Source organism: Bactrocera tryoni, chromosome 5, assembly GCF_016617805.1.
Source record: "Bactrocera tryoni isolate S06 chromosome 5, CSIRO_BtryS06_freeze2, whole genome shotgun sequence".
In the NCBI taxonomy this organism is placed as follows: Eukaryota; Metazoa; Arthropoda; class Insecta; order Diptera; family Tephritidae; genus Bactrocera; species Bactrocera tryoni.
Genome location: NC_052503.1, coordinates 9,034,953 through 9,105,207, shown reverse-complemented (window position 1 = coordinate 9,105,207; position 70,255 = coordinate 9,034,953). Strand labels below are relative to the sequence as shown.

General features: G+C 39.3%; 7 protein-coding genes and 1 pseudogene across 14 annotated transcripts; 5 read left to right on the top strand and 3 right to left on the bottom strand.

The window, feature by feature from the left end:
- Positions 1–14,420: 14,420 nt before the first annotated feature.
- Positions 14,421–15,715, bottom strand: LOC120778186. 2 transcript variants are annotated; one of them, XM_040109922.1, is made up of 3 exons: positions 15,557–15,715; positions 14,717–15,060; positions 14,421–14,649 (listed from the first exon to the last, which is right to left on the bottom strand). In XM_040109922.1, the coding sequence occupies exons 1-3, from the start codon at positions 15,713–15,715 to the stop codon at positions 14,514–14,516; spliced, it is 639 nt and encodes a 212-aa protein (XP_039965856.1). In that variant the 3' UTR covers positions 14,421–14,513. The 2 variants fall into 2 exon arrangements, with proteins under 2 accessions (XP_039965856.1, XP_039965857.1); XM_040109923.1 differs by lacking the exon at positions 15,557–15,715 and adding an exon at positions 15,227–15,356.
- A 3,259-nt stretch (positions 15,716–18,974) lies between these two features.
- On the top strand, positions 18,975–24,038 carry LOC120776861 (glutamic acid-rich protein). 2 transcript variants are annotated; one of them, XM_040107905.1, is made up of 8 exons: positions 18,975–19,130; positions 19,318–19,609; positions 19,717–19,764; positions 20,583–21,007; positions 21,599–22,304; positions 22,487–22,810; positions 22,878–23,506; positions 23,572–23,797. In XM_040107905.1, exons 2-8 carry the CDS (start codon positions 19,328–19,330, stop codon positions 23,795–23,797), a joined length of 2,640 nt encoding a protein of 879 aa, XP_039963839.1. In that variant the 5' UTR covers positions 18,975–19,130; positions 19,318–19,327. The 2 variants fall into 2 exon arrangements, with proteins under 2 accessions (XP_039963839.1, XP_039963840.1); XM_040107906.1 differs by lacking the exon at positions 18,975–19,130 and having other exon boundaries at positions 19,328–19,609; positions 23,572–24,038.
- A 17,472-nt stretch (positions 24,039–41,510) lies between these two features.
- On the top strand, positions 41,511–52,172 carry LOC120778654 (chromatin modification-related protein eaf-1). The gene is made up of 3 exons (XM_040110571.1): positions 41,511–42,279; positions 44,634–45,019; positions 49,627–52,172. Exons 1-3 carry the CDS (start codon positions 42,243–42,245, stop codon positions 51,640–51,642), a joined length of 2,439 nt encoding a protein of 812 aa, XP_039966505.1. The 5' UTR covers positions 41,511–42,242; the 3' UTR covers positions 51,643–52,172.
- Positions 47,652–47,785, top strand: LOC120779220 (annotated as a pseudogene).
- LOC120778652 (transcription initiation factor TFIID subunit 2) lies at positions 52,039–56,662 on the bottom strand. Of its 2 annotated transcripts, none has more exons than XM_040110570.1 (10): positions 56,538–56,662; positions 56,411–56,465; positions 56,186–56,349; positions 54,963–56,112; positions 54,452–54,900; positions 53,980–54,392; positions 53,707–53,917; positions 53,251–53,646; positions 52,587–53,172; positions 52,039–52,499 (listed from the first exon to the last, which is right to left on the bottom strand). In XM_040110570.1, the coding sequence occupies exons 1-10, from the start codon at positions 56,591–56,593 to the stop codon at positions 52,290–52,292; spliced, it is 3,690 nt and encodes a 1,229-aa protein (XP_039966504.1). In that variant the 5' UTR covers positions 56,594–56,662; the 3' UTR covers positions 52,039–52,289. The 2 variants fall into 2 exon arrangements, with proteins under 2 accessions (XP_039966504.1, XP_039966503.1); XM_040110569.1 differs by having other exon boundaries at positions 52,039–52,502; positions 56,538–56,661.
- A 168-nt stretch (positions 56,663–56,830) lies between these two features.
- Positions 56,831–58,636, top strand: LOC120778656 (tubulin polymerization-promoting protein homolog). 2 transcript variants are annotated; one of them, XM_040110576.1, is made up of 4 exons: positions 56,832–57,398; positions 57,505–57,746; positions 57,798–57,942; positions 57,999–58,636. In XM_040110576.1, exons 2-3 carry the CDS (start codon positions 57,535–57,537, stop codon positions 57,940–57,942), a joined length of 357 nt encoding a protein of 118 aa, XP_039966510.1. In that variant the 5' UTR covers positions 56,832–57,398; positions 57,505–57,534; the 3' UTR covers positions 57,999–58,636. The 2 variants fall into 2 exon arrangements, with proteins under 2 accessions (XP_039966508.1, XP_039966510.1); XM_040110574.1 differs by having other exon boundaries at positions 56,831–57,398; positions 57,798–58,636.
- LOC120778655 (type 1 phosphatidylinositol 4,5-bisphosphate 4-phosphatase) lies at positions 58,145–62,234 on the bottom strand. 2 transcript variants are annotated; one of them, XM_040110572.1, is made up of 6 exons: positions 62,132–62,234; positions 61,179–61,516; positions 59,995–60,173; positions 59,719–59,928; positions 59,494–59,658; positions 58,145–59,431 (listed from the first exon to the last, which is right to left on the bottom strand). In XM_040110572.1, exons 2-6 carry the CDS (start codon positions 61,321–61,323, stop codon positions 59,315–59,317), a joined length of 816 nt encoding a protein of 271 aa, XP_039966506.1. In that variant the 5' UTR covers positions 61,324–61,516; positions 62,132–62,234; the 3' UTR covers positions 58,145–59,314. The 2 variants fall into 2 exon arrangements, with proteins under 2 accessions (XP_039966506.1, XP_039966507.1); XM_040110573.1 differs by lacking the exon at positions 62,132–62,234 and adding an exon at positions 61,747–61,977.
- Positions 62,235–63,207: 973 nt separating this feature from the next.
- LOC120777335 (nuclear distribution protein nudE homolog) lies at positions 63,208–66,135 on the top strand. Of its 3 annotated transcripts, none has more exons than XM_040108579.1 (7): positions 63,208–63,318; positions 63,611–63,926; positions 64,001–64,154; positions 64,217–64,490; positions 64,577–64,828; positions 65,306–65,397; positions 65,719–66,135. In XM_040108579.1, exons 2-7 carry the CDS (start codon positions 63,847–63,849, stop codon positions 66,112–66,114), a joined length of 1,248 nt encoding a protein of 415 aa, XP_039964513.1. In that variant the 5' UTR covers positions 63,208–63,318; positions 63,611–63,846; the 3' UTR covers positions 66,115–66,135. The 3 variants fall into 3 exon arrangements, with proteins under 3 accessions (XP_039964513.1, XP_039964511.1, XP_039964512.1); XM_040108577.1 differs by having other exon boundaries at positions 65,291–65,397; XM_040108578.1 differs by having other exon boundaries at positions 63,218–63,318; positions 63,634–63,926; positions 65,291–65,397.
- Positions 66,136–70,255: the final 4,120 nt, after the last annotated feature.

The following is a 70,255-nucleotide window of genomic DNA, read 5'->3' as shown; positions in this document are numbered from 1 at the left end:
TAGATGTTTTGTTGTTGTTGTTAGATTGCGTAACATTTTTTGGTTATGTTATACTTATGGCATATATAAACAAAATGAACATACCAATTTACATAAATCCTGAGAGTACGTGCCGGCATATAGAATTACACCTACGAAGATATACTCATGCAAGTACTCAAGTGGTGTGAAAAACACTATAGTTGTCACGAAAGCAGACGAAAGTGTGAGGTAAAAGTAAAGTTGCAGCGAATAGCATTCAAAAAGTCCGGAAAAGTTGAGTCAAAAATTTCACATTTCATTGAAGAGTGTTGATATTAGGGCTACAGAATCTTGCACTGTGAGCACGTTGCCACTAGGCACCAATTATGCCACTACAACAACAACAACTAGGGACCAAGCTAATTAGTCAACTTCAAGGAACAAGCCCTCTTCCAATAGCAATCAATATAAAATATGTTCAGCAACAATAAATCACATTTTTCTCACAATAATAGACTAAGCTTAAAGCCTTCTTCAAGTGGCAAATTTAACAAAATTTTCTGGTTTTACACACAGCCGTGTAATAAAATTCGATACTTTAAGTCCGCCACTTTTTGTCCATTGTTATCTATTTCAGCACATTACCTACAAACACTCGCTGTCTGTTTTTTTCCTTTCTTTCTTTAGGAAATGTAATATTTTTATCATAGATACTTTTTCATGAGAAGCTGCTACTACATACATACATACATATGAAGCGTACCACTGCCAGTTGGCTGGCTAGTGAGACCACTTCTCCTGGCTGACATTCATGACTTTGCATATTTTATATGCATTTTTTCCCAAAACTGCCACTGAATAATGCATCACTGTTTTTGTGGAGTTCTTCTTTATCTCTTCTCCCTCTCCATTTATGCGCTTAAACGTGTGTGTATATAGATGCATGTATATGTGTGTATATATAGTACGTTGATTTTGGATTTAAAGTCTTATAATCTCTTTCTTGTTGCTTCCTGCTCTGTCTTTGATTTTGAAGCTCATTGAGATTGCATTTAGCAGTTCATCTAAACCAACTATGAGGTTGAAGCATTCAAGTTGTTAATCGGTAGCCTAATATCAAATTATGGTATTAAATTAGTTGCGCTGAATAAGAGATGTATACGTTTTTCGACAATTTATGCGTTTTTCGTCAATTGTTTGCTTATTGTAGCTTGTGAATTGTGAAAACAACAACGACTTGTCGATATTATGCGAATCAGAAACTTAGAAAATTCGACGTTCTTCAGCAAAATGAAGCGAAAACTCAAATTTTATACCAAACCAAATAAATTTCCAAATCGGAGAATTTATTTGCATTTAGCATCCGCTTTGTTGGCATTTAGGGCGGAGGTTTTTGGCTATTTATGTGCCCTAGCAATAGGAATTCCACAAAATTTAAAATGGCGGAAGTGGACATACATGCAAATATATACACGCTGACATGCTGGTACATGTGTACATTTTTGATTACATTACATAATACATTTTAAATATTAATGCGAATCCGCAGCGCACATCCGGGCTGGAAACAATCGCCGTTGTGTTGCTCCCGCTGCATTTGACACACTTATCCACTGGGACACATAGCAAGTGTAATTATAGACAATTTATTAAATGATGTTGAGCTGAATGCAAATGCAGCTTTAATGAAGCAAAGGAAAATGTTTCGAAAATTCACTTGCCGGTGGTCATTTGTAATCCTTTGTCTTTTTACTTAGACCTGCGACAGCTTACTGTCTCAAAATAGATTTTGCAAACGCTGAAGAATAATTATGTATGAATTTGAATATTCGAGTACTCAGTATAGCAATTAAATATATTATATTATAGATGAATACATTTATAGTTTTGACGTATTGACACTTGACTTAACTCATTAAATTGCTTATGTACTGCAATCTTCCCAAGCTTAAGAATATGTGTCTATTTTAAAATCCACAGTTAATAAACTAGCTGAAATTATCTGCAATATTAATTTAATTTCATATTTCAATAAGTAATTCTCATCGTAAATTTAGAATTGCAGCTCACAAATTTAATATTTGGAGACCAGATTTAAGCCTGAGAAAGAGCTTATCTGCCTTAGAGAGTTTTCTGCCTATAATAATTACTCACTTCACTCGCCACTCTCTGAGTCTTCAATTCGAGGTTTGTTTTCTGAGCTATTTTTCACGTTTAAAGACCATCCAACAGGCAGTCGGCAGTCATATAATGAACGCTTGCATAATCACGTATACGCCGAGGCATACAGTCACTGCACATATTTAATAATTAAAGCTGCAGCGAAGTGCGAATCAAAAAGCGACCATATGAAGAGCTATAAAAATGCGCACAGCACACACACATACATGCACAATGTGCGAAATGAAAGTGCGTGCACGCGTCAGAGCCAACGCCCAAAGACAACAATAAAGTTGCAACAAAACAACAATGAAATACACAACTGCATTTTGCACACATATACATAAACACAAGAAGAACAAGTGCAATTGTGTATATCACCACATGTGCTTGCCTCCACACACACATATGCCATGTTTGCTCATGTGTACGTGTATATACACACTTGCAGCATGCAACTTGCAACAAAATGCATCGGCGAGCAGCGAGCGAAAATGAATGGGAGCGCGTAAAACGTGAAGCGCTGGTCAGTCGGCGAATAGGTGCAAATGAATGAGTATGCGGCGCGCTCTCTGTGTGCGCGCGTTCGTGTGGCGGTGTGGCTGCGACTGCATATAACGCCATTTACTATATACTGCTCTAAGACATGCACATGCACACACACACTGCCATAATGACGTAAATTCACATTTATTATAATCAATGTTCACGTTTACGCATCGACAACCCACACACACACGAACATTTATGCATTTGCATGCGTGCATGCAAATACAACGAAGGCAGCAGAGTGCAAGGGTGCGAGGGCGGTGAAAATGGCAAAAGCATTGTTCAGTTGCGCACACCTACAACAGTGCAGGGCAGCTATGGATGCTCACAAATTCACACGCCCCTACACGCGCACGAACACGCACACGCGCATGGAAAATGTCGCTTACAGCTTACGATAATTACGTCTGACTTCGCAAAGTGCGCCCCCGCTGCGGCAAGTGCGTAATGAACGCCCGCACACACTCGCACAGGAAGCCATGACTATCGATATTTCAGCCACGATGCATTTACTAGCGCCACCACACGGCGTATGAGTAATATGCACTTCGGTTTCGCATGCTGCACGGCATTTTGTCGATGGCCCACTGAATTAAACTTTAAGTTTCGTAAAGTTTTACTGAAATATAACACAATTGGAGAGTGTGCCAGCCCACAGTTAGATTGAGTCTTTCTGGTGCTGCTTTGTCGATTACCAAAACGGTATTAAACCTGCCAAATTCAAAACTTCCCAATATGTTTGGAACAATTTTCATTTTCCGAGACTTTAGATGTATAAAAACGGCTGGGGTTCTGAGAACTCTATCAATTTACGATTTATACACCGACTATAACCTCTTTCTTTCACCAAAACGGTACTTTATGCATTCAAAGTCTAGGTTTCAAACGATTTTTAGTTCTAAATGGAATTTCAAAGGCAAAATTTTTGAAAGCGCCAGTCTCCATTCAAAGAACCCACGTTGCATAACAATACACAGAATTGAAATAATTTTTTTCGTCGTGTATAATCGTTCAAAAACCGCTCACAGACTCATGCTCATGTGTGCGTTTTGAACACTTTTGGTTTTGAATATGGACGACATTTTGGAAACGTGTCGTTGAGGTCGGATGCAAAACACTTTCGTGTACACGCCACACATGTGCCTAGATATGAATGTGTCTTGCACAGAGAGTTTGGGCACAGGAAATTCACTGTGCAACTGCAGTTCGACCGACAGGCGGGTGGTCGGTCGAGCGATTTGAGCCACTTTAATATGTCAACGTCGGATGTCGAGTTGGACTGCATTGTGCTGCAACGAGTTGAGCCACATACAACAGCTGCTTTATGTGCGTTCACATATACACACGCACACTACTATACTTGTATGTGTCGTTGTCGCAAAATGCATGTTTAAACATATTTCTGTTTTGTTTGTGCGAGAATATATGGATTTAATTTATCAATTATTAATTGCATCTGGCAGCTGATGTCAGTTCGGTTAGCACAAATGCATATCCCCACATATGCTTACGCATTTGTGTATGTGTGTATGTATGTGTCATTGCTACGACATGCTTTATAACTGTTTATGTGTCTGTTTGTACGCATACAAATAAAGCTGCACAGTAATGACATGCTGGCACATACATAGGTACATATTTATTTTGCATACATGAGCGGCCAGCTTTACATAGAGAATTACAAATACATGCACACATGCAAAATATATACAAGCAATTTGTAAATAAATATGTACACTCTATTGGTGAGAACATGGCAGGACCATGTCCTTCTGAAATTAGGTCAACTTTTAAAGGTTTTCTTGGGTACTACAGCCTGATACACCAGCAGATGTATATACATATATATGTTTTTATATATATACCTTTATACATACATAAGTATGCATGTGCCTAGATAAATATATATTTTCAAGCTATCAATTTTAAAGCAAGTTTCTAGAATTAATTGTCAGGAAATTTTGCCCAAGATAACTGTTATTCCGATTAATAAATACATTAAGTACTGTTTGATGTCCTCATAAGAGAACAAGCTGACAACAACGCCGTCCAAGAAGTGCGAAGAACGAGACACGAACAGAGACGAGTAAGTCCTTGTGGCCTTTACGACAGTAGTCATATAAAGGAGCGAAAATTCAGTGTGGGATTCGTGGTGTGAGAGACAGTCACCGAGTCATGGCGTATAAGGGAACCGTGAGACGGTATATCAAGCTCCTTACGTACAGCAACCGAAACCATTGGTTTTCGGAAAATACAAAAAAACAGCTGGTACGACGAGGAGTGCCGTGTAGCAGTGCAGAGAACAGACTGCCTACCTCGCTACTTTATAATCGACTAGAAAAGGATACATACCGGAGTTGATGAGGGAAGCGAGAGGCATTTGCAGGCAAACAAAGAGAGAGGCTAAAATGTATGAGTTCGAAAAGCTTTGCAAATTGGCCGACAGTGGTAATACTCAAAAATTCTACGAAAAAATGCGACAACTAACAGAAGGTTTCAAGACCGGAGCATGCTCTTGTAGAACCCAAGAAAATGATCTAGTAACCGACGCCCAGAGCATACTAAAATTATGTAGGAATCACGTCTCCATCCTGCTGAATCGCAATGAAATTATAACACCAGGAGATTGTGAACCCGATTTCCCAACCGATGACGATGGAGCAGACGTTCCATTGCCCGAAAATTAAGAAGTTCGAATAACAAATACTCGTCTGAAGAACAACAAAACGGCGGGGGCCTATGGACTGCCGGCCGAGCGAATGAAATACGGCGGCGAAGAACTGATAAGGAGCACGCTTCAGCTTCTTTGAAGAATATGGTCCGGCGAAAACATGCCTGACGATTGAAATTAAAGTATGCTCTGCCCAATCCACAAAAAGGGAGATCCCACAATCTGCGCCAATTACCGTGGGATAAGTCTCCTAAACATAGCGTATTGTGTGAAAGATTAGAGCCAACTCTCAACAAACTGATTGGACCTTGTCAGTGTGGCTTTACCATGCGCCAAATCTTAAAAAAAAAACCGTGAAAAGAGGATCGACACACACCAACTCTTTGTTGATTTTAATGCTGCTTTTGACAGCATGAAAATCTACCGTTGTCCCGCTATCTCTGAATTTTGTATCCCCCAAAACAAGTGCGACTGTGTAAACTGACGTTGAGGAATACCAAAATCTCCGTCAGGATCGGGAAGGACCTCCGAGCCGTTCGTTAGCAAACATGGTTTCAGACAGATTTAAGAATTCGTCACTGCACAGAATCGCAGAAATGAGGAAGACCTCCACTTTATTGGAAATACCAGGTGGAGAAGGACCTGGCTACATTTGGAATCTCCAAATGACGCCAAACAGCGAAATGGAAGAACGACTGGCGCGCTGTTGAAAAGTTGCCTTTAAACGCGTAAGCTGTGTCTACGTCAATAATGAAGTTAAGATCTTTAAATTAAATATTTTTGATATTGACAACTACTACTACTGACAAAATCACTTCAAAAAAGTGGAGGAGGGAAGAAAAATGGAAGGATTTTTAGATTGAACCCCTTTGCAAACTTTTTGGAGTTGATGTGAGGGGAATGTCAAAAACCATTTAGTTAAGCAATTTCTAAAGTATGAAATTTCACCTTAGCGCGATAGGTGCCTCGTCCAATATGCGGCTTTTGAACTGATATGAGAGCTTAACACTAAGTATCACACAAGTCGTCTAATTAGAATTTTTGACATCATTCTTTGGATATGTAGTTATGCCACCATAGCATGGGATGGCAAAATGTAGTTTTCTTACTAAGTTTGGTGGACATTGCTGCTGCTCTATGTATATAAGATAAAGTATATAAATAAAACTTCTCACCCATATGCTCTTACTCAGTCAACAACCGGCTTTTCTTTCTTTCTTTGTGATCAATTGAAATAAAGTCAAGTACGTAATAATTCCACAATTACGGCCACATACAATATCGATGTCATCAAGGTCCCAAAAGTTGTATACATATTCATCAACATCAACGGGCGGATGGACAGGCAGACACCAATGCCCTTCTTCACTCTGATCATTTAAATATATTTTTAGCCCTATTTTGCATTAGTTTCTAACCAATGCATAGGTCAGGCTGCCTTAAAACCCCACATCAACTCCTTTGAACTTTCACAGAAAACTTTCGCAAATTTATAAAATGCCTCCGTTATCTACTCTCGAAATAATGTTTTACAGTAAACAAAATTAAGCTAAACGCTTATGCATTAATTTGAATGTAAGCGCAATGAATTTGAAGGGATTCTAATTTCTGAACTCTCACACACCTCTGATATGCCATTAAATACAATTAGAATGCTGCAACAATAAAACACTGACGAGCTAAAATTTAGCACAAACATTCCATTGAAGTAAAGTTTGTCCGACAACGAAATTTGCGTAAACATTGTGCACACAATCGTCGCCAACTAAAGCTGCACAGCAATCCCCACAGTCGATGGGACTAATTCGAAGCTCAACCAGTGACATTCTAAATAAGACCAATTTTAGTGGGTGGGCTAGTTTGTTATTCCGCTTAATGAGAATAATCTTTTCCTATTTATTGCAATTACTTCAGTATATCTCTCGTGGATCCCCTAAAATCTGGTTCTTTTGTTCTTCACTAAAGGGCTTGCTTTTCCTCACTTTTTTTAAATTTTCTTGAAAACTCTCTAACTGTAGGATTTTAGCTGGCTTTTCACGCCTTAAGAGTCGCTCTTATATAGAAATTAAGTTGTTGTTGTAAGTATTGTCAATAATATAATAATATACATCATTCCGATTTCTGAATATTTAAAATCAAGTAAAATATAGAAACTTGCCCAATCGCATGAGCCGCAGCATTACTTTCAGCTCCAGCTAACAAATTATCACAGTAAAACTTTTAAGTATGTCTGAGCGGAAAGAGCATATGCAGCTACTTAGAATGATGCATTGCTAGCAATGGCTCCAAAAAGTACACTGCAAAAGTATTTAGCTCTGTAGCTCGAATTATTTTCTACAGGGGTAGTTTGAAGAAGAAGCAAGTCAGGGAGTCGCCTTGTCTGAAACCTCGTTTCGTAACGAACAGCTCTGAGACGCTCTTCCCAATCCTGACAAAGCTTTTGGTTTTGCTCAACATCAGTTTACACAGCCGTATTAGTTTTTGGGAGATACAAAATTCAGACATAGCGGCATAAATCCCTATCTTTTTCGTGCTGTCAAAAGCAGTTTTGAAATTGACAAAGATGTGATGTGTGTCGATCCTCTTTCACGGGTCTTTACCAAGGTTTGGCGCATGGTGAATATCTGGTCAGTTGTTGAGTTTTCAGGCCTAAAGCTACACTGATAAGATCCAATCATTTTGTTGACGGTGGGCTTTAATCTTTCACACAATACGCTAGATAGAACCTTATATGCGATGTTGAGGAGGCTTATCCTATGGTAGTTGGCGCAGATTGTGGGGTCTCCCTTTTTGTGGATTGGACAGAGCGTACATAAAATCGTCCGCTCCATCGTCATCGATTGGAAAATCAAGTTCACCATCTCCTGGTTTTATGGTTTCACTGCCATTCAGCGGGAGGCAGCTGGAGGAACGTTACTTTCGTAATTTCAGTATGTTCTGGGCATTCGTCACTAGATCACTTCTGAGGGTTCTACGAGAGTATGCTTACTCATTTCTTACTAAGAACAAAAAATAAATGAATGTCTCGCATAGCTGAAAAACTCATGTACGTGTTGTCAGAACTTTCGCAAAACTGTCACAACTCTACTGGACCCAAAAGCATAAGGAATTTTCTTAAAGTGCAACCAACAAAGCCGAAACTGCAATTGTTGAACAGAAAGCGAACATTTTTTCACGTGCATATGTGGCATGTGTGTGTGTGCTTATTAGCCAGTGCATGCAGCATTTGCGCCGAATGCTCAAATTGTCTATGTGTCTAAGTGGAGCTGCCTGCGTCCGCATCGCCATATTCCTACTGCAGCGAAAACTGTCGCATTCACTGCCTCTGCAGTGTGTTGGCGGCTTGTGTAATCGCTTTTAAATTAGTTAGTTACAAGTGTACACAATGCCACGCGCTACACAGTCGCACGGCGCTCCAAATGCCTCATTATTTACATGTGTGTGTTCGTGTTGAAATGTCGGCAAGTGTGAATATGTGCAAGCGCACAATGTCGCAAACGCACAAACGCTCAAGCAAAACTTGTAATTCTGCCAACAGGAGTAGAGGCTAGCGCCGAGGCCGGCACGGGGACCGAACTGCAAATGCGCGACAGTTAAAATGCTTTTTAGCGCATGCATCACACGCACACAAGCGAAAGCAGCAAGACGACACACAAGCAAACACTTCTATTAAACATACATATATGTATGCTTGTGTGCATGTGTTGATGCATAGGTATACAGTTACTTCTAAAACTTATATGTATGTGGGCATAATGCAGTGGGACCGTTTGAATAGATTTGTGTGTGCGTTTGTGGAATTCTGCAGTTGCAGAAGTGCGCTTTCTAAAGAGGCTCCGCGCCGCTGCAGACCAAACCGTGAGGACAACAATAACCAGCGCTATTAGCAGCACAAGGGCAACAACATACACGCATATATCATTCGTCAGATACCAGTCCAAAGACAAATGTTGTGCTCGTAAATGCACAATTAACACGACGCTATGACTCAAAGTGCATTTTAGTGCTCATTTAAGCCAACGGGAAATATGACTATTTGCAGCACACACGACCAGAGTGCTGCAGCGCACCATTGTTCACTTCACTTGAACTGGGAGTTACTGATTTTAGCACAAATTATAGGAGTTTATTTGAATGTTCATGCCTTCGCGCTTTGATTTACTTCAATCGGCCATGGCTAATGGAAGATTAATACTTAGCACATGCTTCTACAGTGGGTTCCGATTCGCAATGGAATATTCCTCTTAAGCGTTTTCCTTCTTATACCAAAATTGTTCCAATTCGTATCATTGAATGCGGTATTCGCCATGGCCAATGCGCAAAGGACCATACATCTTCCGCAGAACCTTTCTCTCGAAAACTCGTAACGTCGACTCTCATGAGTGACTTATAGAGTTTGGTTTTTTTTCGTCGAGAGAGGACTTTACTGCTCAATTACCTACTCAGTCCGAAGTAGCACCTGTTAGCAAGAGTTATTCTGCGTTAGATTTCGAGGGTGACATTATTTTTGGTGTTGATACTGGTTCCAAGATAGACGTGGGAGCCTAGTCGCAAGTGCGATGTCTGTTTGTTTGATGACATGAAATATTTCGCCTTGCCCTCGTTTACCACCAGGCCCATTTGCTTCGCAATGATATCGGTGTCATCGGCGTACGCCAAAATAGGACCTTTCCTATTTAGTTCTGCAGCTCGAATTATTTTCTCCAAGAGCGAGTTGCCTTGTCTGAAGCCTCATTTGATATCGAACGGCTCGGAGAGGTCCTTCTCAATCGTGATGGAGCTTTTGGTATTGATCAATGTCATACGGTCCTGTAGTATTAGTTTTGGTCGTGCTGTCAAAAGCAGTTTTAAAATCGACGAAGAGGTGGTATTTGTCGATGGTCTTTTTCTGGGTCTTTTCCAAGATTTGGCGCATGGTGTATGATGGGCCAGTTGTTGATTTTTCAGGCCTAATGCCACACTGATAAGATCCAATCAGTTTGTTGACGATGAGCTTTAATCTTTCACACATTACGCTCGATACTAATATTATTTTGGTTTTGCTCGAAATACCTTTAAGTTTAAGGCGTTACATTTCAGTACATCACTTCGGTTTACGGTGCCGCTGCATAAACAGATGGAAAGAGACATGATTTAGATGTTGGTAAACCTCTCAATGGCAACTTTTTGATGCGATGCATCAGCTTGGTTCGCTGTAACTTGGAAGCTTTTATAATAATCAGTACATCACTGTGAGCGCTCATCTGCTGCCATTACCACTGATATGTTGATAATGATGATGCCTCTGCTGGGCTTGATGAGCTAATGGTGATTGCTTGCAAAGACGACTCTGAGACTGCCACTCTGCCTGGTAGGCACTTTGCTGCTTCGTACGTGCTCAACCTAAAAATCACTCAATATCCACACCCACACCCTTCGAATTGACTTTCAACATGCGCCTGCCACACGCGCGCTGCCTCAAGAGCACTCACACATTCATATTTAAGTACGTATTTCTAAAACAAAGTGCAGTTAACTATTTGCGATGTAAGTATGTATGTATATGTGACGCGCTGACAATCTGTCCAATATACCTTCAGGCATGGATGGATGGATGTCCCCCACACGCTTTATTGCTTAGTATGTGTAGACGCGCAACATCACAGCTTCGCATTGCATGCAGCCGGAATGCCAAATGATTTCTGACAACTAAATTCATCGCAGTCCTAGCATGCCGAAGTTTTACTGCGCGCCTTCACGCTTACAACGAGCACGGAAGTAGATTTCAGAGAGATTTACCCACCGCTTGGCGTGCAGACAGCCAGCCAATCCAGGGAAGGTGAATGCCTGCAGACAAAACAAAAACACGCCGCACAATGGGCAAGGCTCAGCATAAGCCAACTATTCGCATATCATCTTGGTGCCTTCGTTCGGTGCGCGCAGAACGGACTGTAATAAGAAGAGATGTAAGAAGAGAGCAATACAAAGGAAAGGAAGATGTTTTGAATAAATGCACGAACACTTCCGCCTGATTAGCTGATTGACAACATATTTTACGCTTCGATGTCACGTTTACTCTCGTCCACAATCCTCCCACCTTCAGCATATTTCCGTGTGAATTGTAATCTAAATATCCATCCAACAAAATGACACCCGCCGGACATACTGCGCAGAGCTTTCCGCCTCCACTCGTAGTCCTACAAAGACCTAAGCTAACTTGCAAACACATAGTTATTAGAGAAAAAATTTTCTTTTTTACTTAACAATCTTTTTTGGCGCGAACCCTGCTGCAATAGTGACCTAGTCTAAAATTGATATCTAGTAAATCAGGGAAGCTTACCAAGGCTGAATGTTTCATCTTGCCAATAAATGTAAGGAACAAATTTACAGGTAATAATTCCTCATCACTTGACCAAAGTCATGAAACATCCAACTCTGACCCAAAGAGGCAACACTTGTAGCCGCGAAGAACGAGTAAATACGCACGTACCAGACTTTCAACATCCACTGGATCTATAATCGGCATAACGGCATGTTATAGATATACTCTCGCAAATTATAACTGCCAAATATGCCCAAGAAGAAGCGACTGGTGCGCTATTGTAAATTCGGCTATAATTGCGTAAGCGGTGTCTACGCCAATAAAGTAGAAGATGTGCCGAAGAGAGCAAATATTGGATTAGCATATTAGCAGATCAGACACAGTACGTTTGTATGCTTATTTATATTTATAATCGGAGAATTAAAGCTTTGTTACAAGTTCAAAAGTAGAACGCGTGAGTAAGGAAGTACTAAGTTCGAACGAAGCTCTGTGTGAATATTTTCAAAGATTTAATACCTAAGAAAAAAGTTTGTTTTGGCAGGCGATCGTATACAGTCTAGTTGAACTAATTTGCTAATTTGAAGTCATTTAGACATTGTTGTGAAGTTCTTAGAGCGGCAAATTTAGTTATACATATGTAATAGTATTATCTTCTTCGCATTAGAATGTAAGCTATCATAATGATAAGTACCGCAAAATTATGCAAGAGCTCATACAAGAACAGTTTAAAAGTTGAATAATACAAAGTAGAATTTTTTCACTGAATTACTCATTTTTCATAAAGGGTAATCCGATTCGAGATTCCCTACTTTTTTAAAGAAAAAGCACAAAAATTTTAAATTTAATGGAGAATCTTTATTATCATTCGAATTAACATTCTTTGGCATTTATTTTTTGAAGAATATCTCTTTCAAATGTTGGCCGTGGTTACGTTTCAGATGGTTCATCCGTTGAATTCAATTTTCGATGACTCGTTCGAGCATTTCAACTATTGATTGATTGATAAACGAGGAATGCACCGCGACCTTAGGTCTATCATAATAAACCTATATCATATGATATGTAGGTCTATTGTGCCCTCTTCTCAATCACAAAGACTCACCTAGCGCCAGCATATTGATAAAGTCCAACATGCTGCTGGGTGTTAGCGAAGCGATGTGATCCCTATTTGGAAACATGGATCCAAGGGCCTTAACCCTGCGCCTACACGCAAGAAGCTAAGGCCATGTTGTGTAAGTGCTTTTTCTGCTTGCTGTGGCCAGTGTGAAGTGCGACCAGTAGTCTGAGTTTTTTCCTAAGAAGGTCGATTGCATATTCAAACCTGATGAGGCCGTTTTCTACTCTCCTGCATAAGTAACGATTTGATCGCATAGGAGGAGATTGCTTTAAGTGTCGCTTGACTATCGCTAAGTATGGTTTTACGTTCGTTGCGTTGAAGGTTTATCTCTATGCACCGACTTATGCACTCCATAGATATGGAGAGTTTGATGCGTGGTCGTGCGACTCCTGCACCGATTCCCTCCTACGTTTTCGAGCCGTCAGTGTACCACTTAATTGTACTCTCCCTAAACCGTAGCTCGAGTGTGGAATCATTCCACTCAGGATTGCAGCTAAAGGTAACCTTAAAGTTCTTGGTGAAGTTAACCCTATTGGTAATGCTGTCCTTAACTCTTAACTCTTTCATTCACTGGGACGAGATTACCTTACCTCTGCCACACCCTTCTCTACATGAAGTGGTGTAAACTTAAGCATGACTTCAAGTGCTGCGTCGGACCCGACATGCAGATACATACATGCGAATAGTTGCAGCTTCAATAGTTAGGCGCTACCGAAGTCTTTGAAGCTTTTGATGCCCAGACCATCGCTTCATACGGGATTATCGTTCGCACGATCATGGTATAGAACCACCTAACGATCCTTGGCTTGCAGCCAGAGGATTTTCAGTCAGCTTCACTTTTTGGTAACTGGCGAATGAGGCGCGTGATGTTTTACTCCAAGGGCTAAATCGAAGTGGGATTGTCGGCATAGTCTTTAGACTTTATATATCCCCAGAAAAAGATCTAACGGTCAAATGATCTTAGTGGCCAATCGCCTGGCCCAAAACGTAAAATTATCTCATCACCGAAGTGTTCTCTCAATAATAATGAAAAAATTTAAAAAAAAAATCAGTAACATAAGTACATATGTAACAGTAACATAACCAATGTAAGTACAAGGTTGTGTAAGGTTCAATCCCGAACTGTAAGCAATCTGAAGATACCCTGAACATACTTATATGCTCAAAGCATAGCACAAATGTCTCCTAAGTTTGCTTAGCGGAGACCGGTAGTTTGCAATTTGTTCCTTTCTCTTTCCGCTTATTCTTTTTTCCGAAACTCCTTTTGGTTTGAAGATTCATTGCGGAAAACAGTTCTGTTCTTGAAGTCCCGGCGAACTAGATCCTTCTTGTTAGTGGCGTTTAACTTAGTTTCAAAGCTCTATTATTTTTCCTGTAAAAAATATTGCTTTCTTTAAGTCATTGAGAAGAGCATCTAGAATCTCATGACAAAGTTACGAAAAAGTCGGTACAGTTGTTCTAGATTTTTGTGAAACAAAACATCAAACGAATTTTAAAATATATATTCATAAGTATATATGTATGTATGTATGTATAAGATCTTGTAGACGAAAATGAACTTGAAGAAATACTGCTCTAAGCAAACGCAATTAAAACCCTCAAAAATTAAAATAATAGCATTACTTAATATTTCTGACATGAAAAAGTTCTTGCAAATGCAGTTCTTGAATTGAAATAATTCTTATTTAAGATAATTACAAAAATTACAATAAAATTAAAGTGACAATAATAATCTGCATGGTATGCGTTCTTTTTTAAACGTAGTCCAAGTACTGATCCAAATAGTTCGAAGGCACTCGGCATTCGGAGTATAAACGCATGCAGTCGGCGTTCGCTTTACCAGCCACAAAGGCATCCGTGTAAGCAACGGCGATACTTTCCTTTCCAGGTCTGCAAAAATATTAAAAATAAATAAATAAATAGAAGAAATGAAGGTCCCAATTTTCAATAATCTCACCTTAAAACCACATCCATTATCTCGGAAAACATGCCAACATGTTCGTCTACTTGTGCATTTTGGCAAATGGAACGCAGCAAGCATTGATGTCCATTACCATGCTGACGCTCCATCAGGACTTCCAATAAAGTGTAGATAAATAAGCGAGAATCATCTGTCTCGAAATCAGCCAGCTCTTGAAAGTGTTTCATGGAACGTGCAAAAGTATCCTCCCATTTATCCCATGGATAGGTGGGCACCGCTGGTAAAGGATAGAAGCCACCTTGAATATTATTTATAGAAACTATCGAACGCCAAGCGATTGGCTCATCCACGTTTACAGTAGCTATTGCACCGGCGTCTATCTGAAATTAGTTGTGAGTTAAAGAAGTTTAGTTTATTTTGAATTTTTGTGAGCCCTCATCAATCCTCATTGGGTTAAAAAGAGAATCCATGTCACTTGCAGTTGCTTCACAAATTGTATTCCCTCACAAGATATCCGAAATTTTTAAATAAGTGTTTGTCACTAACCACGAAAAGGTAAGAAGCTTTTTGGATTCGGTATCTATATATAACTAATGGCGAAGACTTGGAACAATTTAACTGCATTTCGAGATTCTTGAGGTCCTGGCTCAATTATAGATTTACGGTAAATTAAACAATAATGCTTCAGACGGCTCTGGAGTAAAAGATCTCGTTGCTCAAACAAGCAATAATCAGGTCGTATGATTTCACTTCGCAACAAGTTCCCCGTTTCGAGTGCTAAGGAATACTGCACACGGTGGTCCTTACTATTAGTCACTAACTTGTCTAAAGCAAAGTTGTGCTGTAACATTTTGTTTTACATTTGCATTCCAGTACCTTGACCAGCCCGCTTCCTTCGAATATTAAAGTGCGCTTTTGACGACGTAAGTTCACAAACTCGGTCAGATTTGCGCCGCTCTGTATTGGACTCAATTTGGCGGAGAACAATTCAGCATTCAACAGTGCAATTCCAAGGAAATAAATAACAAAATGCATATTAATTGTTAAAAATTTTGAATGCACTAACTTTTTCCCGTTAAGCCGCGTAGTGATAACCTCACTTGGAACCGACCTGCAACAAATTGAGATGTCAAGCCGCCGAACGCCGACCTGCGAACGACGCTGTGTGCCTTAGCAATTATGATCGAGCGGCTAAAGCAGCACCAGTGAGCGGCATACCGGCTTACTACTATGGATATAAGAGAAATTCGGGCGTCGAAGGTAAACATGGCAAAATAAATATTTTGTTAAAATGTTAGTCCATTTATTAATCGAGTTGTCAAAGAGCTTCATTTCAAATTATACAACCACACATATTATGTAAAAAAAGTTTTAAAAAGATACAAAAAAGGAGACGTCTGCTTGCTAGCTTTGCTCTACTTTTTAGCGCTCTCGGTGCCGTTACCAAACTGACGTAGTAGTTTTGATGATGATTACGATGAATCAGAGAAGCTGCTAATTCAGTTAAATTTCGAAACAAACAAAAACAACATAAAATGCAGCGTATTTTTACAGGAGAGAGAAGCATCAAGCGGAGCTAACAGCAGAGCTGGTAGCCGTTGGCAGCCCTGACCTTTGTCTGCACCAACACTCTTATACCGTGATATGCTGGTGTGTTCAACCAAAGCATTAAAAGATTCGCAATCGACCGAGTAAGAGGCAAAGGCGAAAACACTGCAGACTTTCATGCGAGTCGTACACTCTCAGAATCACCAACCGTTTTGTTCTAATTCAAATTAACTAAGACTAACAAACTAATAGCATAAACTTAAGGTGTGACTAATGGGTACGAAAATCGAGAGAACAGGCGGAGAAGCAAGCCAAAGTGAAAAATACAGACATTCGCCTCAAAAACTAGCCCTCTTAGGTATTTTCCTTCAACAAAGAAATGGGGACAGACTTCTTTATGTGATCCAAAATTTAAGTACCATGTTTGTACACACTCTCTACGCTCGCTTCAAAAAGCAATGCTGACGAATTAGAGGTATTATGGCGTAATTGCAACAACAACAACAACATGGGTACATAAAATGCATTAACTTTGCTAAGTAAAAACTCGTCGTAGTACTCGTATGGGCTTGCACAATCGTTCGTGAATGCATTTGAATAGCGAAGATATCGCCTTTCCACCAACAAAGCCTTTGAGACAAATGTTTTAACTAAAGGTAATCTAATATTTCAAGTTAAACCGGCATAACTGAAATGCGTCCCACTTCTTCATATAACCACTCTCTCTTGTTTTTTATCATTCGTGTCTCCGATTAAGGGACTTCTCACTGTTTAATCTACATATGTACATACATACATATGTATGTACGTGTTTGTAGATAGTTCGCCAGCAAACGTTACCTTCCGATTCGTTTTCAAAAATACCGTATGAATTACGTGGCAGTTCACTACATCCATACGCAGTCAGGAACATGTGTATTTACATAAGTCATGAGCACTTAGTAAGGTTTCTTCTCTGACTACTGCTGCATTCTAGGTTTTCTATCTCTCATTATGTGTGAGCGTAAGTATGTGCTGTAACGTTAGCAAATGCGTAAATGTTAAATGGGTAATTTCAGCACTTAACTCTTTCACTACTTTCGCCTGCAAAGTTGTAAGGCTCAAATCGTTTAAAGCTTCGGGTTAAGTATATTCTGGGCTTCACCCGAACAAAGACTTTGAATAATTGTTGAACAATAATATGTCAATGTGTAGGGTATACTACAATATATGTATGTGACCAGGTCTAATAGTTGAATAAGCCTCGTCTTTTGCACACTAACTGTATATATACTGCATGCACACGCCTTCTGAAGGGCTACGAGCAAGAGCGCTATGTTAGGATAGTAGGCAAGTATATAAGCTTCGTTTGGGAGTACTTTGATGTGTAATATTATAATATAACATGGAGTAATATAATTTTATTTTATAATTTTTTCATTCTTTCTGTATACCCTTACACATTTCCTTTCTAACTATAAGTCGGGGCTTAAATAAGAATTATTTATTGATCATTAACTTTCCTTTTTATATTGCCCACTCCGTTCAAAGAGGTGTGTAACTCGAGTCCGCCAATTTTCTGCATTTCATTTAATTTTATTTAAACAAATTTTTATATGCTTCATCGACGCCGTACCCTAACACTTACAATAAAGGTTACGAACCAGAATATAAAACCCGTTACCCGAACACGAGCAACTCAGTGCCTTTACCTCGTCGCTCCCTATCGTACAAACTACCGATTGATGCAACAAAAGTTTTCTCATGTGAACGGGCTCTGACTAGGACGTTTCGCAATGCTTGTCATTACTATGAGTGGAACGACTCCACCCTTGAGCTGTTACTGAGGAATAGTACGTTGATCAGGTGCACCTAATCTGGGTGCCGGGTCACAGAAGAATAGCCGGTAACGAACTGGCAGATGAGCTTGCCCGCTCCGCAGCCTCCACCAAAATGGTAGGTCCCGAACCCTTTACTAGGGTGGGTCCCCATACCATAAAGGAGTTACTCCATATAGAAGAAGGAGTGGGCAGGAAAGAGCATTGGCTACGAACACGCGACATGCGGCATGCCAAGTTGCTAATGGGAGGGTACAACTTGAGCAGGTTCAAAGTTGTAATTAACCTCCCCTGGTCGCATTTTATACTGGCCACTGCAAGCTAAATAGGCATTTGTATAACATGGGCCTATCTTCTTGCACTAACTGCCGGTTCTGCGACAGGGAGCCTGAAACACCGGAACACCTGCTGATCGACTGCACAGCAGTCTGTAGACGCAGGATTAAGGCCCTTGGATCCATGTTTCCTGACAGGGATCGCATCGCCTCACTAGCACCCGGAAAAATATTGGACTTCATCAATGTGCTGGGGCTAAGTGAGTCTTTGTGATTTAGGAGAGGGCACAATAGACCTAAGGTCGCGGTGCATTCCTCATCGATAAATCTAATCTAAATATAACGGTTATTATCAAATTTATGTACATACAATCTTAAAGATTTGTTTGTGTGATTTACGAAAAGAGACTTAAATAATGTTCTTTTTGTTTTTCTATTCAACACTAATTCCTGCTTTGTATAAAAAATACTAATAAAATAATTATTCTGATAATTTAATTAACATTTTTTATTTATACCTCTACACATGCCCATTATTTTCGTACTGACACCATAGGTGGCGCACCAAAAATGGCACCACTTTATGGTTTGTTAGTACTTATCGATAAATTTAGACACGAAGTTGGCAGCACCCGTCTTTTCCTTCTACTTCGCTAAATTTTTCTGACGCCATTGTGAAAAAAGTTTCTGCTTGTGAAGAGGTGTGAATAAAGAAATAATTGTGCGGCTCTTAATAATAAATAAGTGCTGAAAATTCACAAAAACAGCAAAATCAATTTACTCAAGTAAATCAAGAAATCAGAGGCAGAAGTAAGTACACATTATGCAAGATATGCGGGAAGTATTTTTTAGTACCTCGTGCCATTGATTTTTTCATTTTGCTAAGCCGGTTCATTTGCTAAGGGGTGCACGTTATCTATAAAACTGTACCTATACATGATAGAGAATATGTATACATACATGAAATTTTGCAAATAATCGAAATTTTCGAATTTAGTCATTTCAACATGCGAGGTGGACGTGGATATGGTTCCCGGGGCTCCGGCTCAAGTCGTGGTGGTAACAATTACCGTAGCAATAATTATGGACGTATGCAAAATTCTGGCGGCAGATCTGGAGGTCGTGATGGATATAATCACAACTATAATAGCAGTGGCAATTCTCGTTATAACAATTATAACTCTGGTGCAAGCGGTAGCGCTGGACACTATGACCGCTCAAGGGATCGCTTCAATAATAGTTCTGTTGGCGGAAGCCGTCATGATTCTGCTCATAAGAGAAATTATCGCGTAAGTAGACACTATAAAAATATTGTAGAAATTAAAGTCATAAGCAATACTAAAATTATAATGTGATGTCATATACACATGTAACACTATAATTACTGATTTTGCAGGATACATCGCGAGATCGCACTGATGACAGAAAACGTTCGAGACAAGATGTAAGTACACATTTTATTTATTGTTCAGACATATAATATATTAATTCATAAGGGAGTTCAAAATATTCCCTCGAATCTGAGTAATCGTAACAATTAACATTGATATTTTATGTATATTTATGCACGAATAGAAATATATTTAGAAAGGTCGAATTTTGAAAGACGTGAAAACAAAAAAGTAAGCCATTTGCAACAATTGATTGAGAAATTTATAACTTTGTCACCAAAGCGGACAGAGTACGTACAAAGAGACACTCTGCACTTGCTGTGTGGCAGAGTTGACACGTTTCGACCTAAAATACTATGGCAATGATAAGGCTCTTGGTCGCACGTAATGATTATAGAGCAACGTCGCCAATGTGATCGTCGAATGAATTTAATTGAGGCCAAAAAACACGCCATCCACTAAAGTATGCTTATATTGAAAGTTAAATAACATTAAATGTTATGTGTAAATTTAATTAGAGCTATGATCATCCAGTGAAATAAATAAATTCCTACGATGCACCCTGCTGTTCCAATGCATCGCATATTGCAAATTGATATTGATAGTACAAAACAGTCTGAAGGTGGTAGCAACGATTCTATAACGATAATATGTACATTATTGTTTTGATGAGCTTTTTAGGAGATTTGCTTATGCTGCAGTGAAAACCTCCCCTTTTACTTACCCAATTCCTAAACAATATCAAATAAAACTCATGTTAAAACCACACAAATCTAAAAACTAAATTGACAGAGTATAAATGCTCAAACTCGTGTATAGTTAAATCTTTAAGAATACATAAAACAAAAACCATCCTCATCATCGTCAACAGGATTATAGACGCAACTCTTCAACTGGACGTGGAAATCGAACACCACCGCCCCCTCCCCCACCAATGGTTTCGACAGCATCGACCTCTAACTACCGTAATACTGGTGGAGCAAATACAACAAGCAATTCGTATCGTGGGACAAACTCACGCAACGATCGAGATGACTCCACTGCTAATACCAGCCGCCACCGGTCTCCAATGGGCATACAAAAGCGTCCAATACGCACTGGTTACGTTTCAAGAGCTCGTGGAAATATGTCCTCATATCATCGTGGTGGGATGCGCACCACTATATTAAGGGGCGGTGTGCGCATCATTCGCAATAACCGGAATGATTCAAACGATTTGCGTATTATGCGACGAAAGCTGCTGTATGCACAACAGAAAGATCGCGCGCGTGTATTAAAGATACAGCGCCTCACAAGGTAATTAAAATACAGAAAACTGCATAAAAATTGCATTTGAGTTGACTTGAGTTAATTGTTGAGTTTTGTGAAAATGTCTTGAAGCTGATTAAAAGGACTAATTATTTGTTGAACCGTCTATGGAAACATTAAAACAAACCAAGCAGAATATATTGAGCTTAAGTGATTTGGGTTTGGTTGTAATCTCATTGTATTCAGAATTTATACTTTTCAAACAAGCATTATATAGTTTGATAAACATATCTACGTTTCCATCGCATAAATTATAAGGACCTGTAGTAAAGATGTTATTTATTTTGAAACACTGGGTTTAATTGTATTCCTAAGCAAAACTGATGAGTTCATTGCTCTTTGAAAATTTTTACATATTATCCAAAGATGCAATGATAAGAAAGATGTGATTTAAAAACGAGAATCATGTGTGTCTGATGCATTTATATACGACCCCATACTGTAAAATCAAAACAGCTGATTGACTTTTTCCACTCGAAGCACTTTTGACAAATAAAAAATACTTTAGCATCAGCAAGTACAAAATAATTTTGTTCACCAATTAATATACCACTTTTGCGTTTGCGCTACATAAATTAGCTCATTACGTCGTCGTAGGATAGTGCGTCGTTCGAAGAGCCCACGTCGTTCCAAGAAGGGTGATTCATCAGATGACGAAGAAGATAATGATAAAGACAACGATAGCGACAAGGACGATAGCAAGAGTGACACCGAGACAAAGAAAAAGACATCGAAGCGCAGCAGCAGTAAGCGCGGCAAGTCTTCAGAAAAAGGAGATGACACCGAGAAAGCAGGTGACGGTGATGCTGACGAAGATGATGATGATGTAGAGGGTGATGAGGGATCTAAATCGGCGAAGAAAAGTAAAAAGGGTGAGGATTCATCAGCAGAAACTGATGATCATAAGGATGAAGAAGATGATGATGAAGAGGAAGGAGGTGATGGTGAAGTTGAAGGTGCAACAGGTGATGCAGCTACTGATCCAGATAAAGAGAGTGGTGAAAAAGAGGTAAAGAAAGAAGGTAAGAAAAAAGAGAAGGAGAAGGAAGACGATGATCACAAAAAGGATAAAACCAAAAAGAGTTCATCCTCGAAGAAGGATAAGGAAAAAAGTAAGGATAGCAAAGAGAAACGAAAGAAGGACGATCATAGCGACGATGAATCAGAGAAGAAAGATAAGAAATCACACACATCACGCCGTGATGACTATAACAAATCACGCAACACAGGCTCAAGGGTCAATCTGACGTGCATTCACTGTCATACAGGCTGTTTCACATATCCGGTAAGTTCCATTGCAATACTTAATAAAAATGGTTATAATCAAAGCTATATAACTATGTATGCCATAAGTTTGCTTAACGGCAAATCACACACAAATCAGTTTTCTTTGACGTTAAGAATAGGTGTGCTTATAACTTCACTTTCACTTTCGCAAAGTGCTAAAGTTTTATCTATGCTTCCCAGGACTATCAACAACACTTGTATTCTCGGGTTCACAAGAATGCGATCCGACAAATCTCACTTCGTCAGAAGGCACATTTGTTACGCCTGCGTGCTCGCCAACGTGCGGCACAAAGAGAAATCGAGGAGAACTCGAAAGAGGAGTATGAATCCAAGTTTTGTCACTTGTGTCGTCTGCATTACCGCCAACCGAAGGCTAAACATCAATTGTCCGAGCACCATAAGACTATGAAAAAGTTCTTGATGCCATATTGCTCAACTTGTCATTTGGCATTTAAGAGCCCAATGCTTTACGAAACACATCGCTGCTCATTGGAGCACTTAAAGGTTAGTCCGGTTTAAGGCAATGTCGTCAATATGTTTGTATAACATTGTTGCTTTACTTTTATTGCAGCGCAAAGCACGAAAACGTGATTCGGACAGTGACAACAGTGATGAGGATACCAGAGAAATTGACTTGAACAAATTCCTAACCGTAGATTCGGTGGGTGAAATTGACGAAATAGATGACATGGATGTGGATGCTTTGCTAAATGAAGGTGAAGGTGGTACAGATGGTGAAGAGAACAGCAAAGAGCGACAACCCGTTGGTGGATCGTTTATTAAGAAGGTTGACGCATACTTTTGCGAGCTTTGCAACCATTATTCAGTCGCAAGTGATTCTGTAGAATCATATGCTAAAAAGCATTGCTTGCTACGTTCACATCTCAAGGCGTACTTACGTAATAAAGAGGAAGAAGAAAAGGCAGCTAAAAAGGCTAAGGTGAAGGAAGAAAAGGAGGAAATTGAAAATGATAAAAGGGACTCTATAAAGAAAGAAAACGATGCTGAACAGGAGGAGGATAAGGAGGCTGCCGAAGGAAACGGTCATGAAAGTGGAGGCGAAGAGGGGGAAGAAGTTGGAGAAGATAAGCTTTGGGAAGATGTCGATAAAGACTTGGGTGACTTATTGCGAGAAGTCGGTCCAGAGGATCGTGATGATGAGGAAGAAGATGAATCTGTGCTCAACATTGATATTGAAAGGTAAGAGATATTGCATTAACAATTTTGTACATTTACACATTTAGTAACATAATACACAATTGTAGTGAGAAACCAAAAGCTAAAGAAATAAATGGCAAGAAGGAGGAACCGGCTGCTGCCCCACAAACCGTAAAGCCCGCTCCGCCTGAGGTGAAGGAAGTAAAAGAGGTGAAAGCTGAAACTAAGATACAAACAACACCAGCTAAACCCAAGCCACAGCGCAAAGTGGCTTCGGCCACTAAAACAACTGCATCCTCTGAAGCGAAGGAAAAATCGGCAGCCGCAAAATAAATTATACACCTTAATTTAACAACTCTCATTCTTAGTGGAAAATAATTAAATTAAAAACTTTTGGAACTGTAAACTATCGAATAAGTTTTATGGACTTGCTAATCTTAAATGGGTTCTAATATAAGTGTTTTAATCGTTACTGTTTAATGCTGACATTGTATAACCTAATACGCATTAACTGTAATAAGATGTGCAGGAATAAATACACAAATAAACAAAATAACAAGTAATTTGATTTAAATGCACTAGGGTTAAATAAATAATCACAATACCACAAGACTTGATTGTACTTTCGACGCTCATGACAGGCTTCAACATACACTGTGCACTCACAAATGCAAATGGGATGTATGCAAATTTACAAGATTGTGAAATAATTTACAATATATCCATAAACGCTGGGCCGCCAGCTGTTTTCTGTGTAACATGGCTGTCTAAGTGGCAGATCAATGCGCCAACAGGAGGAAGTTGTAAGCCACTTACCAGCACATTATTCGGTATCTGCAACATTTGTGGACATAATTGCCCACAAATAAAAGCGAATATGATTGGCGAGAGACGTAGCTTGCAAAGGCTGCGAAGAAAATTGTTTTGCGGCGGTAGCAACTTGTTTATTATTGTTTTGGTTTTGTTTTGCTTTAACATTTTGATTTACGGCCAAATATAAACAAGGCAACAGGTGAAAAAGGGCACATCTGTCATGCTCGGGTGCGCTGGGCGACGGGCCATCGTTGGGAACTAGCGCGCTAGGTTCGAATGTGGAGATTGTTTTATTTTTACTTCATTTTAATGTTATTATCAAATCGCCACTTCACTTTCACGTCCATAAGCTCGCTGTGTACCCTGCGATGCGATGTTTATGATTTCCTGTTGCAGTGGGTGGTAGCGGCTGGTGTGTGTGTGTGACACTTTAGCATGGGAATTTGCTAAGTAAATGGAGTCGTACGCTTATATACAAATACATACATACATGTATCTGCCTGCATAATTCTTCCGTCACCATTTCCGTCGCTGTTGGAGGCTAGAAACAATGGTACGTTTTCATATTTTTTCCTTATTTATTTTCCTATTATCATAATTGATCGTTTTATTAGCATGAAACAAATTTTCAATTCCACTTTCACCACTGGCGTGATACATCACGAAGATGGCGCCACATGCTGTTGCAGCGTGAGGAGCATGCATAATGGAAATTTGCAGCGGAGAGGAAATCCGCTGCGGTTTGATTACGTAAAAATGTTGCATTTTTTATTGCCGGCATTCAATAGCATTCATAATCACATGTTTGTGTACCGCAACCTATGTAAGTACTTACATGCATATGTATGTATATATGTATCTACATATATAAGCCAAGGATATGGGATGTATCAGGGAGATGACGGAATAAATTAAAGAAATAAGTATTCACCGTTCTAGCAGCATGAAGAAAATCGACGTGTGTGTAACATTGAAGAAGTCAAATTGTATATTAAACACATCTGGTCTGTTGTTATAAATACAGGCTAAATGGTGATTAAAAGTAAAAAATCTGGAAAATATTTTGAAGGAACATATGTACATATGTATGTATGGGTATGTAAACAAATTCAACTTCATAATCGTGAGGTCCCTCCCTGTAGAGAATTAGTCAGCCTAGTACCGTTTAGTCACAAATGCAGCAGTTCACATTGTATTAAAAATATCCAGTACGATCGCACGAACTCATAGAGGAGTCGCAACATGTTTCCACTTATTCGGCAGTGACGGTCACACCAGATCAAATGTGTTTTAAACAGTCCGCTGAGTCAATTATCGCGTTATCTGCGCTTAGTATAAAGCTAATTGACTACTTAAGGGAATGACCAAACACCCAAGAGGTACACGCTGATTAACATACATACATATGTACTTATGTATTTCATGTTCCTATTTCAACTTATAATTTTAGTGAGTTCCAATGCTTCGAGCAACAAAAAAGTGCATGCGAACCATTGACGGTGTCTGTTCGTTACGAGTGCATTTCACTGCAGGGTCTATATTAACATATCAACATGTGCGCAATATACATACATATGTATGTTTATATGTAAGTGCACATATTTTGAATAAAATGTTTAAGATTTATAGTTGCATTGTTCTACAGTTGCAATGTGGATGCTACAGTCGCGACGGTTATTCAATGTTGCCAATCCGGTTTGTTGAGCTCATCTACTTATTTGTTGTTTTTGCGCTTTGCACTTTGATATTTGAAAAATCAGCGGGTGCATTGCTGCCACAATTGATGCACTTTCGCGTCAAAATCGTTTGGTTTCATTGAATTATGTGCATACATATGTATGTATGTATTACAACAAAAAATAATGGTTGGCAATTAAACTTAAATGAATTTATTAAGGAAATAAATGGCAGTACATTATATGATTGCAACTATTCATTGTTTCTGAATACAACATTATCAAACGAAAGGGATAATTTTATTTTGAAAAAATGGAATAAAATAACTACACACATACACGCACTCAGTAAAGTTGTTGCAATGATTATTTGCACCGTTAAGTGATTTTCTTTGATTACACCTATTATTTGAATCAACTTTTTGACAAGGTCTACTCACGGTGTTACTGTACCCTCCTTTAGCTTTTAGGCTTTAACTAAAACAACTTGTGGGATTGTAAAAACTCCTTCATTATATAAATGTTCATATATATGTATATATTAAGATAGAATTTCTGGCAAAAAATACATATGTACATATATCGTTTTATATGCATACATATATGAACATGTATATACTGAGATCGGTATTGGAAATTCAACAAAACAACTTCAAAAACGTTTCATTTATATTTTATATCCCATGTTTCATGCCTCATGCACGCATGTGAAACTTTTCCAAGTGACTTATTCATTTTCAAATACAAATCGACAATAATTGATTGTAACTAACCACATGTGAGCTTTGTGCTTGGAGGGGCCAGCGCAAATTTAGCATGCGATTTCATACGCATACATCGGCATACTCGTAATCTTTCAATTTTGCCAAAGAATTTTGTATGGAAAATTTGGTTGATCTTGGGAAAACTCCCATATCACATAAACGTATCGCATAAACGCAACGCATTTATTCGCAGTCCGGTGTGTGAATATGTGATATGTTTTAACAATGAGCTCTGCAACTCTCAAGGTTTTCAGCCGAGGAGAAAACTTAAGGCTCTTTTTATTTTATAATCGAGTTCTTGAGTTCTCAACACCTTCAAAGCAGTCATTGTGTTAGTTTCTGCTGTAGGCCAAACCCAAAGTTTTTCTTCAAATTTATTGTATGTTCATATATACATACATACATAACTAATTGGCGTGTAAAACGATTTTCTCTGCACATACTTGTAGTATGTACATACATATGTATACATATGTATATTTTTTAAAAGCCAGACATAGTCAAAACTAATGTGAACATAATGAAAATCTAGATTAATGAGAAGACTTAACATAACTCGCCTGAGAACAATCTAAATTTGCATTCGCTTTTGTTATTTCCACCGCGTGAAAATTCATAAGCTCCGCAAAATTGTTCAAGCAAACAACTAAATTCAGAGTATGGTAAGTACTCTATTTCGAAAGCGGTTTACAGTTATTACTCAATCAGTATACGGTTTCGAGCGTTTTTCATGAACCCTTCTCAATTTTACTCAGCGACGTTAAAATCAAGTTTGATATATGTATGTAAATATAGTATTATTAACAAATTCGAAATCAATTTCCAGTATTTAACTACGCATGTACAAATTTACGTTGTTAAATAAAATTATCAGAAAGCACGCTCTGCTATAATGATCATGATCTTTAGTCATGCTCCATCTGCGCCACTTCCTCATTGCAATTCATTCTATAGAAAATCGCCGCAATGCTTGTAGTATTCGTAATTAGTAGGTATTGTTTTTGTTGCTTGTTTGGTTTGGTTTTCTTATCTCGCTATTTGTGGTTTTAATTATATTAATCAACAATAATTTCTCTTCGTCACTAAGTAAGCGTGCGTTATTGCTGCCGATTTCCGCTAATTTCCAATTCAATTCGGCAACCTGTGTCTGACGCCAGCGGCCATAGATTGGCTTATGTTAACTTTAGCTCCAGAAGTCTCAACTGTCTTTTGAGATGTATGCTTTCCGGCATGTTTCATGTGGACTATTATCGTTTCCAAAAAATGTTGACTTCGTCTGTGTGCAAGACTTTGTACTTCAATTAAGTCCAAAGTGACAACGATTGGTAATGATTGTGTATTGAATTTCACATTATAATGTGTATAGTAATTCTCGAGTAGTCTACTTACCGTGGTGAGAGAGCCAAGACGCATGCTGTATATTTGTTTTAAGCTAGAATAATACTTATTTCTGCCATCCTCTGTCGTCTACGTCTCGCATGCTCCAATATGCCGGAAATATTTCTTGCTCTAAATCGTACTTAAAGCAGAGAGTGGAAATCTATAAAGTGGTATGTCTTTTCAAATGGATTTTCTAAACGCTGCACACATTCTTTTGCTCGAAGTACACACTAGTCTGGTAGATATTCAATTTCTCTAAAGTTTGCGAAGTGAGTGCATAATTAATGCAAATGTAGTGATTTTCCTTCCTTAATTCCTCAAACTGCAGCTTAACTTTTCTCCACACGTTCAGCTAAAGTTATAGTATATAATGTGACCAATAAAGATTTTAAAATCCATCCGCGAATCTAATATGATATCCCGCTCGAGATACGACCTTCCTCACATACAAGTATATGCAAACAGTACTCGATTTGGTTGTTTATACAACTTCTTGTACTCATTTACTAACAGTATCCAGTTTGGGTATGACATTCACTGCACTTAACGGGTTTATTATCTGATCGCCATCGGAACATCTGACTGAAGTGTATTAAATTGCAATACGCATATCGAATTTAATCCTCTGATATCAACAATTATTTAATAAAAAGTGGACGCGTATGAATTTGCAAGTTATTTCTTTCCAGTTTATCCTTTTGACCACTTGACCCACATTTCGGTGCGCAAAAATCATAATTTAAAATCCCTATGTAACATGTAAGTTACTACAACTGTCAATTTCATGTCACAGCTTTACAATAATGAAGAAGATTAATGCTTTAATTTAATATTTGGAAAAGCGAACCGTTAAAAATATTTCAACGCAATTTCTTGGCGTTTTAGGCCGTCCCTTTATTAAGTCAATTGAATTAGAACGGGGTTTTCACTAAGAGCGCTAAAAAAGTTTTTTTTTTAATAAAACAGAAGTTCAGACGCTGAACCCAATTTTCCACGGTTTTCAAGCATAATTCGTCATTCGTACGAAGCTCATCAATCGTCGCTGGCTTGTTGGCATAGACCGTAGACTTGACGTAGCCCCACAAGAAATACTCTAGTCTCAAATCGCACGACCGAGGCGTCCAATTGACTGCGTTTGGTTTAACAAACGTGAACATCAATAAATCGATTGTGACATTCGCTGTGTGCTTTGTGGCGCTGACCTGTTAGAAACACATATTGTCCAAGTTCATATCATCCAATTCGGGCCAAAAATATTCGGTTATCATGCAGCGATTCCTATTTACAGTAACGTGCGGGTCTTGATCATCACGGAATAAGTACGCCCCAATGACACCGTCGGCCCCTTAACCGCACCAAACCGTAATTTTTTCGGGATGCAATGGTGACTCATGGAGCACAAGTGGATTGCTGCCTGACCCATAACGCATGTTTTGCTTATTGACGAAGACATACAGCCAGAAATGAGCCTGATCGTTGAAGATGATTTTTCGATAAAAATCCAGATCATTTCAAGTTGTTGCCCAGCCCAATTCACGAACGTACGACGATTCAGGTGGTCAAGCGGCTTCAGTTTTTGCGTCAATTAGATCTTGTAAGGATGTAGGCCAAGATCTTTTCGAAAAATTCGCCACAACGACGTCACAGAGATACCCAACGCTTAAGAACGACGTGTGAGAGACTGATTTAAGTCTTCCTCAACTGATTCGCTTACGCAGTGACGTAGCAAGAGGAGGGCGAAGGGGGCCGTCGCCCCAGGCGCAACGTCTTGGGGGCGGCGAAATGGTATTTAAAAACTCCAATTCGGGCAAAAATTCCTGCAAATTGTTTCAAAAGTGTACAAGATATGGGGATAAAATGGGTTTTTTCTATGGCTTTTAATAAGATGTCTTGTAAATTTACTATCAATTTCCTCAAAAACCGTATTGTGAGAATTCCAAAAAAAAATTCTAGTTCCCAAATTTTATATACTGAATAGCGAAGATATTTTGTAAAAATTCACTTTTGTTCGAACCACCTCATGAAACTTGTATGTAGGTAGATAAAGGGGGGCGGCAGAACATCCTTGGCCCCGGGCGCCCGAAGTTGTAGCTACGCTACTGCGCTTACGGCAGCAATATCCGCGACACTAAAGCCAGTTTTTAGCCACTTTTTGTCTCACTGGCACTGGAACATTTTTACTGTGCCTATGGACTCAAATTTTTCCACTAGACGCTGAATTGTTGATCTGACACCACGATTATGACGACTATGAATTGGACGTAGTGCTCTTACAGTTGAGGCCACTGACTCCGAATTTCTGTAACAAATTTTAATAATTTTAACTCAATGTGGGATCGTATATCTTTCCATGATAAAATGGAAAACCTTACTGAAAAGAAATGGTAGAAGAACGAGAAAAAATATGGTGTCGTTTGCTGTGCCTACCGGTCTACTGTTCTAGCGTCCCTATTGAAAAACCCTATATACACCTACACTCATTAAGCACTTCAAACAAACGACTTTTGAATGACACTCCTTAATTGAGATCAAACTAATTAAGTACTGGGACTAAGAAATATTGATTATTGATTGCTACTAATTTTAGTCCATAAGCTATAAAGCTGTAGGCAGAGATACATACATGTATGTATGTTTGGTGTTTAAAATTGTATTTCAATCAATCAACATTTAACTTCGACACTGCAAGCCATCCACTTCAACTCAAATATTGAATAATTAGTTCAGCCCGTCGAACGCTTAATATACTGTTCAGTGGAACGTTTAATTTTCTACCAGTAAAGTGAATTTTATCTCAAATGACTTATTGTAGTTTCATCACACTCGACACCTTACAAAAGCGATAACTTATTTGCACCAACAAATTCACATCAGTCATCGCTATCAACCAAAAATACACCACATAACCAAGGCACCGCTGTATGCTTCATGTGGGAAACATCAACAAACAAAACAGCAATTCACTAAATTTATAATGCTTATTAGTCAACGTAAAGCAGTAGAGTCTTAGAAGAAACACTCATGAAAACCGCGCCGAATTTCAGCTCACATTGATTCTAACAATGAAGTAGATGAACCAGGCTCTTGGGATGATTAATGGCACGCACGCACACGCGTTCGACTCAGCAACATTAACCGAGAACAATAAGCTCATAGTATTTGCTCAGTGCGTTGATTAAAATGAAGCTTTGCTCTGACAGATGTTTCGAATGTCCTTGAGCTCACTATTTTGTAGAGACATAGACACCGCTGAGCCGGATTCGCAGCGGCAGCAGCAAAGTATGAACCACAAGTTGGATTAGATACAGCAGCTGGAACATGCGTCGGAATAATTGAATTCAGTTCGTGATGGAAAGCTTGTAGAATTTATTTCATGAATTGACAACTAAGCAAAACAGTGAATGACTAACATGACGAACTGCTGCAGACATAAGTATAGGTATTTCAATCATGTAATAAGATATACTCCGAGCTGGTACGTTACCCTCGAAAAATTCAATCATAAACTAAGCAGTTAGGGTAAGCCTGCTCAATCTGCGCTGCTAGAAAGAGACGCTGAAGCTTTAGACAAACAAATTAATTGAAATTAACGAAACCTAGTTACTTCTAAGTTAGTATATACAACAGCTAACATTATAAAAATATATATCAGTTCACTTCATATTTATAATTTTCCCTTCGCTACCCTTGCCATCTCCTTAATGTTTTCCGGCACATTTGCATACAATTAAATCTTTTCTGAATCCGATCCCATGTATGTATGTACATACATATGTATATGAAAAGCAACATATTCGGTTCACCTGGCCAAGCATGCCGTTAAACACGCTGCTTATGCACCTAGGTATGGGAATATATGAGCGTATCACTCGTTACCCATTCGCTTTTGGACGCGTTGATGATGACGACGTTGAAAAAACAGCAAACAAATTACAAGAAAAACCATCGTAGATTTTTTCTTTCGCCACTTACGGTGCTTGTGGCTTCTTATGCGGAAAATGCTTATGAGTTGACTAAATTGCTAAGCGCTAAAAAAATGCCACAAATCAACAGAAAATGTGGGAATTAAGGGGATAAATCAAGCGACATAACTTCATGTAATTGAATGGAAAAACTCACTGACAGTTGCAAAATTTTAATTGAGCCATAAAGTGTCTAAAATTTTCCTAATTCTCTACGACGATATAAATAAGGTCGCCGTTTCGGAATTCTGGTACTTCGCCACACACTCTCAATATGCTACTTAGCGCCGTTAGCGGTGCATGCATCCACATACTCACATCCGTATGTATTTGTTGCATGCCTGTGACGCATGACATGATAATGGCTAATAAATAACCGAATACAAAACATTCGCACGTAGCAAACAAAAATTCACTTAAAGCGAATAAAATGCTGCACCACTGCTACTGCGAATGTACATACATACATGCATGACATTTGAGCACACATACAAGCTGACGCGCCTGGTGGCCAATAAGAGCGCCCGGCTTGTAATTTTCATGTGTTCAGTCATGAAGTTTTCTTTGAACACTCTCTTTTTCTGATTACCAAATGAATTAATTGGTTTACATAAAAGTGTCCAACCCATTCACCGGAAGAGCGCAAACCCAAAGTAGTGTCATAAATAAATATTGGACCATGAATGCACCAATTACACCATTGTTGCTTTGTCTTTATCTCCATTTTATTGGCGCTTTATTAGCTGAACATTTTTTTCTTCAAAAGATTTCTATTTCCTCTGATTGGCTCCATATCTCTGTCTTAAGAGGTACAGTTTCTTTTCAACTGTGGAATGTTGGGCTCAAAGCCTATCGGAATACGGTGATCGGCATCGATATCGCTGCACGGCGTAGTGGAACCGCATATCAATATAGTAATACAGTAGCAGTTCACGCGAACACCTATCGCACCGTGAACTACCTGTGTTTATTGGCAGCAATAAACCAAAAACAAGAAAACGAAGAAAGCATGCAGTAGAAAAATGTGTTTGGTTATAAAATCGTCAATTTGATATCGCTTTTGTAATCGGAGTAATCCACGTTTGTGTATTTGTCCATCAAACTCATAGGCCGATTTATAGAGTAACACAGAAGTATAGTTTTTGAAACGGAAAAAGAAAGCATTGCACTTACCGTTAACACTGCGATTGCATGATTTGACAGTTGAACTCAAATGTCAGGTACAAATAGCAATTATAGTTAATATCAATGCATAACTCGAATTTGACCCTTAATTTTAAATGGGTGTTGAATAAGTTGACCGGTAATTAGACTAAAATAAAAATTGAAGAAAGAACCCATTCCCACAACAGTCAGGTTTAAGTAACCGGAACGGATCCGAATTTTTAACCGGCCAAGGACTGTCAACTCGGCAACATTTCTCGAAATTGCTACAAGAACAACAACAACTAGAAGAAAGAATGGTTAGCATACGAAAGGCTCGTAGCAGAGCGATGAAGCCTTACAGAGGGCAGAAAGTATGCTGAAGCCGCGTCAGCTGTAATATTGGGTAGTCGAAAAAGTCTTTTCGTATTTCTAATCAAATTTCAACATATTTTTTTGCCGTTTTTCCGCTTTAGACATTATTCTACTAGTGTAAAACTTTTCGGGTTTCTCGGCGAAAAACTACGACAAGTAATTTTCACAGGCTTCTTTTGAAGCCAACTTTACTCCATTAAGGGAGTTCTGCATTGACCGAAACAAATGGTAGTCCGATGGTGCAAGGTCAGGTCAGCTATATGGTGGAGGTATCAAAACTTCCCGGCTAAGCTCTCCTAGTTTTTGCCGAGTCATAAAAGATGTGTCTGGTATAGCGTTATCCTGATGGAAGACACAGCCCTTTCTGTTGATCAGTTCTGGAAGTTTTTTTCGATTGCTTGCTTCAATCTCATCACTTGTTGACAGTAAAATGTAGAATCTATCATTCGATCAGGCTGATTCCATTCAAATCTCACCAAACACTCAGCATAACCTTTCGAGGCGTCAATCATGGCTTGCGGCCATGTGTTGAGCTTCACTACGCTTGAACTATGATCTTTTTCACACATTATTGTCGCATTTGATCCACTTTTCGTCTCCTGTTACCATTCGCTTCAGAAATGGTTCGATTTCATTTCGTTTCGGCAAAGAATCGCAGATGTTAATTCGATCCATTGAATTTTTCACAGACAATTCATGTGGTACCCAAACATCGAGCTTCCTTTTGTAGCAAGTCTTTCTTAAATGCTTCAAACCCGTTTGATGATGAATGTTAAGCTCCTTAGCGATAGCATGGCTGCTTATGTGACGATCCTGGTCAATCTTTTCCATAATTTCACCAAATTTTTCAACGATATTTCGACCAGAGCGCGGTGCATCTTTCACATCATCACTTTTTCCACTATCCTATATTAATACTAAATATTCGCCTACCTGCGGCCGCTTGTTCCCGACTTTTATAACATCAACATACAGCAAACAAATCGCTTGGCGGTTACAACAATCAATTCTATATAAACCCTGTAGAACTTCAATTTGGCAGGCTTTTGCTTTCGGTGCTGTATATCAAAATCTGCATATGGAGTCATGAATTTTCAATTTAATTAAGTTTCCGCAATTCTACGACTACGAAGCAACTTTTATGAACCACGAAACATTAAAATATTGACAGCCTTTAGCGAAAATTAATTTCATACTTTGTAATTAGAAGACGAAGAAGCCAAAAATCGTGTGAAATATTCTTGCTACATCTGCGCAGCGTACAATTTGACTCGGTTTGCGCAGCATCGCTGCTGAATTGGGGCAATCAAACAATATCCGTTAGATTGGCAGGTGAATGCTCTTCATAAAGCAGCTATATTGCTTTACAAGTGTATGTGTGTCGGTATGCATTGGTAATATAAGATTTTAATACCAATAATTGTGAGTATGTTTGTTATTCTTAGTAACCGCTGGGGGACAACAAAAACATAAACAGCAGCCGGCAGCCGACAGCCGGCAGATGCCATAGATGACAGCTGCGCTTCAGCTATGCGGCGACCTGTCCACTCAAATGTTAAGGTTGACATGTTCAATTCCACAGACAGAACAGAACGATAGCGAGCTTTGAGATACACATGTTTTCTTCGATTTACAGCATTTCTAAATCATTTGAGCCGGTGTCAGAGTCGATTTAAAGCTGCTTCCTTTGCTGTTCATGGAGCCTTATTACATGCAGTGAACGCTTGCAGATTAGGGGTATTTGCTTCGGTAGTCTCTTGACTAGATGACAAGTCTCTTAAAGAATGAGTGAGGCCCTCCCGCATCACACAGTCAAATCTGATTCTTAGCTCAATCGAATACTCGGTATCACACTCGTTCGGACTCTCATGCATTCAAATGCGCTTACCCATATTAAGTATTTGCAATAAATTTAGTCTCGGAAATACGAACTTTATTGTCGTCTGAAGAATGTCAACAAGACTAAATAGATTTGGACATGTAAGTATGTATGTTGCGTACATAAATTAAAGTGCAGCAAAAGTTGTTTGCAAGTTCGTCCCTGAGTAATCGTAGCAACCGCGGCAGAAACCAACCTGAGTGTCGTCGGTAGCAAAGATATTGATTTGAATGGCAACCGTGTAGCTGTTAGATACAGTTCACTGCATATGAATGAAAAGTCGAACATACAAACAGGGTTTGTCCGGAAAGTATTAGGACTGATTTTCTTCCGCCGCGACTGTACTTCGGTACGAGGATTCGATAGAGGGCGTTCTTAGCTAACGAATGAGCTGGGCTGGTCAGTTGTCTCCGAGCACCTGGAGAATCAGGACAAGCAAGACATCAAGACGTGTTACTGTGAGTGGTGAAAGCCGAAAATGCACCGTTCGTTAGAGCAAAGTTTCGCAATTAAATTTTGTGTGAAACTCGGTAAATCTGCGACAGAGACGTTTGATATGACCAAGCAATCTTACCCAGATGTTGCTTTAGCAAGAAGTAGTGCGCTTTGGTGACATCAGAGCTTTTTAGAGAGCCGGTAAGAGGTCGCTGATGAAAACCGAGCTGGGAGACCTGCCACTTCGACATACACCGATAATGTGACTCGTGTGCGCAAAGTTTTGAACTCAGACCGTCGACTAAGTATTCGTTTAATTGCCCAGATGTTAAATTTATCAAAACCTTTGCTTCATGACATTGTGACGGAGCACTTGAACATGAACTTGACATCGCAGTCGATTTGAAGTTGCACTACGACAACGCCTCGGCTCACACTGCTTTTCTTCTAAACAGCTACCTAACCAAGGCCGGCATCCAACGCTTCCGCAGCCGCCTGCAGCCAAGATGTGGCTACCACCGTACTTTTTTTGTTTCCTTGCTTGAAAAAGCCAATGAAAGGCAAGCATTTTGAGACGACAGTGGAGATCCAAGCAGCATGCACCTCGGCTCTCAAGGCTATTCCGCAGAATGCCTTCCGTGACGCCTTCAATGCTTGGAAGTCGCGCTGGCAGCGCTGCATCAACGTAGAAGGAGCATATTTTGAGAGTTTTTAAAGAATTGTAACCATTGGTTCAGTAACTTTTTTTAAATCGACTCAGTCCTATTGCTTTCTAGACAAACCCTGTATATTTAAGTGCCTGAATTGCTAAATAAAAATAAAAGTGTTTTGAAAAAACATGCTACAACAACAAGAGCAACCGCTTTTGAGCCACTAAATGGACAATCACAACACTCGACGAGCTGCTCATCTTAAGCTGCACTTCAGCGCGGTTATGTGCGCGGGGGCTTAAGATGTCATTGCAGTTGTAACTAATTTTGTTGTACGTTGTAGCAATATTCTTTCTGTTGTTATTGTTGACATGGTTGCTTATTTTGTTGCAAGCGATTGCTCTACTGATTATTGGCCAAGTTGTTGAATGCCTAGCTACTGTTCATTCGTTATTGCTACTGAAGCCTACAATAGACACACACATACATACATACATACACTGCAATGCACATGTAAGCGCAGTGAGTTGCTGGTGTCTTTTTCTGCTTGTTACCGACGACGCTGAGACTCGCTGCAGACACGGCATTTCGGTATGCAACCGTTTCACAACGGCACAATGACAATGAGAAACTCCAGCCGACGTGCTTCGCAACGACCACTGCTGCACCGCATTTTCGGCGGCTGGCGCTACCACTAACACCGATACTTGACAATTGGCGAGGCAACAATGGCTCCGGCACTGATGCTGCTGCGGCAGCCAATTTTTCAAGTGGTTTCTCGTCGTTCACATTTACATGGCGGATGCCGCGACGGCTTGCATCTTTACGTAGCAAAGAAAGTGAGACGTCGTAGAAAAGCATGGCAATAATACAAGCTAAAACCAGGGCCAGAGCAAAAGCTAGACACATATACTTACATACATTTACATGTTTACATAAATGGGTAATGGAATACAAGTAATTCAAGATGACGGCAGCGTCGTTGGCGTCGGCAGCGACAGCGCCAACAAAATAGATTACGCAAACATATCTATCTTCTACAATTGTGTTGCTGTTGTTGTTGCCTGCATTAGCGTCTTTTCACGATTATAATTCTGTTATTATGTATTCAATTTGTGAGGTTGGCGCGACGTAATAATGCCCGCTTGTGATTTACACCTGCACAAGAGCTCATCAATTCGGTTTCTATCGTTTCGAGCGCCTACATACGCAATTATGTGGCTGTTTCTCATCGCCTAGTTCACACTCTTCGGCGCTACTTGTGTTGGCAGCATGCCATGACAGTCACAACTTTGCTTTGCACTGCTTTGATTTCGCACGCAAATACCTCAATCAAGGAAACGCCAAATTAGCTAATAGAAAGGACGTCAGCACTTTGAATGGCTGCAGGGTGTCAAGTTATGAAAGTCTTTAATGCGATCAAGCTTTTGGTGGTAAGGAAGAGAATTTTCTCTTTTGCATTAGGAATGCAGAAGTGATAAACAAACCTTACGGGACTTATTCTATGATTTTTTTTTCGAAAGTATATGTATTGAATAATGCATGGACTAACTTAACTATTACCATAAATTTTAATCCAATGTATACCTTTATCTTTTTCTTCTTCTTCTTCTTTACTGCCGTAGAAACCGCTTACACGGTTATAGCTGAGTTAACAACAGCGCGTCGTTTCTGCTTTTTGCAATGTGGCGCGAAGTGGAGATTCCAAGTGAAGCCAGGTCCTTCTCCACCTGGTCTTTCCAACGGAGTGGAGGTCTTCTGTTTCCTCCGGCGGTTACTGCACCGAATACTTTCAGAGCTGGAGTATTTTCGTCCATTCGGACGACATGATCTAGCCATCGCAGCCACTGTCGTTTAATTCGCTGATATCTCATACAGCTGATCGTTCCCTCGAATGCGATATTCACCATGGCCAACGCGCAAAGGACCATACATCTTCCGCAGAACCTTTCTCTCGAAAACTCATAACGTAGAATCGTCAGAAGTTGTCAACGTCCATGCAACTGCACCATACAGCATGACAGGAATAATGAGCGACTTATACAGTTTGTTTTTTGTTCGTCGAGAGAGGACTTTACCTCTCAATTGTCTACTTAGCCCGAAGTAGCACTCGTTGACAAGATTTACTCTGCGTTGGATTTTGAGGCGAGAATGTCCGGTCCGGTCTTCCGATGATTGTTGACTTGTTTGCATGTCTAACTCATAAATCCATGTCTCATCGGCAGTTATAATGCTCTCTATGAATGTGGGATCAGAATTCTTACGATCATGCATGTCCAAAGAGATTTATTTATGCAACTCTTTTTGAAAAAAAGTTCAGCTTTATCGGGACGAGACGGACAAGAACGAGTTTCATAGCCAAAATATCCGCCAAAATCATTCGAACGGACTCGCGGAAGAAGTCGAGCTCTCTTGCCATCTCTCTAACACTTGACTAACGATTTTAAAGCATCTTATGCTTCCCTTTTTTAATATTTTCATGAGTTGAAGAGGTCATCCAGAACGAGACATATCTGTAACGATCTCTCGACCGTCTTTAAAGACTTTTTACCACTCATAGGCTTGTGTTTTTGATAAAACTGAATCACAGTAAGCCTTTTCCAACATTCGCAACGATTCCGCAAACGAAAGTTTGAAAATTTGAGACCAGTTCTTTCTTCGATATTTTTATCCATTGTAAAAATCGCAAAGCACTACCAAGGTATGCCGACTTCCGCACTATAAACAAATGGTTGACAGATGGCGCACATATTCTTTTCTCTTCTTGAAGAAATCTCACTTCTAAAAACTCTTTCACTTTAACCATGCCATCGCGAGCTATGAAGGATTTCTGAAGATCAAATCTGAGCAAAGTTTATCAAAATCTTACAAAACCTTTTTTCTTAAATTAAATATTTTTCAGTCCAGGTTTTCACAAAAAATATAAACTTTTGATAAAATCAATATCTGAATACTTAAAAGTTTCCTTACAAAGTAATTATACCATGCAATGCCATTACAAATACAAGAAGCAGCTAAATGCCTCGTCGAACTGCTTGCAATTCCGCCAAGTTCAGTCAACACTGTTAGCTAATTTCCAAAAACAGGAATTACACTTTTAATTTGGTGGTGAACGTACATAACTGGACAGTCATGCAAACACATTTAGCTGCCGGATGCAACAAAAAAGGATTAAAAAGTCAACTTTGTATTCTTCAACTTGACTCTGACCGTGGCCACCGCTTGTAGAGGCGTTAAGCTGACACAGAGAGAGGAAATTGCGCGCGGCCAGGAAAACTTGGCAAGCTAATGAAATTGCTAACAAAACTACTTTCATACTGATTGTGTAATAATTCAGTGGAGTTGCCGTGGAAAAGTGTGAACTAATTATAAATGAATGCAATCATTTGCTTTGGTGCAATGAGGTTTTAGTAAAAGATTATAGATGATCCACTAATGTGAAATCTCGTCATAGCTTATTCCAGTTGGCTACGAAATGATTCAAGAAAAAGTTGTTATATATATAAATGGAAAGGAGATGGACCTTCTCTTCAGATATCCTTATAAATAAGTTTTTGAATTCAAATGTAATAATTACATTAACACAATTTCTTCGCTTCCTACATTAGAAAATAGACTCTTATTACATCTCATTTGTCGTCCGAAGCCAAAGGAGTTCCATAATTCAAAAAAATTACAAGCTTATGCCATAACGGTTAATTGGTGCATGCATTTGTATGTACACCTTCAGCGTAATGTCACAATTTTCATTGTCATTGTGTTGTCGGCACAACATTTCCACCAACCCGCACTAATTACAGGTGCCAAACTTTGCAATCTGACATGTGTGTGTTTGTGCCGCAAAGGCGTACGGCCGCATAGACAGTACTTAATTAGGGCCTCTGGGTACAAAAGACTTAAGCGAGTAACTCGCTGGGCATTCTCCCAATGTCTTTACATGCAGAGCACTCATAAAGACGCTAAATTATCAGCACACAATAAATCCACCGTCTATTAAAGCCACCGTTGCAGACAAGCAAGCCCGCAATAAAAATCTATATCTGCCCAAACCACAAAAACAACTGCGGTAATAATGAAATGCGACAGTTTAACAACGCAATCACACAACCCGCACGCAAACCAGACCCTCACACGCAGTTAAGGTGCGATAGGGCGCATTTGTAGGGGCTTGAGGGCATACAAAGACCAGAAATGCCCGCATGAATTAGTACAACAACAATATTACCGAGATAACAATGAAATGTGAAAATCCGTAAGTAACTGTAAATTAGTGGCTACACAGCGGTCGGTAGTAATCTGGCCGCCAGTGCAGCAAGCCGCGTTGTCCGCCAAGCATATGAGGGTACTGCTGCACGAGGCCACTTCCTAAACTGAAAATAAGCGCCAGCCATATTTTGACCTGCAAAGTTCGTCATCAAACCAACCCAGCAACGTTTAATCTGCACACCACGACGCCGCGGAATTAAGTTTGCTTCCCCAGTCTTCAGCCGCCAACCGCCAACCGCCAGCCGACAGTAATGAACAGATAAACCCGCGCGGCATTACGCTAAGGCAACCGCATAGGATGACGCTAGCGCCGCTGTTAGCTGATCAAATGCAGCTGCTGGCGATAACGACGACTCCGCTGTTGACTCCACTTAAATCAGCGCGAAGCTCCCCCCGAAGACGATGACGCCGCAACTGAGCGCAGTGCCAAGCGTTTCCCTTTCAATTGTCAACAAAAGCTTCAACGAAAATGAAACACCAAAAACCACAATAACAACATGAGGGCCCGCAAACACGCAAACAATGCTGTTTGTTGCAAGCGATCGCTCATTGTGTGTCGGTGGCTTCTCCAGCGCCGCCGCAAAGTTCAGCGCCGTGGCTGCGACGTGACGCCGCAGCGTTCGATGGTCTCTTTTGGGTGCGAAGTTTTATAAATGCCAGTGTCGCAGCACAATTCAAAGATTCGTCTTTCGGTCGTGCAACACTCAACTAGCCAGCAAACAGCTTCGAATCGTCGCGTTCCGCTTAGCAGCTTATAAGTTTAGTCGCTCGTGCTCGTCTTTCACACGGATACGCTGCCGCCGGACTAAATAAACTGAACTTTTTGCTCGTGCAAACATTTCAATTTTTTTTTGTTGTGGTGCGCCTTTAGCCTCCGGGCGACGGATGCAGTAATTTTCTCTGCTTGCCTAATGCTTTAGTCGCTAGTGCTTTGTTTTTGTTGTGTGGCGTAAATTGTACTTTGCAGTGTTACAGTGCACGACTTGCAATTGTGACAGCGATTTGCTGTAGTTTAAAAACCAAATAAACAAAAAATTAAATTAAAGCGAAATAGCACAAGCTTCGCTGTCGCCGTGCCGTGAAGCGGCAAATCGTAAAAACGAAATTAAATGTGCAAAGATTTGCAATAGCAAGCATAACGGAATTTGCAGTTTGTTGTTGTGTGTGTGAAACATTGTACGGCCGATAATCCAAGGCATTTGCGTGAACGGTAACGGTAGTTATGTTGCATAGACGACAATGCTGAGTGACACTTGGGATGTTGGCACCTTTTTGGTTGATCTATTGAGTGTGGTATAGTGTGGAAAATTGTTGTTGCATAAACTAGTCCTTTCAACGAACCCAACAACAACTTATTACAACAACAATATTGAAATAAATAAAACTACAAAGCGCTGAGGTCGCAATACCTTCTCTGGATTAAAATAACAGCGAAATGCGGACACACCTATTCGTTTGCCTTTTGGCTTTTGGTAAGTTGACATTTACTGAAGGACCTGTTAAATCCTTGTTCTTTAAGTGCAAAAAGAATCGAAAAATCGAATATGTTTGCCTGCTTGGAAGAGTTCGAAATATCTCTGAATGAAAGTGCATAGTAGTGTAGTGCTTATCTTTTCATTGTCAACTAAAACTTTCCTATTATCTTTCGATCTATTTCTGTGGACTGATGTTCAATTATTTATTTTCGTATCCTTTGGCTTCACTTGCTAATATAAAGATCTACTATCGGGGCCTAAATCCTTACCTAAACCTGTTTTCCTTTCCGGAAACTCGATATTTATATAGAAAAGTGAAGAATTTGTTAAAAGTCTGGGCATATCCTTTTATAGAAATTCACAACTTCTGTTTCTGCGGTAAAATATCAAGTAAAAGTAACTCGAGTTTAGGTACTTATAAATATAAGGTTGTCGAAAAAGTTGTTTCGCATTTCTAATCAAACTTTAACTTATTTCTTTTTAATATTATTATGAACTTTAATGTAATAATGGCGAAAAACTGCGACAAGTAATTTTCACAGGTTTCTCTTGAACCAACTTTAATCCAAGGAAGTTCTGCATTGACCAAAAAATGGTAGTCTGATGGTGCAAAGCCAGGCTCTCCCAGTTTTTGCCGAGTCATCAAAGATGTGTGTGGTCTAGCGTGGTCCTGATGCAAGACGAAACCCTTTCTGTTGAACAGTTCTGGCCATTTTTTTCGATTGCTTGCTTCAATCTCATCAGTTGTTGACAGTAAAGTGTAGAATCAAACGTTGGTAATTCGGTCCATTAAATTTTTCATATAAAATTCATCGAGCTTATTTTTGTAGCCAGCCTTTTTTAAATCGTTCAAACCTGTTAGATGATGAATGCTAAGTTCCTTAGCGATGTCATAGCTGCTTAAGTGACAGTCCTGGTGAATCTCTTCCATAATTTCATCGACTTTTTCAACGATTGGGTCGACCTTTCACATTGAAATTTCCCGAACGAAAGAGAGCGAACCATTGTTGTGCTACACGAACTGATACAGCATCGTCTCCGTAAACTTCAGGGGGCCGTCGCCCCGGGCGCAACGTCTTGGGGGCGGCAAAACGATCTTCGCTGTTTTAAAACTCCAGTTCAGGCAAAAATTCCTGCAAATTGTGACAAAAGTGTACAAGATATGGGGCGAAAATGGGTTTTTTCTATGGCTTTTAATAAGATGTCTTGTAAATTTACTATCAATTTCCTCAAAAACCATATTGTGAGAATTTTGGAACTTCAGAATTTGCGTGGCTTCTAGTTCCTAAATTTTATATACTTAATAGCGAAGATATTTTGTAAAAATTGGCTTTTGTTCGAACCACCTCATGAAACTTGTAGGTAGGTAGATAAAGGGGGGCGGCATGAACATCCTTGGCCCCGGGCGCCCGAAGTTGTAGCTACGCCACTGCTACAGCCACTTTATTTTCAAATTATTTAATCTATTCACCATTATTTCCTTGAAGAATATAGAATAGTGAAAATGAACGAATAATGGAAAATATCGCTTATTTACATGAATAGTGTCATAACTCAAAAAAGTCGATTCTTAAGGAGAATGGTTTAAAGTTTTCAATTGTCTCTTACTTAGCATCACAAATTTATTAAATAAACAAGAAAAAACGTTAACTTCGGTTGCACCGAAGCTAAATACCCTTCACAGGTGCATTTCTGTTAGTAACTATGTGTTCAGTTTGTATGGAAGCTATATGCTATAGTAATCCGTTCTAAACAAGTTTTTTAGAGATTACATTGTTGCCTTAGAAAATAACATATATCAAATTTCGTGAATATATCTTGTCAAATGTGAAAGTTTTCCATACAAGAACTTGATTCCGATCGTTCAGTTTGTATGGCAGCTATATGTTATAGTGGTTCGATATCGGCCGTTCCGACAAATGAGCAGCTTCTTGAAGAGAAAATGACGTTTGCAAAATTTAAAAACGATATCTGAAAAACTGAGAGACTAGTTCGTATATATAGAGACAGACGGACAGACAGACAGAAGGACATGGGTAAATCGACTCAGCTCGAAATACTGATCATTTATATATATACTTTATAGGGTCTCCGACGATTCCTTCTGGGTGTTACAAACTTCGTGACAAACTTAATATACCCTGTTCAGGGTATAACTAGTGGCATATAATATATTAAATAAATTCTGAGCATAAGTGAACTAAAAAGGATTTACTAAATCTTTTCCTTTGGCATAAACGTTTGCTACTTTGAATTACATATGACATTATTTGTGGAAAATATAAAATATAAATACATATATTTATATAACTTTGGTTCCTTCATTATCGCTTTCTTTGTTTTCATTTTAGGCATCTTGAATGCCCCTTCCGCAGCCGCAACCGAAGCAGCCACTAGCAATGTGCAGCCAACATCTGCGGCCACATTGTCGGAAGCCACATCGCTTACAGCGACGCTAGCCAGTGCGCCGGCGACGGATGAGACGCCTAAAGATAAACGCCAGGTCGGTGCCAAAGACGAAGCGGTATACCCGAACCATCGCGCCGACACCACCGATGCCGATGACCCGGAAAATCCGCAGGAAACCATCTACGGTCCGAAACCAACACAATTCCTCATTCGGCCCATTGCGCCACACGATCACCAGCAGCACGAAGAGCATCAAGCGCCGCAGTTGCGTAATTATCCGGCGACAATAAGGCCGCACGGCACCCAATTGCTGGAGCAGAGTCAGGAGGTGAGTGGCGTAAGACAAGTGCGATAATAAAGCTTTGTAGTGATTGTTGTAGGCTGCAGCAGCAGCGCAAATGCTAATTCGAACATTTGAGGCGACTTGCAAACGTGAAGCAAATAATAGGCGAAAGGTGACCAAGGCTGGGCAAGCGTTAGGGGGAGGAGAGCTCGCGTTGCGACAACTGCTTTCGACATTTTTCGCTTTTCTGTAATTTCCATCGGTTTGGAAATGGTGAAACGACTCATCCGCTGCGCTGACAGGTATTCAGTTGTTCATTCATTGCTCTTATGCCAGTTGGTCTGTAATCTGTGCGCGCCACCAACAACAATGCGCTTTCGCAGTGCAAATACTCAAGGCGCAGTCGTGACTAGTTGCACGATTCTTAAAGCAAAGCGTTGTGAGCTGCGCGGCGGCGGTCAAACACAATTAACATGTCGGCAAAACTGCAAATCGCACGAAGCTGACGCGCTGTGCTAAGCAAAGCGGTTTCTCCTCAGTCTGAAGCATATTTATGCGCAGTGCGAGTATGTTTTGCGTTGGACAGATTTCCAAAAGCGCCGTCAAACACATGAACTTTGAAAGGTCCTCAAACGTTACTTGAGTTGAAATTTATCCGGGATTACAAGACCAAACCAAGAATACAATAACGGAGTCAAAGCCCCTAAACGGATTTTGAAATATTCCACACATGCTTGAAACCGCTCAAACATTTGTAACGTTTTCATATTTAAACAATTACAACAACAATCCGCTGTTTATTTTAGTTGCACGACAGTGATTTTTAATTGCTTTAACAGCAAACAAAAGGCAAATGGCTTCTATCATAAAAGCTGCACTGGTAATCGATTTACTAGCGCTGAAGGTGGGCCATTAAATCAAGAATATGATTGGGGTGCCAGGTCAGAGGCGATAACAGTAAGAACACCATATTTTATGTCGTGTAATTAATCTTTTTTTTTATAATTTTTTGTAATTTTTATGTCGTATGATCATTGCTAAAATCTGTTGGCAGCATTAAATTAGGGAGCGAAGTTTGTCGCTTAAGTCTTTTGATTGCCTAATAGCCGATATTCACGGTAGTTAACTGCAAATATGCGGCAATTGTCTTGCAAAACTATTTGTTTTTAATTTGGTGCCTTTTCAACTGTGCTATATTGCTTATTTGTCTTCTTGCCTGTCTTTAGAAACTGCGCGTTTCTTCGAGATTATCTCAATTTCAAAGACAACTCACCTTGACCGAAAAAATGCATAATTATCTGAGGCAGTTGGATAATTTGGGTGCGTACTTTTTGTGCAACACTTCATCGTACTAAATGTACGTACTTGCGGCTTAGCCCAAATTAAATGCTCAGCGCTATTTTGCTATTTCGATGCGGGAGTCGCGTGTTTTCTTTGCGTGTCCGCGGCGACAATTAAACTCAAAGTAAGCCGCGAACGTTTTTATTTTCGGCGAACTCCGCTGCGAAAATGGACAAGTCATTTATGAAAGTAAAAGCAATGGCGCAAAAAGTGGGGAAATAACGGCATAATAAGTGCCGCTCGCTTACATCACAAACGTCATGGAAATGTGCGTAATAATTACAGTTATTTTGCTGTAAGGAAAACCAAATGACAAAATTGCCAAGAGCCAAGCAGCAAATAAAGCCCGAAGTTGCAACAAGCGGAAAAGCATGTGTGTGTGTGTGCGTTTGTACTGAACAATCGCTTGTCTTAAGAGAACACTCATAATAAGTCATCTAGTGATCGGTCAGGCAGCGAAGCACACGCTTCTACAAATGAGAGTTAAGTGGTACACAACCATTGGCCCTTCTCCCAAGAGACAGCATTACCAAAAGGGTTAACTTCGCGGAGTAGCACAAGATTACCCTTGGCAGCAAGACTGAATGTAATGATTCCACACTCGGGCTGCTGCTGAGGGATAGCACGATCAAGTGGTACACTGATGGTTCGAAAATGTTGGAGAGAATCGGTGCAGGGGTCATAGGACCACGCACTCTACATACCTGTGGGAAGTTTTCCGAGTATTTTTCAGGCATAAGTCGGTGCATAAAGAAAAACCTCCAACACAACCATACTTAGCTATAGTCAAGTGGCACTAAAAGCAGTCTCCTCCTACGAAGTCAAATCGCTACTGGTGCATGAGTGTAGAGAACGGCTGAATGGCCTAGCGGAACGTAACCAAGTGCACCTCATCTGGGTGCCCGGTCACAAAGGTATAACGTCCGGTGTGTTTTACGTGGGCATCTGCTGACGACAGCCTTACTCCACGGCGCTCAAAAGCACAGCGGATCAAATCAATGCGTTGATCAGCGCCCTGAGAATGCAAAGCATTTTCAGTACCAATTGGCAGTGTGGAATGGACACACTAACCACCTTGGTAGGGTTCGAGGCCCATCTAAAACCTCTGCCGTGCTTTGGGTCCGGCACCCGGTTGCAATGCAACTCCACATTCAACTGACAAAGTCAGTTCTTCCCCATGCATTTGGGTTTCAACCTTCAACCACCACGATACTCCCCGAGGGGCCAGTCCGCACGAGCAGGTTGGAGCGAACTCCAAGGGCTCCTGCTCCCCGTGGTACCAGAATTAAGTCTCCGGTCAGACCTCGTAGCCGAAACTACTACCAGTTGAGCTTCCATCGCTTCTCGGCCTTATGGCTAAGATCAAAGTGTAGTATCTGTTCTTGTCACAAAGGTATAGTCGGTAAGCAAGTGGCTGATGAGCTCGCCCGCTCCGCAGCTTCCACTAACATGGTAGGACCTGAACCCTTCACTGGAGTGTGTCGCCATACCATAAAGGAGTTGGAAGAGGCATTGGCAACAACTACATGGCATATGGCATACCAAGTTGGTAATGGGTGGCCACTGCAAGCTGAAGAAGCGGTTACACAACATGGGCCTAGCTTCCTGCGTAAATTGCTGGTTCTGCGACAGTTAGCCTAAAACACCAGAAGCACTGCTAATCGAATCCACAGCAGTCTGCAAGCACAGGCTTAAGGCCCTTGCATACATGTTTCCAAATAGGGATAACATCTTTTCACCACCAGCACGCAGCAGAATATTGGACTAATAAGGCTTTGTGATTTAGGAGATCGAGACTCAAGGTCGCGGCACATTCCTCGAGTAATAATCAATCAATTAATTGGCCGCACTCATACAAAGTCATCTTTAAACGTGGCTTTCATGTGAACTTTATGAATATTATGAATGCGTTTGATACTGCTTTTCTTCTGAAGCTAAGTGAAGCTTCGAAACCTGCATTCGATTGTCACCGATGCTTTAGGTTCTTCTGGTAAGCAGCCTCAATATTTCAGCACACTTGGAACCTTTTTCTCAAATAACCGCTTTGACTCGTTATCAACCGATCAATCATAGTAACAACAACTGCAACATCACTTTTCGCAACATTTGCTTAACACATACATACATATACATATACACACAACTAACTATATATACAGCATACTATGCTTCGAACACCAAATGAATTCGCCCATAACGAGCGTTAAATTTGCATAAATTGTTTTTGCTTTCTGATGCTAAATAATTTTACTCAATTTGTTCATTCAACATACCTACTTGCATATGCCACACAATTCTCACCACATTATTCGCGCTTTTAAGTGCATGGGAGATCCAAAGTTTTTGTTATTGTTGGCTCAAAAATGAAAAATAGTTGGTCGCCTCTAAATGTCTAATAATTTTCCTCGCAGTTTTAACTTTTGAGGTCACTGGTTTACCGCAACTTGCGGCTTTGCTGCAATACTTATTATATAAGTATAGCAGTTGCTTGTAGTAGTGGATGAACTTACATACCTTGTTGTTGTATGTCTGCAGTCACATTGTTCGTCAGTAATATCAACGCTTGAGATACTACTGAGAGACAGTACTATCCAGTGGTACACTGACGGCTCGAAAACACCGGAAGGCATTGGAGCAGGCATGGCGAGACCGCATCGTTTTTAATAGAGGAGTGCATAGGAAGGCTGAACCGGCTATCAGTGTGCAACCGGGTACATCTAATCTGGGTGCCGGGACATAAAGAGGTAGACGAAAACGAGCTAGCCGACGAACTAGCCCATTCTGCGGCAGCGTCCAAGATTCCGTCTCCTCGTCGCGCTCTATACAGGGCACTGCAGGCTCAAGAAGCACTTGTCTAACATAGGCACAGTCTCTTGCGCAAGCTGTCAGTTCTGCAACTTGGAACGGGAAAAACCAGCACACCTGATTTTGGATTGTCCAACAATTTGCAGAAGCAGGCTTAAGGACCTGTAATACCTCAGTATTAACTATCTATCTATCTATCAGTAATATCAAGTAAATACGAAAAGTCTTGAGAGTCGTTAGAAAAAGTATTTCCAGAACCGCTAGACGCATCTGAATCTGCCGCCGTTACGTCCTTAAAAATAGAACATATTTACCTTCATGTGTGGAGATGTTACTCAAAATAGGGGCCCTCGACTTTTCGCTGCTCCTAAAGTGTTCATATTGTTTTAAGATTTTTCAGAATTTTGTTCCTCCGGGAGACAAACCAAGGCTAATTAAGTAGCGACTTGTATTAAGCAGTCGCAAATCGATTTCTTTTCTCTAATAAAATCTCTCTTTCATTACAGATCCAACATTTTGCCTATCTGCAAGACATTAATCGCAATCACCCGAAGTCGACAGCTTCCGCTTCAGAATTAACCGGGAAGCCACGCACCGCACAACAGCAGAAAAAAGCTTCGAAATCAGGACGTGCTCATATATCACCTTCACAATATCGAGGAAATGCCGAGGAAGCTGAACAGCGTTATGCGGTCGCCATTCAACCGCCGAACCCGACAGCCGCGCAAGCGCCTCATTACGCAGCGCCACCAACACAAATTGCGCCGCGATACCAGCAGCTGGGACCACAATATCAACAGCCAGGAGCAGGCGCACCCCAGCAGCCATACCAAATTATACCCGAAGAAGAGTTTCTTAAGCTTTTGGAAGATGAGTTGCGTGCGCGAGCCTTCCATGAAGCGCAATACCGTCAGCAACAGGCTGCACATGCACCTTCTCCCAGTAAAGGGCCACCTTTGCCACTGCCTGCTGAACGTGTAGGTCAAGGTTTAGGCAACTATCGTCAACATGCGCAGCCACAGTCACAACCTCCCGTCGAAGAGCCAATACCCGAATTTGTACAATATGTTCCACGTCACCGCGGTGGCCCCAAATACCTGCCTCAACCACAACCGCAGCAGCAACCTCAACCGCAACAAGTTGACCCACAAAGTGTTGATCCATCAGCCGACGTGCCACCACCACCACACATACCGCCGCAACTGGCATACTACCAACCACAAGTGAGCTATAAAACATTGCCAAATCACCCACTAGCAAAGTCATCGCTAGAGAATGAAATCGAAAAGCTGCTTGCTGCGAATAAACCTTCACCCAATCAGCTAGCGGATAATTCCAACGAACCATCTGGCGTAGTACACCAACATCAACAAGCTCCGCAACAACAGTTGCAGCAACACCCGGAGCCCCGACCACGCCCATACGCTTTGCAACAGAAAATTTATTCCTCACAAAGCGGATCCCAACCCACACCCACACCACTAGTAGATGCCAATAATCAGCCGTTTATACCGTCCTTGTTTAGATTTAGCAATATACAACAACCGACGCCGATTTACCCCACACAAGTGCCGCAACACATTGTGGACGCCAAGAAATTGGGTCCAGTGGTATACCCTCCAACGCAGTCGCCCACGACAGTACAACAGCCACAACCTACACAGTACTTCTACCAGGAACTGAATCCAACAACTAGACCTAAAGCTCGCTCAAAACACTATGGCACGAAAGTTTCAACATCTTCACCAAAGTTACGCGAGAAAGAACCGCCAAATTACCCGAACGTACCAGCCGCAGCCAAGTATATTAACCCGCAACTGTATTACGACTACGAACGGCAATCAAATCCACAAGCTCCCTCCGGACGTTTCCACCCTAGTCCACCCGATCCCAACGCACCTACCGGAGAACAACGAGTACAGGCACAACAACGTCCACAGCCACTCGCCCATCCTCAACAGTACTCAGCACCTGCACAAACTCCACAACAAGTGCACACAAACAGGCAATATATCTCAACCGCCCCAGCTCCATCACAATCCAGTATTTATGTCTCACAAGGCACAGGTATCGCGACACCCTCACGCAGCACCCCAGTAAAAACGAAGTCTATCGAAGATGTGCGCCAACTACATTTACCTCAACCCGGTGGAAAGCCTCTCACCCAGACCGAGTTCCAGGCGCTGATCGATGCTGGCTACCCAGTAACAGCTGTACCAGTACCGGTGCCCGTTCCTTATGAGCAGTATATAAAAGAGCATCCTGAATTCCGCAACCAGCCTGTGGACTATGCGCAGCTCATGCAACATATAGCTCAGCAGTATGGTCCACGTAGGGGACTGCAAGCTCAAGCCTCGGAGCCGACAGCAAATGTTATAGCTTCGTCGCCTGATGAACAAACGGCAACAGCAGTGGGTGGCGGCAATATAACGTACTTACGACCGCTGGCCGACCAGAAACGGCATCCACGCGATGAGAAGGACACAGCGATCGCTGGAAAGGCAGATGAAGCGAAGCAATAATCCTTTTAATATTGTTTTCCATTGCTTTAAACTATCGGCCCGGCTTTTACAAAATCAATATCAAAGTTCCCTTAAGCGCACAACAGGATTTCGAAATTCGAAGTGCACTCTACATAATATCTCTCAAAAACGCCTCAGTTAACAGGTTCACCCCTGTTCTCCATTCTTTCATATTCCCTGTACTTAGTTTAATAGTGCTCGTGCAACTTTCCGACTGTACTAAAATTCGCCGAAGGAAGCAAAGAACAGAACACACGTGGCCACTTACAGTTAGTAAGTCCCGTTGGCACTACACTGCACATTTATTTATAGTTAATTATATGTATGTAATTCTATTGTATTTTAAATATGTATGTACCTAAAGACACGTCTATTGCGAACAAACGAGACGATACGAAGTTTGAAAACCCCAAACGATTGTAGTGAATTTATTAAAAAAAAAAAACATTTATTGTATATAAACAATGCATTTTATGAAATTGTAATTCACACATATTTCAATAATCGTTATATATGCACACATATGTAACGCATTATATTGAAAATGCTGCAGAAACTCTAAACATATATACTTTTATGTGTAATTTTTGTAAATTACTGATACAAAAGTAGAATGTAAAATATAAAACTGTATCATTATAGCTTATTTATGTGAAATTTAGTGTTGGCGGATTACTATTCGAATTGCTGCTGTCCGCTGAGCTGAGAGTTTCCGGCGTGGCTTCTTTTGCCTGTATGCGAGATATGTTGGGATCCTTTTTATCCTTTCGCTCACGCTCCTTGTCACGCTCTTTTTCTTTGTTGTGCTTGTGTTTGTGCTTATGTTTGTGCTTCTTCTTATCCTTCTTCTTTTTCTTCTGCTGAAAATGTAAAAAATTATACGATAAGTATCATATCAATATATACATATATATATTTGCGGCACTTATTAGTTCGGCACACACCTTTGATGAGTTCTCTGCCTTATGCCTACTTTCGGCGTCAGTTTTGTTGGCCTCAAAGCTGCTATCTGCTTTCATTATTGCAGTTTCGCCCACATCGATGATGGTTACGGAATTGTCGTCTTCCTCGAAGATTTCACTTTTCATACGTTTTGGCTCGGGGGAATGTACGTTGCCATCATCTTCTTGGTTAACCACAACCTTTACCTCATTATCGAACGACTCCATCTTCATGTCATTGTCTTCAACAAGTGTTACCTCCTCGGTTGTTTCCAGTTTTATGACTTCATTGCCCACCTCAAATGCCTCGGTAGCAGTGCGCTTTACTGCGGCAATGGAAGTATGCTCTTCGACTACGTCGAGCACCTCGTTTTTCACTTCGCTTATTATTGCAGGCGGCTTGGCTTCATTATTGGGAATTGTGCTGCTGTTGAGAACGGCTGTTTTCTTTGTGCCTTCCTTAATTATATCTTTGTACATGTTGCTGACATCAGCAGATTGCAAGCACATTGGTCGCCTCGTGCCATATAATGCGTAATATAAATCCACCATGTCACAACGTAACTTAGTGTCGAACGCCAATTTGTTGCTGTAAAACGGACACAGTTCAGTTCAGTTTTTCACTAATTTTATAAAAAGAAAATGCTAATAGTGTAGCCAAGCTCACTTCATATTCGCCCATAATCGCTCCACCAACTCTGGCCGATCCAATCGGCTGCTCCGCGACTCACGGCTAAATGGTGGATTGTCGATCAATAATTGGGCAAGCGCATGACGTGCTGCAGGGTCAGGATCTGTTTCGAGCAACGTAATCAAATGGTCCAAGTCATCCCAGCGTCCATCCACTTTAACAAAATCGACCAAACACTCCATGGCGGCTACACGTAGATCCAAATACTGACCATAAGCTGCATAGCAACGGTAGATCTTCGGCAGCGAAGGCAAGTGACCACATTTTTGTAATTTACGTATCACCTTAAGACATGAAACCGAAACCATGTACTTATATGACGGTAAGTTCTTCTCTAGGTTAAGTAGACGGGTCACTTCCTCAAGTACAAGCCTTTAAAGTATTTCAAAAAAGTAAATTACAAATAAAAGTGGAAAATAATCGAAGACTTACTTAGCATCGGCAGAGAGACTGTCAGAAGTAATGGGCGTTCCGCGCAGGGCCACTGAAACAACTGGCGTAATTGAATTTCCTAAGGCGTCAACTAAAGCCGCGCGATAATAAACATCCGAATAATGGTTTCGCGTGTTATCATTATATTTGAAGAGATCAAGCAGAAAACGTATAACTTCAGGTGGACAGATACCGTGAGACGTGCGTAAGCCTTTACAAATATAATGGTTAATAAAAATGTTGGAAATATATTAATGATCATGCGACGCTCACCTGCCATTGCCACAGGTATGACCTTTTGCAAAAAATACAACTGAAAATTGGCAAAGTTATTTTGTTTGATGATATGGGGAGCACTAAAGGAGCCAAAGAATTTTCGAAAAATATTTAACATGGCAGGAGGTCCACTCCATTGCGTCACCATTTGATTAGCCACTTTCGTAAGACAATGTGCTGCTTCGCAACGGACTTTATAAAAGCAGCGCTCATTTTCAATTGTATCTGTGAGTGCGGAGCGCGTAGCGTTGGTGGGATATTTCTCCAGGGCTTTAATGGCCTCGAATTGTGCTGTTACATCGCGCTCATGACGCAGTTGGTATTGCCACTGGAAGTCAGGTTGTTCAATATTCAAATCTCGAATTAATATCATTTCCGGATCTAGACGAATCCAAAGAACAGGCGAATCACTACAAAAATTTAGAAAAAGTATTATTTAGGTTATGTTTTTTTTTTAAGTGCGTCTTACTCCATTGCCGACAAATCCATATCAACTTCTTCGCCCGTACAAAGCGGAATTTTCTTCTTTTTATTTCGGCGACTTTTCGAATGACAAGTGATATCTGCCTTCACCACGGTATTCTCAATCTGTAACATGTGCTTGAAGGTGCCGTCCAACTCCTGTAGCTGCACCAGCAATGGGCCATTATATTTGCGAACGCCACGTTGACTCACGAAATCTTGACGTATCTCCAGTTCAATAGTATTACGCTTCCGATTGAACACCGATGTAAAGGAGAACTTCGCGTGGCCTCCGGTACGGACCCATTGATCCATGAAGACTGACATATCTTTACCAGTTACAGTGAATATCGCCTTGATGAATATATTCGTGGAAATTAGCAAATGATGCCATAAGCCGGAACCGATTTTAGTCACCGCCGCATTGGTTGCCAGCACCAACTGTTTATTGAAAACCTAAATTACAAAAATCAATCAGTTGCTTCGTTGAACATAAGACATTGAAAATAAAAACTTACTTGTATTAGCAGCTCTTGGCCGATGCGATGCTCCAGCATACGTATAACCAAATGCGCCTTGCGTCTCATTGCTTCCACATATTTTGGCGAAACTGTGTGTAAACTTTTTATAGGAAAATAATGCACAATTTCGGTTTGCTTGCTGGTAGCGCTCGCGGGATTCGTACTAGACACAGGCAGTGGCGCCGGTGGCTGACTGCAATCGAGTATAATCCCGCCATACCGCTCCTCATAGTGCACAACTCGCGCCAACTCGGATTGAACCCATTCGCGATATTCATTATTACCAAAACACTTTCGGGAATATAAGCCACACAAATACTCGGCAATGCCTTTTGCTAACCAAGTGTCCGACCAATGATGTGATGTGATGAAACATCCGAAGAACTGTTCGGCAATGGCGCGTGACATTAATGTTCGTGTTATATACGTCTGATCGATAATAGCAATGGAATGCATAAGATGCACAGAAGCTATGCTTAAAGTAGCATATGCACTGATGTCGGTATCAAGTTCATCTACAAAAACCTGTTTGTAGCAGGAGAAGGGGTAACGTGTGGAAAGTGTCTCTTCGAAAAATTCAAAAGCTTCATGCAGGTATCGTACGGTATTTTTCAAAAGTGGTAAAAGCTGTGGCAGGCAAAAGTGAGTAACCTCATGCATATGAGGATCCACGTAGATTTCAAATGGGCCTACAGCCAATGCGATATTAGGCGCACATACGGGCGTTGTGAGTGAATAATGAAATGTTTTTCGCCTCAAATCGGGTGTCATAACCACTTCCACAAGTTCGCCACATGACACAGCCGTCAAGTGTTTATCCACGGTGAACTCGAGTTTCCATGTGCACGGATCTGCAAAACTATCAACACAAGGAAACCATAAGCGAGTTGAATTTTCGTATGCGTATGTGAACATATGTGCACTGTTAGGTTGCTGTTCATCCTCACTAGTTGGTGGTATAACAAAGTGTATGCCGCCTTGTGGATCTTCCATAGAGAATTCTATGCCGATACGTAAACCCCGACCTTCTTGTATCATGTGATATCCTTCTGGTGGTATCTGTATCAACAATTCACCACAATTGACATCAGGATCGGTTTTCTGTGCGGCAGTGAGATGGTTTTTGGAGTACACATCTAAAGATCTCCTGTTAAATATTTATTAATTTATTTACAAATAATTATTAGTGGTAGTAGTTTTGTTTAAAAAGGGCGTCTTACACTTTCGGATCTCCTTGAAGGATATCCAGGAATGGATCGAAATAAAAAAACTCAACTTCACAAACATCATTTAACAAAATGCGATAAATACGACACTGCTTTGCATTCAACCTTATAAGCCGTAAATTTTCTTTGGTTGGCACTATGGTTAACTCCACTGCACCCTAAAAAATATATATATAATGAAACCAAATTTTCCATGGTTTGAGACTGCAAACAACTTACAATTATACTTTTGCGTTCGAAACTAATGCCGGTCAAACTCACAATTTGATGCGCCGTATAGTTATGAAAATAAAGAAAGAAATATTATTTTGAGCTGTTGATTTTTACTATCTGCACGAATACTTATAATTTAAAAGGGCGTGCGGGCACATCCTTTGGTTCGGTCTTCGGTTCGCTATCCATTTTAGCAAAAATACAAAATATTTTTAATTCCACAGCATTTCAGTAAACATACTAAACTTAACAAATTTGTTTATGATCTCGCGTACCAATGTCAAAATCAGCTGATAACAGTCGTGGCGAATATTATAGGTAAGCACATCCGACAGCTAAAATTTACTGTGGGACAATAGAAAATTCTGAAAGTATAAGTTGAAATTTTGAACGTGGTGAATGTGTACTCCCCCTAGCAGCTCAAAGCTTAACTAAAATTTTAACTTCTAATGTGAATGGATATGATACACATTTATGCGAATGTATGAATAGAGAAGCGAATTTGAAAGGACCGTTGTTGTTAAAGCGGCAGAAAGCAGCCCTAAGAAATTTGGAGAAATATTGCCGAGTTGACAGCCGAATGAAAATTCGGATGTGTTCCGGTTACGTAGTCGTGGAAACGTAACAAGGAAGAGATCGTTAAACGCATTTATTGGCACCGCTTACGCAGTTATCTATTCTATGCCGGATTTGCCAAGATTACGCCAACCGCCATTTTCTTCTATCACTCTTGGTATTAACAAGCAGATTCACTATTCTTAAGGAAACATCCGACGCCAAACATGCATAGTACATACATATATTACAATATTTGTCACAACTGTTATATTTTGTAACGCGAAATTTCATCATTGGATAATTTTCAATTAGTTAAAATTAAATTTAAACGTATGTATACATATGTACATATCCACCGAAATATTTAAATACGTAATATAGTCGTTATGCGACGTAGTAACGGCAATATAACAAACAAAAATGGGGACACGAGCGAGTAGGTATCAAATGTCTTGAAAAAATAAACAAAATAAAGTCAATACATGTAATTTGTGAAACAAATTTATACGTGTATTATCCCATTTATATACACACAAATCCAGCCGACAGTGCAAAATTCGCAGTTATAAGCCATGGCCGACGAAGATGAGAATAAGCAAAAGAAGCATACTATCGAAAGTCTCTTCCACTTGTATGCCAACAATAATATCAACACCTTAGACTTGGAAAATGAGATATACGAAACCATATTATTGTCCCAGATAGATTTTTGGTTGGATCAAGCAAAATTATTAAGAACGGCATTCACGATGACCGACACTGGCATGGCTTATATGAAATTCAAGTAATTTGTAAATAGCTTTTTTTATTTTTTATTAAATTGTTTCATTTTCAGAAAATGGCGTTTAGACTTCGAGGAATTTTTGGATTTTTTGAACATGATTTGCCAGGGTAAAGAAATTAAGATTGATGACGTTAAAAAAGCGCTACTCGAGGCTGGTCCGCCTGGCGGAGGCACTGAAATTGTTGTCGTGAAATAGGTAATTTATAAGTACATATCTAAAATAACAGGTCTAACCACTCAATTCAAAATAAGTTCCTTAAACGGATATCACATGGTTGAACATTTCGCTACCCCATGCTAGGAATGACAGTGAACAGAAAAATTCAATGAAATTTACAATAAGTTATTATATTTGGTTAGCAATATATATAAATAAATTAAATAAAATAACAAGTTCCTTTGGTTTTTTTCGCGTTTATTTACAGTATATCGTAATAATCTAAATATAATTGTATAAGTTCCATAATATTTCATTTAATCATATAGTTAATATTAAATGTTTGTTTATAGAATTCAGATTTGCTTTTTTTCCTTCTCCTATGCCTTTATTTCCTCCTACTGAATGCTTCTGTTGAATTTATACGCGAACCATTCTAGGCTTATATTTGTTTTTTTGTTTATACATATTATTTTCGATCTTAAATGGCCGAAATTTTTACAGGCTAATCAACAAACATGCGTTTACTAGCTGCTGCAGGACAACTTCATACATGTGAGGACCATTTTTTATATAAGTATGTTGAACTTTATATCTAAGACAAATTGTAACGGAAGCGGGATTTTTCGTTTTTCGTTTGTGTGTGTTGAATAATTATAATCTATTCACGTGTATGCACCGCAGATCAACATTATTTGTTGTAATTCAGCCAGGGAATAAAAACATTTACGTACAAATACAATTACAAAAGTTACAAAATGATAATTTATGATAAAATTGTAATATATAAGTATAGCAGAACCAATCACATAGTAAACCATTAGACAGAGATTCGCAAAAGGCTTACTTTATCTAAACAAGGTGAATTTATTCAAGCGACCAAACTCTTAAAAACACTGAACCAATCACGTAAAAAGTTGTCTACCTTTGAGTTTGCTTTTTAATAAAACAAAGCATATTTCTACATAAATGTGATTTTGAGGCGTAAAGTTGAAGACTTTCTACGTCTTCTTTGACTGCTGAGATTATGTTGTACAAAAGGGGTATTGTATTAGTGAATTTTATCAAATATTAGGTCATTTATGCTAACGCATCGTGTTACATGCGTTAGAACTAGTTTGCATTAATGCAATATTATTATTTTTACCCGGTTCGAATAATTAATTATAATGCAATATTTTTTGTTCGATTGCATATTTATTTAGAGTGGTGAACTATGTATTTTACGGTGTGTTTTGAAAATTATTCATTAGTGAATGTTGTCGGTAATAAGTAGTATTTTTTATGCATCTACACCTGCTTTTTTCATTCTATCTTCCTCTGGCTTTTTTATATGCTTAATGTGTTTATGTTGTGTTGATTTGTTTCGTTAATATCAAAAGGAATGATACAAAAACATTTAAATACGCCCTTACATCGGACCATCTATGGCGCTTACTTTTAAACGGAAATAATAAACAGAACGTGCACCCAAAAAGGCTGCAATCAGAAATAGGCCAATATAAGCAATAACGATACCGCCATGATCCTGGAATGTACAAACAAATGAATAGTCATGAAAAATTAACACCATGTAAATTGAAGTCTTACCTTTGCATACTTATACGTGCCAACAGTAATACCGATGCCCGCAATAAGGAATAGCAATCCTAATATAGCGAACAAAATACCGCGTCCGCAAGCGAAACGCGATCCTACAGACGAAACTTTTCTGCAGTGGGGACAGCGCGCCAATGCATTATGAAACGTATTAAACTGAAATTATAATTTATAATAATAACAATACTATAGGATGCACTTAAATTGAAAATATACCAAAAATGTGTCCGAACAGTGTCCGCAAGTTACACGGCACATTCCTGGCATAGCCGGTACGGGTGGGGTAACTGGACTCGGTGCTAAATTTATAATACGCTTACAATTAGGCCGAGGGCAAGCTATGCGCTGCGACGAACTTTTACATATCAACAGACAGTTGCATGGACAACGCACATACTTCTTGCCAGGAGGGGCATTACGTATTGGCTACAAAGATATTAATTGCATTGTCAAATGTTTGTTAACGGTTTTTATAACTTTTATGGTACTTACAGTTGCCTCATTGCAGTGGGTGCACTTCACTACATGCTGATCTCTTTTTAGTGTAATATCGATCATGTTTTGGCACACCCTGCATGTAACCATTGGTACACCAGTTCCAGTGTTTGCCTGATAAGGCGGTGGCAATTCATCCGGACCCACAAATGGAACATTTGCCTGGGAAACACCGCCTAAAAATTATTGAAGACATTTTTATACAAAACCACTAATTAAATACATTGGGAGCTCTTTTGAACAGTAAATTAAACCTTTTCTGTAGAATATATACATGTCGGATGAGACTTATAGGAAAGCATTGAGAAAATGAAAAGCAAGGCAAATTCAAACCGCAAAAATAAAAGCGGATGAGTGTGCGAATCTAAACAGATTGCATTAAATGAATGATTCTTCTTCACTAAAATCTAGTTGGTAGACAGATAGAGATCTATGTCAATGCTAAGTGATACACTATCTTATGCTTCAAAGAGCGGGTTTCTTTCAACGTTCACAATTACATACGCATTATTAAATGTGTATTATTATAAGTATGCGCAAACATATAACAACATATTATATGAGGCTTTAATTCTTATACAACCAACAATAACAGAGGAACCGTTCGGGATTATATACATACATGCTGCAGGGATAAGGATTACATATGTATGTACATATATAAGCTAAATAATTTGATAACATATCGCGAGACAACAGCTGTTTCTCCACAACCATGACGTGTGAGTCATCCCGCTTTAAGAAGGGGTACACGAAAGTGATATGTGGGAAAATACAATGGAAAATAAAAATCACACGTCGAGTTCGAATACTGCTAAAATTAAGTGTTTTCTCACAGATAATAAGTTTTCAAAACAATGACATATTTTATAGTTATACTCTTTACACTGGAGTGATATTGTAAAGATATGCATGCATATGTTTTACAAGAGATTAATATATACTTTAACCACTTCATGCAATCGCGAAAACAGTAAAAGATCTGCAAAGCACCCACGCCCCTACTTTTATTAAGTACACTTATACGGTTTCTATTACTGCATTGTGGTTGCTTCATTTACAGTTCATTTAGCAATTGTGGATGTGTGCAGCATCAAATACTTCCCATGTTACAGTGCCGGGTTTAATGAACTTAATTGCACGTTAGACTCATAATTGTGTGTTAGATTTGAACATATTACCTTCAGTCGGATTTGCTCCTGCAATAACAGCCGCACCTGCTTCGCCGCCCCCAATACTGCCTACTACAGCACTAGGCTGCCCTGTAGAATACGTATTATTGGTCTCCTCATTGTTAATCAAGCTCTGCTTCTCAGGATCAGCCATAGTATCAGCGCCAGAAGATATTCACTGAACTTTAAATTTAATGAGTTCAGATGTAAACTGAAGAAATCCCCGAATATTTCGATCACTGATCTATATTCTTTTTTATTTTCTTTTGCGTCCCGACTACTTGATTCAATGCATTAATTCATTAATTGTTTAAGTCCCTCTGTGAGCACTTCTTTGTTCGCTGCAACTATATAACATATAAACATAGTACATTTAGATTATTTGCTTGGTAATATAGAGAGTTTACGATGTTAATTTTAAACCAATATTGCACAAGTGGTTTAATTATATTGGATTGTACGAAATAATTTATATTTATGTATGCTGCTTTCAAAGCGGCAAAAATCAAGCTGAACGTTCTTCCCTGCACCTTAGAAATTGTTCTTTAAATGCGACGTTTAAATCACCATTACCTACCCCTTCTGAACCCTATTCGCATTAAATAGACAACTACTGAGGTTTACGAACACTTGGCTATGCCGATTTCAATTTCGCTTCATTTATATTTGCTGCACATATATTTTCCATGCAATGCAATGAAAACCGTGTTCACCGCTTTTGTTGCTTTCCCTTTTTATCTTCTCTTCGCCACTTCTCCTTTCAACGTTATCCCCATTTCTTTGTTTGCCAAATTGTTTTTCTATTCCCTATATTTCTATACCCGTCCGTGAATTGTGAAATTTGCAATTGTTATTATCGTTCAATACAAATGATTTAACCGGCGGCTTTCAACAAATTTGATTACTTTGTGTATTCTTTGACAACATAAAGATAATAACTTGATAATAAACTTCCTATTTACCAATTTTTTACAATATTTTCGAGAGCTATGCGGAATCCTCCCAAATGTAGCGAAATGACTTTTACAGAGTTGCACCACAGTGGAACAGCTTCGTATTTAACACTTCGTCTTAACACTGTGTATACACAGTAGAAATAGTGATTACAATATTTCCCTGCAGTTAGTCCTTTGGAGACCATTTCACGCTCTGAGCACATAGAGCGTGACAGACTGCAAGCGACATCTGTCAAATATTACAATACACACGTTCATATGGACACAGTTATTGAGACAGCTGCATAACTACATAACTGTGTCCATAAGAACGTGTGTAGCTTAATATTTGAAAGATGTCGCTTGCAGACTGTCACGCTCTATGTGTTCAGAGCGTCACTCTTGGATATACTAAATCAACGACCATAATGTCTTTTCTTTTTTAGATTGTCTGTCCTCTATTTTTATGTTAAGAAATATACTTTGGCTCTGAGGTTAATCAGGTAATGAAAATCATCAAGAGCTTAACGGTTGCTAAAATCTAGACATAAAAATTGACAGACATATGCATATTTGAACAAATTTTTTGAAAATTTTTGTGCTGTTGCCTTTTTCTTTAAATTAATTTATGTACATTATTACAATTAATACTTCTAAATGTTATTAAATATTTGAATGAAGTGTCTTATTTTTATCCTTTTTCGTCGGTATTTTAAAATATTTCTATCATACCATGCATATGATTGACGAAAAATAGATTCCAATTTTCGAACATATCGTATACATATATTTATTTAAAAAAAGGAGTAGTGAATTGCGTGGCAGCGAACTGTTACGAGCAATAACACATAGGGTTTCAGCCGAGCACGAGAAGCACGGTCCTTTCAACTTTTCTGGTCGTTTCCTAAACTCAACCGCCCCTCGGTTTGAGTGACAAAAGAGCCCGTGTGTGAACTGGCAAATTAAACATTTTTGACACTGTTATTAATTACGTGTGAGACAACCCTGTTTAGATAGATAATGATGCACATAAGTGCAAGCCTGGAAGTGGAAACAGCAATAATACAGCATCATTGTTTTTTGAGAACTGGCAATGCTATTTTACAGTTTTGGTATTTTATTGCAAACACAACTTTTAACGAGTTTTGTCTCACATTTATTTCCCATATTTTGCGAGACAAGGCATCTGAATTTTATAAAACTGTTTTCAAAATGTAAGTGTTACTACAAAGTTTTAATTTTTATACCAATAGAAAGAAATTATGTTAGTTAGATGTAATAAAACCTGTTTTGAAAATCTGAACGATGATTTCATTGGCTTCTAACCTTCGTCGTTTCGAACTCTTCCGCAGTTGTTGCTTTTGATGTTTCGGTGGCGTCGGCTGAGTCGACGGCGTCATTATATCGAATATGAATAAAAAAATATAAAGGCAACTAAAGTGGGACCAAAAACAGCTTCGCACACTTGTTTTCAAATTGATTTTCCGCAAATTATTTTATTTTCAGAATCGTGTTTACTTTTTACTTAGCGGAACGAGCAAAGCTTGAACAATTTTTTGTGTGGAAAAATTGTGAATTAAAAGCATAACAAGGAAAATCGTGGAAAAGCAGAATTTTATTGCTATATAAACATTAAAAGCATTTAAGGGTGTATATTCGCATAAAGGAAGACGTAGGGAGTTCTACATTGACTTTCTGAGTAAATATATTCAAAACTCATATTTTTTGGCAAACACAGCGCAATGGAATCACCACCAATGTTTAACAGCGTTGAGGACGAATGTCGGTATTGGAAAGAACGTGCTAAACTCTATCACAAAGAGTAAGTTTTTATTTTAATAGTAGAATAATTAGTGCAGTCGTAATTTCATGTATAATGTGTTTGCAATTGTTTAGATGGACAGATGTGAAACAAGAATATGATGAATATGTGGAACAATCGCGGCAAATGGAGGCAGAAATGGATGCTACACTTGATCAAAAACAGAGTATAATCAAAGATCTCAGCTTTACACTTTCCTCATTAGAGAAAGAAAATGAATCATTGAAGGTATTGTGATTCGAAAAATCGTTTAAATGGATTTGATATATGATAATATTTGTATATTTTAGCTCAAACTACAATCTCATGGCATTGAATTAGCCAATACAGAACGACAAATGGAAAATTTGAAAACCGAGCGCGATTCTCTCAAAGTGTACCTGCGACAATTGGAACAAAAAAATGATGATTTAGAGCGAGCACATCGCATACTCAATGAAAGCATTGCAGATTTTGAAAGAATGTTAGATAAAGCATATGAAAAAAATGCTCTACTTGAAATGGAAGTGGATGAAAAGGAAATGCTACAGGAAAAGCTACAGAGACTTATGGATGAAACAAGAGGTAAAATTGTTACAAAAGTTACTAACCCCTAAATGTGTGCTCCACAATTTCTTTGTTAAATTTTATTCCAATTCCTATCTTTATAGACTTAAAACAAGAACTGAATGTAAAAACGCGTAATCCATTAAATGGTTCAGTTACTAATATATCTGAATCGACAACACTTTCGGCAGCTATAGCAAATGGCGCTGTAAATAACAGTGATATTGCCCATGAAGAAAGCAGCCTCAACAATACGAGTCTCCACAATACCAGTCTCCACAATACCAGCCTTACAAATAATCTAAACAACAGTCCAGCAGTTATTCCCAATTATGGTGAACAACATTCGTTGAAAAGTAAGATTTTAGGTGTATTACACTCTAGAAAGTGCGGCATTAAATTTATCAAGTTTAAAGCAAAGTCAAAATTGAAAAAGTCAAAAATAAGACCGTTTTGCTAATTAGCTTTTAAAATTAAACCACACAAACTTTACGACTACTTAACAGCAAATATTGTAATTGACGATGTGATTAATATGTTGCTCCTGATAGGTATAAAATGAAGTATTTTTTCAGTACAGTTTTATCAATATTTTGTGTATTTTTTATTATAAAGTCGTTGTTAAGTTTTCAATAAATATGTAACTTGTATGCAACAAAATATTATAACGGAATATAACTGAACTAATTCGAAATGAATATAACGGCTAAGTACAAAACCGTGAGGAAAAGTAGTTGTATCGTTTGTGTGTGTCCGTAAGCATGTATTTAAAATTTATATTTAGTGTGTTAGAACATGTATCTATAACTCAAATATAGAAAAACCCTTTTCAGATTCAACAAATTTACTCAATGGCAACGCAATGACGCCCAGCTCTCGTACATCTGCGCTCAACATTGTTGCAGATATGCTACGGAAATTGAATGTAAGTTTGTGTACTCACTGTCCTATTTTGAAGTTAATTATTTAATCTATTAAGCATATCTTTGATTAATGTCATGTTATTAGTTCGATTAATGTATTTAATGTAGTATGTTTGCAAGTTTGCTAAAAAATCTACTATGTGGCAATCTAAATGCTCGACTCAGCATAACACAATCTAAATAATCCGCCTACTAACCGTTTCTATTGCATCCCATAACTGGTCACATTTACTATACTCTTTGTATCTGCTATCCAGCACTTCTACTCACATGTTGCGTAAAATAATGCATTGTGGCATCATGGTCTCTGTGTTCTCTTTTAGTTGGATAAGGCACTTTTATGCCCTCTGTGTGAAAGGTTTCGTTGTATCTGTGATCGTTCAGTTCGTGCTGCTGCTGACTCCACAAGCAGCTGTGCCTCCACGCCAACGGCCGATAATGTAGGTCGTCTTAGACGGAGTGTAACAAATACCTTTGGCAGCAATAATTCCATGGACACTAACGCTACGGTGACCTCCACAAACACGTCCTACACCGATTCCGACGCCGATGTCCCTGAAGTGTCCTTACGACGAATCGCCAGTCGTAGCAATTCGAGTCTAAATTTTGGTACAAATATATTTAAGCGCTTTGCAGATCGCATGAGCGGCGGAAATAGCATTTCTCCGAGCTCTACTAAAACACCTATGCGCACATTAAATAAAAATATTTCCAAATAAGTACAAACATATTTTTTTATAATTTAGTAGTTTTTATTTTGTTTTGCTTTTGTGTTTTATGAATAACGAAATACCATTCATTTTTTTCGTGTGCGTAAAGCATAAAAATATTTTTTCTACAATAAATGTTTTATATACTGCATTCTTTGTTATATTAGTCACAGGCAATTACATATATAAATTTTATATTAGTGAAACCAATATTTGGGCTAAAGGAGTGAAGAGTTGCAATATATTTGTTTTACAAATAGGAAATAAACTAAAATTGTGCTGCGATTAGGGCCTATTTGTGTTGTGTTGTGCATTTGAAAGGAGATGAAGCATCTCTCGCTTTGCAGTGTTGATGAAAAGCGGATCACTTTTGTATCCTTATCTTTTTGAGACAATGAATATGCTGGCGTCACTGATTTCTTACATCATAAGGAATCTTCTTTAACAGGCGAAAAATTCCTGTTTTCTAACAGTTATCACCTTTCAGAGTAAATACCGAATGTCCTAAATTCGGGCTGTCCATTTATTGCATTACAAATCCTCTTATAGTGTCATTTATAATATATACATATATTTGATAAGAAAAGAAAAGTTTTGGAACAAAATAAAGCAATCATTTTCCCATTTGCAGGCAATGGAGACAAAGCTCAAGACCTACCGGGATCACGCCCCAATCGTGCACCCACGTCAATGACAGCCACTCAGTTGCAGTTCAGCCACATTTCTAACATCAACAACTACCACAACAACAACGTCAACTCTTTATACACACAGCATTACTGTTCAGCCGCTAATGGATAATTAAGCGAAGACTTGGCTTCCCTTGGTGTCGGCTAGTAAAGAAATAATTCAAACCAGACTATTCATTCCTGCTATATATCGGTTAATAATATATACGTTTAAATGAAGAATTCTTGTTAATTTGTGCACAGTTATCATAGCGAGTGTGTATAAATAAAGTGGCGCATGCAATACTGATAGCACCTATACATACACGGGAAAGTGAAATGTGCTGCGAACAAAAAAACTGGACAAGCCTCATTACCGACCATAAATCTGTATAAACAGCAAATGCTTTTGGTTTTGAGCGATCTGAGTGAAGAAAGAAATTCGAAATCCGTTAATTTATACTATAGCCTTTGTAATGTCTATAAATACTTAAAATTAACAGATAAATTGAATGACGCGAAGATAAATTGTTGAAAACAGGATGAGTCGTTTTGAAAAACATTTCATTTTGTGATGCGTTTTGCGCACTGCTACAAACACAAAAAGTATTCTTTCTTATAATTTATATGCTTAAACGCTTGTGAGCACTAACTATTATTAATGATCGATTTTTACGCCACAAACATATAAGAGAAAATATTACCTATTTTTCTACAAATATTTACATGCTCTTATTTCATGTGCTGCAAACATATTTTTTGTGAGACATTTAATATGCAAAAGAAATATGCAGCAGAAAAATGTTTAGTAAACGTAAGACTTCGAAAAGTGAGCATTCAATGCTCATGCGCGACAGCTAAAACAGCTGAAATAATTTGTTATATACATATGTATATTAAAAATATAGTGATTCTACAAATAAGCAGATTAAATCAATTTGATTTGAAATCGCATCTCCCAGCAATTATAACTCCGAGTAATATATGCAGATCAGCAGGAGATCACTAGTTACGAATAGACGAGCAGTGCAATAATGAAACACTGCAATAATAATAACAGCAACGGACGGCACTCGCAGTGCCGCGTAACCGAATTCGAGAAGTGTCTGCATATTTACATAACTCCAGAGTAGAAAAACTTGAAAATAAATTGAAAAAAAAAAAAACGAAAACACTTGTATGATTGTCAAATTCTCGACCATGATCTAAAACGAAGTCCGCTCGTGCACCCATATAAGCGACTTGTTAGTGTAATATCAACTAGTAGTAAAAATACTAACTTTTAGCAAAAATTTATGAAACAAAGCACATAGAAACGGAGCAAGCTAGTGCGTAGTAACAAAAACAACAGAAGCAAACAAATGCGTAAATGCTCCAAGTGTTTGCTCCCAAAACAAAAGACAAGCACTAATTACCCTCATACATATTGTACCGTTATCATTCAACTCTGAGCTCTGGCGTCCGGTCGCCTTTACCCATAACATATACATACAAACATACATACATAATTTAAATGTAACATCACATAACCTTTCAAGTGTCTAGTGCTACCCGCACCGCACTTGCCGCCCATTTTGCCAGTTTTATATTTTTCCATATGTTAGTTTTTATTTTTGCATTAATTTTAGTTTCATGAACTACATACATACATACATACATACATACGTATTTAATAATTAATACTTTAAGGTGTTTTTCATAAGCAGCTATAACTGCACGATTACTTTCTCATTATGAATCTGAAAATGTGTAATTTGTTTGAGTACAAGTAAATTATTGGAAACTATTTTTTGTAAGATTTCACTTTTAATTCAATGAAAACCTTATGTACACCAACATTAATATACATATATACAAAGAAAAACTACAATAATATGTAATATGATACAATAAATAAAATATATGTGTTGCCTACAGAGTTGGATTCACAAACTGCTACTGCTTGTCTGAAATTATTTCCAGGAAGAAACTCTCGTTTTCGCTCTTAGTTCTGCATCCTAACTAATAATTAGGTTGATGTAAGGATTTGAGTCATATATTGCCAAAAGATAAAACCCAAGAAATTAGGGAAATTATGCACGAATCAACCATACCAGAAACTGCTCTCAAAATCGGGATACAATTGGGGGCGTTTTTCCCGGGGCGGGTCCCAAACCGCACAACCCTGGGGAGGGATGGTTCCCCTTCTCACTTTAGTTTGCTGTCAAACGGATGTGCTTTGGCTACCCAGAGGATACTTGGTCAAAGACCGGAAGTCGTGAGCTGCTTGAGCCATATGTAAAATAATCGTTTCCGGCCACTCCCAAGTGAAATGGCCTAGGAACATCAAGAGTTCATTCCCCAATTACGTCGACGACATTAAACAATATGCCGACCAGACTTCGGACGCTCCAAAATTCCGGTAAGCTCTGACCGCCATTCAAAGCCATAAACACCTTCACCGACTCCCTTCCAGTGAATGGCGTACTCGGAGTCAAGAGCAGACGAAAAGCTCGAGTTGCCGCGAGAAACGAGAGTAACCCTTGTGTAGCTTCGTTGTGGAAACTGTAGTAGGTTAAACTCTTACTTATCTAGAATAGACCAATATATCCCCTGCGTGCAATGAGTCTTTGCATCCCCCACCAATCCCACTTATCTGACACCTCTCTCCCTTTGGACCGATCCCATCGAAACAGCGCGTTACCTCCCGTTAGATAATGTTGACGACAACTCAGCGAATCCTTACCATCCAAATGGGTTCTAGGTATCTGCTAAAACAACAACAACAACACCTCCACTCCGTTGGAAAGACCAGGTGGGGAAGGACCCGGCTTCGCTTGGAGTCTCCAATTGGTGCCACATTACAAAAAGAAGAAACGACTGGCGCACAGTTGTTAACACGGCTATAACCGCTTAAGTGGTTTCTACGCCAATAAAGAAGAAGGTATAGCCAAAAAATCTAAGTAGCTCAATTGCTCTTTTATTTATCGTAAAGAAATCAGTCTGGTAAGATACCAAGTTTTCGGCCTATTTTGCCCATGAATGCGGCAAACGAAAGAATACAATAATTATATTCTGATCCCTTCCAGAACCGATACAATTAATGCTTTGTTTTGCTTCCCCGCGAATGAAGATTTTTGTTTCTTACCCAATCTAGTTTAAAATTCCAATAGTGAAAATATCGAAGCCAAATATCTTCCCTTGCCGATCCCGAAATTTCGGGCTTTAGCAACAATACCGTTCTACCTGGAATGTATTACAACTGATGAAGCTTGGTCAATGAGTAGCACAAGGCATAGAGCTTTAAAACAAACGCATAGAAAAGCTCACCGAAACTCTGCCAACTTTTACTTCTGTCCTTCCTTAATCTCTTCTACTCCATCTGTTTTGTGTATTTGCTTTTGCAGTCTTACCTGTGTACTAAATTTTACAACAACACGATATGAGCGGGAGTAATAAACAGAGTCACTTGTTGCAAAGTACCCATGCACGACCACATGCAT

Excerpts from the sequence above, each read along its gene's own strand:
- LOC120778186 (XM_040109922.1), bottom strand. The coding sequence starts at position 15,715 with ATGCATTTTGTTATTTATTTCCTTGGAATTGCACTGTTGAATGCTGAA. Across the intron at positions 15,061-15,556 it reads AAGGAAGCGGGCTGGTCAAG|ATAGACGCCGGTGCAATAGC; the intron begins GTACTGGAATGC and ends AACTAATTTCAG. Across the intron at positions 14,650-14,716 it reads ATAATGGATGTGGTTTTAAG|ACCTGGAAAGGAAAGTATCG; the intron begins GTGAGATTATTG and ends ATATTTTTGCAG.
- LOC120776861 (XM_040107906.1), top strand. The coding sequence starts at position 19,328 with ATGCGAGGTGGACGTGGATATGGTTCCCGGGGCTCCGGCTCAAGTCGT. Across the intron at positions 22,305-22,486 it reads CAGGCTGTTTCACATATCCG|GACTATCAACAACACTTGTA; the intron begins GTAAGTTCCATT and ends TATGCTTCCCAG. Across the intron at positions 23,507-23,571 it reads CTCAACATTGATATTGAAAG|TGAGAAACCAAAAGCTAAAG; the intron begins GTAAGAGATATT and ends ACACAATTGTAG.
- LOC120778654 (XM_040110571.1), top strand. The coding sequence starts at position 42,243 with ATGCGGACACACCTATTCGTTTGCCTTTTGGCTTTTG. Across the intron at positions 42,280-44,633 it reads CGTTTGCCTTTTGGCTTTTG|GCATCTTGAATGCCCCTTCC; the intron begins GTAAGTTGACAT and ends TTTTCATTTTAG. Across the intron at positions 45,020-49,626 it reads TGCTGGAGCAGAGTCAGGAG|ATCCAACATTTTGCCTATCT; the intron begins GTGAGTGGCGTA and ends CTTTCATTACAG.
- LOC120778652 (XM_040110569.1), bottom strand. The coding sequence starts at position 56,593 with ATGGATAGCGAACCGAAGACCGAACCAAAGGATGTGCCCGCACGCCCT. Across the intron at positions 54,393-54,451 it reads ATGGATTTGTCGGCAATGGA|TGATTCGCCTGTTCTTTGGA; the intron begins GTAAGACGCACT and ends AAATTTTTGTAG. Across the intron at positions 53,647-53,706 it reads AGTCTCTCTGCCGATGCTAA|GCTTGTACTTGAGGAAGTGA; the intron begins GTAAGTCTTCGA and ends AATACTTTAAAG.
- LOC120778656 (XM_040110574.1), top strand. The coding sequence starts at position 57,535 with ATGGCCGACGAAGATGAGAATAAGCAAAAGAAGCATACTATCGAAAGT. Across the intron at positions 57,747-57,797 it reads ATGGCTTATATGAAATTCAA|AAAATGGCGTTTAGACTTCG; the intron begins GTAATTTGTAAA and ends TTTCATTTTCAG.
- LOC120778655 (XM_040110572.1), bottom strand. The coding sequence starts at position 61,323 with ATGGCTGATCCTGAGAAGCAGAGCTTGATTAACAATGAGGAGACCAAT. Across the intron at positions 59,659-59,718 it reads ACTGTTCGGACACATTTTTG|TTTAATACGTTTCATAATGC; the intron begins GTATATTTTCAA and ends TTATAATTTCAG. Across the intron at positions 59,432-59,493 it reads GCACGTATAAGTATGCAAAG|GATCATGGCGGTATCGTTAT; the intron begins GTAAGACTTCAA and ends TGTACATTCCAG.
- LOC120777335 (XM_040108577.1), top strand. The coding sequence starts at position 63,847 with ATGGAATCACCACCAATGTTTAACAGCGTTGAGGACGAATGTCGGTAT. Across the intron at positions 64,491-64,576 it reads ACTTATGGATGAAACAAGAG|ACTTAAAACAAGAACTGAAT; the intron begins GTAAAATTGTTA and ends CTATCTTTATAG. Across the intron at positions 65,398-65,718 it reads ATATGCTACGGAAATTGAAT|TTGGATAAGGCACTTTTATG; the intron begins GTAAGTTTGTGT and ends GTTCTCTTTTAG.